Source organism: Corythoichthys intestinalis, chromosome 8 (genome assembly GCF_030265065.1).
Source record: "Corythoichthys intestinalis isolate RoL2023-P3 chromosome 8, ASM3026506v1, whole genome shotgun sequence".
Classification (NCBI taxonomy): Eukaryota; Metazoa; Chordata; class Actinopteri; order Syngnathiformes; family Syngnathidae; genus Corythoichthys; species Corythoichthys intestinalis.
Window position 1 is genome coordinate 40,462,356 of NC_080402.1, and position 72,089 is coordinate 40,534,444.

Below are 72,089 nucleotides of genomic sequence, written 5' to 3' on the forward strand. Positions count from 1 at the left end.
CAGCTTTACGGCATACGTCACTTCCCCCTTTTCACATTCGTTATAAAGACAGAAGTCGATGCGAATGCTTTTGCGTGAATTCTGCAAAGGTGGCAGAGCACCAAAAGAGACAAAAGTTTTGTCCGAGGAGACAAAGAAATAAAAACAGAGGCTACCAGCCATAAAAGGACACTCAAGATAGACTCTTTGAGAGATTGAAGATAGAAGACTCATTGGCCCGGCTTTCTCTCGGGGTCAGCCAGTGGGGGAACACGGTACAAAATCAAACGTTTCTTATTACCAACATTGTCATATGGTAATTACTATTCATCCTTTACACAGCAGCTGGAAACAGAAACATTGTTTAATCCATCTGCAGGTGACCGAGCGATCATGATTTTAAGACATTGTGCGCTCGTCATCATGGGAACGCAGTCTTCCTTAAGGCAAAACACTGCCACTTTTGTCCACCTGCATCGCTAAAATATACCAAAACTGAAAAGTTACCTATTGTTGCTTTTATTAACTTGTCAACTTTTTAGAAAAGGATTACTTTACACTCATTGTTTATCAGGAGAAATGTCTTATGTTTGCAAAACTAAGCTACATGACTGGATGACATCTATGGTCGCTAATGGTGTAGTGGTACTGACTTCTGTGCAGGTAGAGTGAGATCAATTCTCTCTCAGTGGTGGCGTGATTTTGATTGTGAATGGTGTCTGTCTCTATGTGTGACCTACAACTGACTGGCGACCAGTAAAAGGTGTAGTCTGCCTTTTGCCCGAAGTCAGCTGGGGTAGTCTCCAGACCCCCGCAACCCTCACAAGGATAAGCAGTATTGAAAATGGATGGATGGACGGACGGACGGATGAATGAATGGACCTCTATGGTGCTAACCCATCCTGTTTCCCACAAAAACTAGCACTTGATCTGTGCTAAAATATATATGAACATATAGCTACAAATATAAACAATATGAAAATAATGATGGAAATTCACCCAGTGTAGGACTTATAAAGCTTTATTTGATCTCAGTGAGTTGTGAACTGACTCTTGAGAACAGCTTTGCACCACTGCAATGTGAAAAAGCATGCAAATGCTTAACTTTGCTCCATGCTTCTTGGAACGAAGCAAAAAAAGTCGTTTGTCATTTTCTCGCTCAGTAGTAATACAGTACACGTCAAATCAACTACCAAATTACTGTACAAAGCTTCGACGAACATATCAGAGAAAGATATCTCAATAGAGTGAGACCAAGCCTAACTTCTCCAACAAATAAGAGGCATGAGTCACTTCTCCCGTTTGCTGAGAGGTGATGACCCCCACAAGCCTCTCCCATCTCCACCAGCAGAGACAAGTTGGCCAGGAGCCCAAAACTGAGATAAGGAGTACCATACACACTTGCTTTTGAGCACCCAAGCATGCACACACAAGAACAACACACAATCCCTTCATACATGCTGTTTCCTCCCAAAAACAGGCCGTAACAGGGGCCAAAATCAACACACTCAAGAACATGCACACAGATGTGACTGCACACACACACAGGAACTGAGGGGGGATGTCAACTGTGATATGGTGAACAATAGGGGCGCAGATTCCTTTTTAATGGACTAGCCAGTATGAAAAGATTTGTTTTTTTTAATTCAATGTCCATTTAGTCATTAGTTACAAAATGTCCATAACTCCCACAGAGTGCAAGGAAGAGTGTATCGTGTTTGCTGAAAAAAAGGTGCCTGGTAGTCATCAAATGTCAGAAAACTAAAGCCAGAATGTAGTGTTCATATTTGAAGGTGAATAGAAAACTAGTATGAATGACAGTAGACTAGCAAGTATTTAAACAAGCATACAAAAATTATAGAGGTGACACATGCGCGCACACCTTAGCAGAACTTGAGCTCCCTCAAACATGAACACAAAAGCAACAACACACACACACTCGCACATTCCATGAGAGTGCCCTCATAGGAGGGAAAGGGGAAAAACCATTGGTCCTTAAAGGAAAACAAATGGTGGTTGTGTCAAGCCAGTGCTGAATCCCTCCTTCTCTTCCCTCCCCCCGGCCAGGCCCGCCCTAGGACGAGCACTATATCAGGAGCCGGCCTCTCGCTAGCAAACTCCACTCCTGGTTCAAGCGCTTCAGCTCCTCTCGTCTCCTCTCTCCAAAGAATCGCAGCCATGCAGTCCAGCTACAGTATCTCCGGCGGACCCGTCATGATGAGCAGGCAGAGCTACAGCTACTCCTCCCGAGCGGCGCCTAAGGCTCAGAGCTTGTCCGGATTGAGCTTCAGAGGCCCTCGCATCTCCTCTTCCACCATGCACAGTGTCTCATCTGGGTTCGGTGGTGGCTACGGATCGGCCAGCTTTGACCTGTCCAACGCCTTGGACCAGAATGCCATTCAGTTGAACGAGAAGGCCACCATGCAGAACCTGAATGACCGTCTGGCCACCTACCTGGAGAAGGTGCGCTCTCTTGAGGCTGCCAATGCCAAGCTGGAGAAGCAGATCAGAGAGTACTACGAGCAGAAAGGGCCCGCAGCTGAGAGGGACTACAGCAACTACTGGGCCATTATCAATGACCTAAAGGACAAGGTATGCGGGGTCGGCGCCATGATGTTAATTATTATCCTGCTACAATGATATGAGTTGAGAAATGTAAAACGGTACACATCAAAACTAAAAACTAACTGAGGTACTATCTGACAAGTTCTCAATGTGTGTGCACCAATTTAGATCATGGCCGCCACCATCGGCAATGCCAACATCCTCCTCCAGATTGACAACTCCAAACTGGCTGCTGATGACTTCAGAACCAAGTGAGTAAAACCCTATGAAGTACTGTATGTTTAACTCAGCAATCATATTGAAAACCTCAAGTTCATTGCCTTTTCTGTGTTGAATTGCAACAGATATGAGCATGAGCTGATGATGCGCCAGTCTGTTGAGGCCGACATCGCCAACCTGCGCCGCCTGCTCGACCAGACTACTCTGACCAAGTCCGACCTGGAGATGCAGATCGAGGGCCTGCAAGACGAACTGGCCTACCTCAAGAAGAACCACGCAGAGGTAGGGAAAACTTCACAAAATCACCCTCATAGAAAGTTAAAAATGCTAACATTTTTTTTCCTGGGGATTGTTCTCTCCTTCAGGAGCTGGCAGCCATGCGATCACAGCTGTCCGGCACAGTCAATGTGGAAGTTGACGCCGCACCCCAACAGGACCTCAACAAAATCCTGGAGGAGATCCGCGCCCAGTATGAGAATATCACAGATAAACACCGCCGCGACCAGGAGGCTTGGTTTAATGAGAAGGTAACAACTAACAAAACAAAATTCAACACCACTTTGGAATAAATTCAAGCATTTCTAACACATTTTTTTTTCTTTTTAGTCGGCTGCCTTGACAAAGGAGGTGACAATCAGCACAGAGACCATCCAGACATCCAAGACAGAAATCGGAGACCTGAGACGTACGCTGCAGAGCCTGGAGATTGAGCTGCAATCTCAACTCAGCATGGTGAGAGACGAAAGCCAGATCGCCTTCTCACAATCATGCCTTATATGAGCAAAATTCCCAGATGCCTCTCTTGTCCAGGGAATTGGAGACAGTGATAAAGGGTGCACAAGGAGGGCTTTACTAAAGAAAGAATGTGTTTGGAGGTTGGGGGGTGGGGGGGACTGGGAGAAGGAAACATTTCACATTCTGGTCAGATTCTTGTAGACATTAAAGCGCTAGAAGAAAGGGAAAGGAATGCATAGTATCATGGTGTTTTAAGCCCCACCAGTCTTTAGAGTTTAAGAAGTCAAAAGCATGTTGAACAAAGAAAACTATCCAATAATTCAAAGTCTTAACAGCTTAGCCACGGTATCAGATACACTTCAGGGTGTGGCTGGCCTGTTTTATTTTAAATTAACGGAGCTATACATGTGCTTCTTCTAACCCTCAACAGAAAGGGGCGTTGGAAAACACGTTGGCAGAGACAGAGGCTCGTTACAGCGCCATGCTCGCCGGCTTCCAGAACACAATCAACATGCTAGAGGCAGAACTAGCCAATGTACGTGCCAGCATTGAGCAACAGGGCCAGGACTACAGGATGCTGCTGGACATCAAGACCAGGCTGGAGCAGGAGATTGCAACATACAGAAGCCTTCTGGATTCAGAGGAATCCAGGTAAATCAAAATAGGCATACTTGGACACAATATTTATTTGAAAATATCTGTAATGAACACTTTATTCATTGTTAATTTTTTCTTGCCTTCCCTAATCCAGACCAATTGGTTCAGGTAAATAATGCTTTATAGTTTATAATGAAATATTGCATAACTACATGGAAACTTGAAATATACCCATTATTTTATTTCTCTCAATTTTTCACAGGGAGCTCTAAGACCACAGTCACAACCACCACTGTGCGCACTTCCAGCTAAAAGGCTACAAGGTCCAGCCGTCAAGACAGAGAACACGTGCACACACATACACACATTGTGAAAGAAAAGCTGTTACACCTGTTCAGAGAAATGATGTCAAAAAGAAAACTGTCCGAAAATGAACGTTGAAGGATGTGCTTACGACCGAGAGGAGACGAAAGGTTATGCTAAAGTTCATAAATGAAGACATCTGTATGTATGTGTTTACAAGTGCTGTCTAAAAAAATAAATAAATAAAACTGCTGGCGACCAAAAACTTGTCATTTTTAAACTTAAGAGAGCTCGAATCCTGATGCGATGACATCATTCTGTTTTAAAAGTTGTCGTGGCAACAGTTACATAGTGGGAGGTGGGATATGGGGTGAGGAAATGTGTATTATGTAAGGACCATGTTGTCAGGAAAAACCTGAACAATGGTCAAACATACTGATGTTAACATGGTACATGCAATGTCTATAGGTAGAGAAATCAAAAAGACCAAATGACCTCTGGATAGGCAGACACACCCTCAGGGCAGACTAATCTTTGCCCTGTAGACTTTCAACATCGCTACATGCACGAACCCCTGTTACCTGGTAACAAGAACATACAAACTTCAATATGGACACACCAAACGGGAAAGCAAAGTGAACAAAGACGAGCATTGTTAAAATCTGGTATCACTGCTGCACTTTGGCCTCATTTATGATGTACCGTGTTTAGCTAAGAAAATTAAGGGGAGGATTGAGCTTCGTCTCTCGACCAACTGCAAGTAGCCCCACTCTTATGACATAAGCTTTATTCACAAAAACAGGAACAGGAAAATAAAGGTAAGGGTATGTAAGTGAAAATAATACAGTGACACCCTTAGCACAGTTGAGCAGTAAAAGCAGCAAATTCCCTTTATGAGCAGTTCTCAAACAATGGTGTAATGTTTGGTTTAGACACACAGCGATTAGTGAGGGTGGGAGTGCAAAACCCAACCCCCACTGTGAAGCTTTACGGGCCCATATTTGGATCTGTCTCCAGCACTCTATTATATTACACTGTTTATTTGGACAAGTCATAGCCATAGTGATAATAGCTAATGTCAAAATATTTCCTTTGTATAAACGATTAGATATGCTGTTGTAGCACAGGTATTAGTCAAGTGTTAACAAGTGGGTATAAAACCATAAGTTCTGAGGTCATGGCTCTCAATATAACTATTGTTTCTGAATTGAACATTAACTTCCTTCAAACAACCAATCCTTTATGATATAGTGATAATCAAAAGTGGGTACAGACAGACAGTTAGTTACCGTATTTTTCGGACTATAAGTCGCAGTTTTTTTCATAGTTTGGCTGGGGGTGCGACTTATACTCAGGAACGATTTATGTGTGAAATTATTAACACATTATGATATCATTTCACATGTTATTTTGGTGTTTTTGAGTGACACTGATGATTTGGTAAACTTGTTAGCATGTTCTTTATGCTATAGTTATCTGAATAACTCTTAATAGCGATGACCACGTTTGCGTTCTGCCTTTGGCAATGTGTGTTCAATTGTATTATTGACTTTTTTATGTTAAAATGCATGCTTTTAGTTTGTGGTGCTTTCACGCCCACGTGGGGGCGCACTCGCACTTGTTTATGTGAAGAAGAGCGCTCACACGCCAGAAGAAGACCGACAGCTACTTAGGTCTGAGTGAGTGGGCGAGTTAGCGAGAGAGAAACACGGCTGCGAACCAACGTTCATTGTTTATGCTTGTAAAATATCTCTAAAGAGGCAACGCCTGTGTGTATCATCTTTTCTGTTGTTGTTGTGTGTTTTACACCCGTGATCGGACACTTAGAGCCAGTTGTGTGGTTGTTTGAACGATGCGCTAATGCTAGCGAACGCATGCTAACTGTTTGTGTCATGTTATTGCTGTAAAAGCACCTAACTATCATTTATTTACGTCGATGCGAACCTGTTAGGTATCGAGGACGAAATTGATTCAGCTAATTATACGGACGTCCAGTATCGTCATTCGGGAGTTTGGCCCGCTGAATAGCCAGGACCGAGCCGTAGCGTCCTGGTGAGGACAGTATATTCGCATTTCGTTGTTCATTCAGCATGTTGTTCTCTATTGTATTTTTATATTAAATTGCCTTTCAAGATGACATGGCGGTTTATGTGTTGGATTTTATCAAGAAAATTTCCCCCCAAAACGCGATTTATACTCCGGTGCGACTTATATATGTTTTTTTTCTCTTCGTTGGGCATTTTATGGCTGGTGCGACTTATACTCAGGTGTGACTTATAGTCTGAAAAATACGGTAGTTAGTTAGTTAGTTTTCATTGTCCCATAGGGAAATTCATTTTCACAGTCTGTCATCGCCAATATTAGGCTATATATTAGAAAGCCTCATCTTGTCAGAAAGTAAGAAAAGTACCGTATATTTGGACTTGCTACTTAACATCAGGCAAAACTTACAGTATATACTGTCTTTTTTTTTTTTTTTCCCAGTGGCAGCTGCGTGAAAGGATGCTTTAAGCGTGCTTTTTTACTTCCAAAGTTGGCGGAGTTATTCGCAAGTGATAGTGAAGATGAAGACTAATGGGTTTAGTTGCGATTTGGATTTTGGAGTGAAGTCGAGAGTTTGTTAAACAATTTATGTTGCGTTGTTTATGATATCTGAATAACTGCTAATATGTTGCCTACTTAGCCCGTTGTTCTCCATTTTGCTGCTATTAATATAATTGTTGACTCCTGGTTTCTGGAAAAAAAAAAAAAAAATTATGTTATTTTCCTTTTAGTTGTGCATTTTTTGGGGGCTGGAGAAACATATACAGTGAAGAAAATAAATATTTGAACATCTTGCTATTTTGTGAGTTCTCCCACTTAGAAATCATGGAGGGGGTCTGAAATTTTCATTGTAGGTGCATGTCCACTATGAGAGAGATAATCTAAAAAGAAAAACCCCAAAATCACAATGTATGATTTGTGTGATACAGCTGTAAATATGTATTTGAACACCTGAGAAATGAATGCATAGACTGATGAATGTTAATATTTGGTGCAGTAGCCTTTGTTTGCAATTGAAGAGGCCATTTACTGTAGTTTTTTTTTTTTTTTTACCATGTTTGCATCCACTGCAGGAGGAATCTTGGACCACTCCTCTAAACAGATGTTCTTTAGATCAGTCAGGTTTGAGTTTGAGCTCCCTCCAAAGGTTTTCTATTGGGTTTAGATCTGGAGACTGGCCAGGCCATGCTTGAATCTTCTTATGGAGCCACTCCTTGGTTTTCCTGGCTGTGTGCTTCGGGTCATTGTCATGTTGGAAGACCCAGCCACAACCCATCTTCAATGCTCTGACTGATGGAAGGAGGTTGTACCCCCAAATCTCACAATACAGGGTTCCAGTCATCCTCTCTTTAATACGGCGCACTCGTCCTGTCCCATGCACAGAAAAACACCCCCAAAGTATGATACTACCAACCCCATGCTTCACAGTAGGGATGGTGTTCTTGAGATAGTACTGATCATTCCTTTTTTCTCCAAACACTGTTAGTGGAATTATGACAAAAAAGTTCTACTTTACTCTCATCTTAACACAAAAATTGCTCCCATGACTCCTCTGTATCATCCAAATGGTCATGGCAAATTTTTTTTTAAAAAAATAATTCTTGTTATTGTTTTTCAGTCACAAGTTAGATTTAACATGCATTTCTCAGCAATGGAGTCCAACACTATGTACACTATGTGACCGTGATGTCTAGACATACATGCAAAACAAAAAAAACACACATATCCACACAAACAGCACCTCGTCACCCGTCATGTTTAGCTTCTTCCGTTTTCTAATGATTGCTCCAACAGTGGACCTTTTTTCAACAAGCTGATGGCAATTGCTCCGTCGCCCTTTCCAGCCTTGTGGAGTTGTACAATTTTGTCTTTGCTGTCTTTGGGCAGCTCTTTGGTCTTGGCCATGCTACAAGTTTGGGTCTTGCTGATCGTATGGGGTGGACAGGTGCTAACGACCTCAAACAGGAGCATCTCATCCAGGATAATACATGGAGTGGAGGTGGACTTTTAATCGGCGGACTAACAGGTCTTTCAGGGTGAGAAATCTATTTGATAGACAGGTAGATCGTTAAAAAAACATGCATTGGGATTTCTGGATTTTTTAAGATGATCTCTCTCACAGTGGATATGCACCAAAGATAAAAACATTTTGACCCCTCCATAATTTCTAAGTGGGAGAACTTGCAAAACAGCAGTGTATTGCAGGGTGTTCAAATACTTATTTTCTTCACTGTAGTTTAAAAAATATGGTAATGATACATCTATCTGGTGCTAAGATGATTTTTTTTTTTTAAAAATTGGTTTCCACAAAGGCCTCAAACAAGTATCACCCATTCGCCATTTCCTCTGGCAGCAGTTCAGTTTCTCAATAATGATACACTACTTTTTTGGGGGGAAAAATAGTTAATATATTATAAGATAACCACTTATTAATGTTAAATTACAAGGACTGTTACTTTACAGAACGTTGATATAGCCATTTTGATTTGGTGTGATAAGGAAGCTAATAGATGAAAGGTGAAGACAGCTCGCTTGTCTGAACTTGCCATTTTAAGTCACGCGTCAGTCAAACATATCTAAATAAACATCCCCAGGAGAAAGTGAACCCACTGATGCTCCTGATAATGTCCACACTACATTACTATTAAGCAGTGGTGTTACCAGGATGACAGGTGTGGGTGGGCATTAGTCTTACCTGGGGGACCTGCAACTGCACCTTAAAACACGTTTTGTTTCCTCGAGATAACTGTTGTTGTGATTTGGTCTAAACAAATAAAAATTGATTTGATTTTATTTGACTTAGAACACATCTATAGCTGCACAGTATGGACATGCAAGTGACAATGTTTTTTTAGGTAACCTATTGTGGTTCCTCAGTTTCATTATTATTATATTTATTCTTTGTTCTGCAACCCCTTTGAGCTCAATTTGACCCCTTTAGAATGCTTCAAAATGCACCCAAATCAGCAGGCAGGTCAAGACAGGTGCAATCTTTGATACCGTGTAAAGACAAATTCCAAATACATTATGTAGCGTCCCCTAGCAGTCATTCTTTGTCCCACCGACGCTTTGAGCCCTACTTTGACCCCCTCAGAATGCTTCAAAACTCACCAAACTCAACAACCAGGTGAAATCTTTGATAAAACGTAGAAAAATAAATGAAAAAAAAAAATCAATGTGTAAATGTGTGTAGCGCCCCCTAGGAACAAAACCAACATTTCATTTTTTTTTTTTTAAGAGGAAAGAGGAGGTAACAATTCACAGGTTAAAACTTAAAACACATCAGCACTATATGAATGGGATACCATTCGCGGTGCCCAGACTGCCGTTAGTACTAAATCCAGTTTTCTTTGGGTGGGCAGAGCTTGTCCGAGTGCCCACCCCTGGTAACGCCCCTGCTATCAAGCCATTTCTTTATTAAAGTTTATTTTAGGAGAGTAATTTGGAGTGTTTCCTGTTACTGGGGTGCTGTCATAAAATAATTTATACTGCTGAACATGTTATAAAGCTGATTCAGAAAATAAGAATCTAGTGTAGTCCTGCAGAACCCCATAAACAGGTTCTTTCTAATCCTGATTGGTACAAAGCCAATAACCTGGATAAACTTTAGTTTTAAAAGTTGCTAATTCTGCTAGTTTTTATGAGATTGAATGTTTTATAAGCAAATTGTTGTAAACATGTAAGTTAGTGGTGGATTGTCACTGCCAGCATGGCCCAGCTGACTGAGCCAATAGGTGGGAGGTGGGGCACACTCTTGGCTGGTCGCCAGCCAATCACAGCATTTTAAAGACCACTGATTCGCAATCTAAATTCAAATTGTCCAAAAATGTCATGATAAGGAAGTTGATTAAAGATTAAAGTGTGCTGTCCCAACAAGTCTGTGAGAAATCAGATGGAGAAAAAACGCAGGAAGCCGTGTCAACAGAATCTCTGCTTTGTCGTGGCGGCTTGCCATGCAGGCGGCCTTGAGGGGAGCAGAGGCACAAAGACATTCGTGATTTGATATTATGAAACCAGAACTGTGTGTAATAAAACTCAAAAGCTGGGCTTTGTAAGTCTATGGTTTCTCTGATCTTTGTTAAATATGCTGCTGGAACATTCCAAGTGTATGTTAGCCTCTTCTGTCCTTCACTGTCCATGTAAGAGGTGTAGTCACTCAAACACCCGCCTGTGAAATGGCATCCTGGATTTTTCCCCAAATTCAAATCAGTCTCTCATAACAGTGACATTTTTAATTATGCATGAATCCTGCTCGTCAAAGTTTAACTAATGAATGACTCTGCAAGCAGTGGAATGTGTCAAGGTCCTGCAGTAGAGGTAAGAGCATTCTTCACATGGCTGGTGAGCTCTATTCTGGAGCCATGTTAGCTTTGACGTGCTTGCTGTGAGGAATGCATAACCTCCCTGTAAATGCTTGGGTCATCAAACCTCACTGTGAAACTTTTCAAAGTGTGCCTGCGTGGAGGAGAGGTCGGAATATAACAATACCCGTTCAAAAAAAAAAAAAAAACTGGATGCTTTCAGGCTGTGCCCAGCATGAGATAAGCGTTTGCAAGCCTCTTGCCCCTTTTCAGCATTACAGTACACTGGTACCAACATGGACAAAATGTGCAAGGCTGGCTGGGCAGTGCAGGATGGCTGGTGGGTGGGAGTTAAACAGGTAGATCTGGTTTGACATATCACACCCACTTTTAATCCCAGGAGGTAAGAAGCAGGATCGACCTACGATACATGGGCAGGTCAAACAATGAATTGGAGGAATTCAACTGCATTTTATACACAACACGTGGTATCACAAAGGACAGGGTTTACACAACGAAAGGCTTGGATCACTCAGCATGCCACATCCACCTGTAAAAGCCTTCATTGGGGTGGGTTTGTTTGTTTTGGAACAGATCCCAGTATTAGCTGGGCGGAGAAACATAGCCGTAGTATGTATTTGCAGATTTTTGTTCTTACAAACCTAACTGCCGTTGCTGTGTGAAAGAACGAAGGCAACATGAGGCATATTTTCCCTACTTGTCAAACTCTTGAGTGTAAATACGTTGCATGAGTCTCATTTTCCCAAAGCTCAGTGCAGATGTGCCTCACTAGACAGAAAAGCATTCATTGTAGAAGTTACAGTGCACATTGAAAAAAACCTGTTGGTCAAGAGGCAATAGAAGCTCATGTGAATATTCATGGAGTGTAAAGCACAGCTATTGTTCTGTTACAAACGTAGAGAATCCTTTAGGTACGACTAGCAAGGTAAAAAAAAAAAAAAAGAGGTGTACAAATAATAATTGAGCTCAATTTTCCTTTGTCAGTAGCAATTCGTTTAAGCGTATGCTTGCTAGTTGATCCGACAAAGAACTGTACCAGTACAGCAAAATCATTTACTAAAAATTCTGCAATACAATCCTACTTATTTACTTTTTAGTTAATAAAATTTAAGAACTACACCAATTATTAGATATTAAATATAGGGCATCCGTTGATCAGATTTATGCTGCATGAAGGAAATGCAATTGTGCAACTTCAGAATATAAGTACAATACCGCCACCTAGCTCTCATTTTTCGTAGCACGTGTTCATTGGTTATGAAGTTTTGCGAGTACTGTAGTAAAAAAACTGAAAATACTGAATCTGATTAATGCATGACTATTTATGATATACGTGTCCATTAAAATTGCAATACTAGAATTGATTAATTAATCAACGCATATAATTAATACTGGTGTGGCCACGGCCGCCTCACAATTCATTGGTTGTGGGTTCAAATCAAGCCTTTCTGTGTGTAGACATTATTAAAACCAAACAGATTGGATGAACGCGGGTCACTGGGTCAGGTATACATTCCTCACGTATATAACCCAAATTCATTTATAGGTTAAATGATCAATGCAAAACAAATCTGTATTAATTTATACTAATTTTCACACTGCAAATTTATAAAGTTTTAATCTGAGAATTTTTCTTAAATCTAGTCAAATAATTTTCTCCATCTTGTTTTGAGTGTTAAAGACTAGTTAACAGATTAATGGGTCAGATTATTTTTTAAAGATTATATACCAACTTTTTGCTTAAAATAAGTGTGTTGAAAATTATTTTCAGCTAGCTATTTTTCTTATTTCAAGAAATCTAAGCCAATCAAACGTGCGTTTGAGGGGGAAAAAATGGACTGGCACATTCAGCAAGTGAAAATATTACAACATAAAACATATGGGAAGACAATCTAAATGACCTTTATGATTTAACTCATTATAGAATGCAAATAAGGTTGCTTAAAAGTTGGTGGGGACAATTTGAGGATAGTGTTATGTCGCTGCCGTCCCTATGCAAACCTACACCCTTGGCATTTTAATCCAGGGTACCTCAGTTTCCAAACACATGCATGGTAGTTCAATTGAAGATTAAGTCCAAGTGTTCACGTTAGCCTGAACAACTTTTTAAAATCCTATAAAACCAAAAATCGTCATGCTGCCATCTCAGCAATACGATTGTAGACATTGTAATGTGTTATATATAGGGTGTGGGGGTGTGCGTGTGGTTGATTTACAAAATTTTGTTCCAACTTCAGAATGCTACGTTTTCTTCTCATGTTTGGCACTTATGAAGGAGCTGCTTATTAACCCAAGTATTTTGAAATAATGAGGTTTAATTTTGAAGGTAATGCCAGCTAAATTCTCATTAAACATTATCAGCTGCCATGGTAACGGGAAATAACTTAATCATTCATAAAAATGGTTTCTTTGAGTTATATCTAACTGTATCAATTGCCAAGAAGTATTATTTTGTAGCAGGAGTGAGCATTTGTGTGTTAACCAGACACATAATACTGTACATTACAATGTACATTAATATCACTGTATTGCGGTGAGCTCTCGCACAATGCCCATATATGGTTTTATTGGGGTTTAATAAATTGTTCATGGGTTGTAAAAAAAAAAAAAAAAATTGTCAAGTGGTGAAGGAATTCAAACAAAGAAAACCATATAGTACCGGTACTATAACTTTAAGCAAAGGTGTGAACAGATAAAGTTATTACACTAATGAAGTGGTTATACAGTAGTGTCGTTTATAACCTCTAACTACAAATAACGTTATAATGCTGAAGTACCTCAAACAAAACTACTGAGCCAACAATCGTATTGCATGGGAACATCAAAATGCAATGATTTATACACCCTTCATAAGACCATTGTGTTTTATTTATTGAAAAGGAGCCGGCACACAGCATTTATGATTTTATTTTTGAATAGCGAACCACAAGTACTTTAAAGTTATACAGCGCTGTACACTCGGGGAGCTGTACTGACAGACTGGATAAGCTCTATCTTCTCCCTTTAAATACTATTCATTTTAATGTTCTATAATCTTAATGATACAGTGATACAATAAAAGTTTGTGTAACTGGTCCTGCAGCTTTTCTGATATGTCAATATAATTCTTGTTTGGATGTTTATTCCTTATTTTTTTGTTTTCCAAAAAAAAGAAGAAAAAAAAAAGGAAACTAAAATAATCAAAAACCATACGACAGGCAGAATCTGCCAGGTTGTAAGACTCCCAATGGACAGTATGCACGACAACACATTTAGCATTTTCAGGTGAAAGATTTGGAGGCGTACCACTTTCCGGTTTTCTTATTTCAACCTAATGGGATGACAACTCTCAACAAAATTACTTTAATTCTTTAAATATTTTATAACAAGTTTGTGTAAATAGATTTACTCAACATTAGTTCAGTGCTGGTACCTTGCGGAGTCGAAATCTCATCTCACTTTTTAAAAACTGTGATAGCTAACTGAGCCAACACTGCGGTGTTCATTCTGTTGCAAACTCTCAATCGATGAAAACATCGATGTACATGCTGGTCATTTTATGATAGATTGCATTTTGTTTCTATAACCCAAATCTCATTGTGTTTGCACCAATCACAAAGCATTGAATTAATGTTCAATCTCCATGTGCAGCACTATGTTACAGCCATGCTGTAGTGCTCAATGAACAAACAAGGATCCCAGCATGGAATGGTGGGGGGTGGATCAAGGAAATGTCAAGGCTGTCACCCCCAAAACCATTTATTCCATCAAGCCAGTTTGTACATACTGAAGTGCTTACTTAATTTTAAGCATTAAAACCATATCTAAAACAATAGTATGTTTACTACCAGTCTGTTTTCTGCTTTCATTTTACATATATCTGTACATGCCTATGCGATAAAGAAATCAAAAAGTAATTTTTCTAACATTGACTAACAATTGACTTTTTTTCCATCAGATGTTTTGTTTTGTTTTTCCTTGTCCATTGGGGGGGGGGGGGGGTGGAAATTAGATCGAGAGATGACATCTGATTTGTATTTCTAATATTTCTTTTATTATTTGCATGTCCATTTGCAGTTTGTCTGTAAAGACTTAAAAAATCTTTCGGTGATTTAGGTTTATATAAATAAATTTGACTCCACCGAACAAAGTGATGTGAAGTCCTATGTATGTCGAAAGCACGGCAGATGAGCTTTCACGGCATTCCGAGTTAATGTGGGCATGGCAATATCAGGGTGGAAAATTAGTAATGGGTTAACTCATAATAAGGTACAACTATTTAAGATATCTGAGGTCAATTTCCATCTCTTCAGTTGGTTAAACAGGTTAACTGCATTTTCTGAGTTGCATACCTTTTCATATCAACCACTGTAAGTATTTGTTTTTCGCATTTTGTTGTGTTGGGAAAAGTCAAACCAGTTCCATACTTTCAAGTTTCTTTTATGGACAGACCCCTCACTTCTGCTTTCACTACGGGTCGTGCCGTACTTTCACACACTAGGGAACCAATACGCTAGGAAGTAAACAATCCAAAACTGCTTAAAGTGCCTGTGACAGCATAAAAAAATCTGAAATAGCATTATTATGTGAATTAAAATCATATTTTGAGAAATTTCAACTATATATAACAATTTGGCAAAGCACAGATGACGAGAAATTAGTGTTTTAATCTGCCGTTTAGCCTCGCCTGTGATTATAGCACTCTAGCGTCCCCAGCTGGATGATGTCGGCAGGTCACGAATTCAGCTGATTTAGAATTCAGCCCATTGAGGGGGAAGATTCAGAACAAGGAAAATGCTACACAAAGCAGCAAAATGTCATCACTGTTTCAATCTCTCTACTCCAATATTTTCACGGCATTTGCAGCCATTTTAACACAAAGTTGCAATTTCCGATGGGGTGCAAAACAAAATTTGACAGAACACCGGCGGCGAGCAAGTCTCGGCTCGTCGTTCTGCTGGGGCCCAGCGGGCAGGCAGAGAAGGGAATGAACGCCAACGTGGACAAACCAGCCGATGTCAGAGCGGGGAGCTGCTCTGGGGAAAGCCAAGGAAAGCGCTATGTGGGCGGGCACGCGAAGAGGTCTAAGGGGGTGTGCTACAAGCCGCTGGTCATCGGCCGTGTGGCCTTCTCGGTGGATAGGGAGCATTGACACTCACAAAATGCAAGCCACCTCCTTATTAAAATGTTCGCCATGATCCCAGTATTTGACATAATACAAAACACGTAGTTTACTCACTTCCTCGTCGGTCCAATGGTCCCACAGTTGTTGGACTTGTTTTGGCCATTCTCTGTGCGGTGAGCGGAAATTTTTTGAAACACAAAAAGGCTCACACGCCTCTCCCTGGTGAAGCTACAAAACCCTGCAGCACATTGGGCTGGCGTAATGCGAAAAATAAATTAATCCGCAAAATCGGAGCAGCCCTTCTGCATGCTATGGCTAATGGCTGTATTGTGAGATGGTGACCCGGCTGATGTCACATTCTTCCTCAATCCAGGAAGTCACTCATTTTTATGGCGTGGGATTAAAAAAATTGAATAAATGAACCGATCACTTCCACACACATCCAAGCGGTCCATTTCATTCAGGAGCATTAAACACCGCATGAAATATGTAATACCATGCTTTTTTTCTGTCATAGGCACTTTAAAGCGGTAATTAGGAAGGTAATACAGTGCAGCATTCATGCCAACTGTGTCATTCCTTTAGACACGACTCGAGCATTTTTTGAAAAGTTCAAAAGTGTCGTTGTTCTCAATGTGTTCGTCTGGCGACTGGAAGTTAGCACGCCTCCGTAACCAAAATGCAGAAGTGTGCGTGCATAGAGTCCACTCACTCACGATAGAGAGACGGTGACAGTAGAAGGAGATGGGGCAGGTAGAGATACAATTTTCATGTTCTTGAAGGCTGGTCCACAGTGGAATTCAACATCAGTTCAAAGTGTGGTGCAGAGGAACACAAAAAAAATCTTTTGCACCTCCCACAACCACAACTCTTCCTCTGTCTGACCATTGTCCCACCTAAAGCTCACTTCCATAGCTGTGTGCTCAGAGTTTGGCCGGATCCGGGCGCGGCCCAACCACCCATTGCAGCTGGAGGCTGAGTGAAGGCCATGTGTCCAGCGGCACCGTTCAGATGCAAGCCTGACATCTGGTGGCTCACCTGAGGGTTACAAAAACACTACACGTTAACAAGCAGCAGATATATGGACTTTTTCCAGCGTCGGCCGATAAAAACAAAAATAATCCAATAAAAAACTATTTTGATCATGCATCAGTGTGGGCAACTGTGGCCACTGCTAACTAATGGTATGACCCCGGAAGGACCCTGCAGCAGCTTTAAGGCAGGCTGCTACAGGAAGCTTCAAGCTAGTCTGTTTTGTAAATAAAAAGATTTTTTTGTATCTTGCATGAGAGAATATGCAATGCTGCTTCATCCTTTTAAGGTGTTTACTGAGTGATCCTTACTCTAAATGTAACTCGTAACGTTAGCATAGCATTTACGTTAGCATTAGCATGGCGAGCATCCTCATACACTCTCACTTGTTTACATCTTGTCATGATGTCCTGGTAGGTTTAATTATTCGAAAGTAATGTACTGTTCTTGCTGAGTGTGTATAATCGTAAAAAGAAGTGCTGCTTTCGTTGGTTTGGTAGCACTAGACCGAATTAGTCCTTTAAGTCTCATGTCACCTTTGTAAATTTGAAAATGTTGAAGCAATTTTTTAGAATTTGCTTTTCATAATCTACGTGCTTTAAAAAACAGTATATCGGCCTCAAATATCGGCAAACGGTTGAAAAAGTTTTTTTCGATATCGTATTGGCTTTTGAAAATCCAATATCGGTCGACCTCCACTCAAAGCTTACTCGAAATGTAATGATTTGACAAAACATTTATCACTCACTGGTTGCCACTGACGGCGATAGACGTCCACTCCGTTTTAACTGAGAGGCCCGGCAGTGATTTCACTGCCAGCTCTCTCAGTTAAAGTTAAAGGACAGTTCGCTCATTTTTAGTGATTTTAATGAGCTATAATGACACACAGTAATACCTGAGCCATGTTCCACTGAGCTTGTTGCCCAGGCTGAATGGCGTACATGCCCTGGGCAGGCACCATGCCTGCAGGCATGGCACCACCATGTGGCGCCATCATTCTGGGGGCCATGCCCATCACACCGCTAGCGGGGGCATTTCCCATGAAGCCATTGGGCATGGTCATCCCAACCATCATTCCTGGACTGGGGCCCATCATGGCTGCTCCACTCTGTGCCATCATGGCACCCATGACAGTCGTAGGCGGCACGGCATTGCCCATGCCAGGAAAGGCCTGATAACCAGCAGAGGTCTGGACAGGAAACTGCATCTGAGAGGGTCCCATAAACATGCCAGCTGATAGGAAGAGGAGACATACAACAACAGGGAAAGCGCATTATGCAAATAATAATGTAAATGTACCGTGACATACAGATTTGTTCATGTTTAAAACTGTACATGACTCCATAGGGAAATGCAGCAAGCAATGAAAAGATAGTACTCTCTCCTCCTGGCTTCAGCATTGATTGGTTTATACAAAAGGCTGCAGTACGCTGATGAAATAGCTATATGCTCTATAGATAATAATAACTCACCATACTGGTAAGTGCAGTAGTTCATATTTAATGTTGAGTAGATTTCATGGAAATGATATGCATGTAATCTTCATTTTCGATCGTCTTACCAGCCGAAGCCTGCGGTGACATGTTGTTGGTTCCATATAGTGACAAGATGGAGTCCTTGGACAATGTCTTCTTTGTGCTATCTTCTGTCTTAGTTGTGCTGCTACTGTCATTAAACAGGTCAAGGTCACCCTGTCCTGACCCCGACCCAGCTCCACCCATTGCCGCTGCTGGGGCTTGTGTAGGAGTGCCCGCAACACTGCTAGAGCCCCCCTAGACAGAAAAAAAATATTACATGGGGCACTAATACTAGGAACACCACGTAATCAAGCCAATGCTTCTATTATTATTATTATTATTATTATTACACTATCATCCAGAAACGAAAGAAAAAAGCGAAAGAAGGACAATAGCTTTAGAACAGAAAAGGACCAACTAAAATGGCTTTTAAGAAATGACGTTCTGGACACGTTTAAAGCAAACTTTCATGTAAACCTGGTAACATGGCATCCAAGGATATGAAAAATAATGTAAAAAAATAAAAATAAAACATGCTACTTAAGGTACGTTTTGATGTTTAAGCACAAGTGGAAAGTGCAAGTCAAAATATTTCAACAATATGAACAGCGTCTAGGCATGTGCCGGTATGAGATTTTGACGGTACGATAACCGTGAGCAAAAATACCGCGGTTTCACGGTATTGCAATTATAGCTACAAAATGTGTTATTTTGAGATGTATGGGTTAAAAAAAATAACTTTTTTCCATTGTACAGGATTTTTTTTTTCAGAACATAGTTGCAAATTGGAACATTAATATATTGTTAAAATAAATAAATTATCAAAAAAAAAAAATTTCAAATAAAATTAAAATATAACTTATAGACTATACCCACAGCCACAACTCAAGTTGCTCAAGATTAGAGCAAAAACAAAATAATTTCTACAAAAAAGTAAAAACACTTCTGATTAAAATTTTTAAAAAATTTATACTGCATCACTTTTTTTTTGAGGGTGGAAAAACTCAAGTGGAGTTTTGCCAATTTCAGCCACTGTGTCAAATCTAGTCTACATGATGTCATGCCGTGTTAAAAAGAAACATAAAGAATTCATAAGTTAATTAGTTAGTTAAAAATGTACAAGTTAGTATAAGTTAGTTCAAAATGTAAAAGTTAAAATGTAAATATTGTTGTGGAAAGGTTTCATCTAAAATAAAAAAAACATTGGGAGTGAGACCTCTCCTTGAGCTAACGAACGTGGATTTGTGCTTAGGGCAAGATCATCTTTCACAATTAACGATCATTGATGCTATCCTTTTCCCCCTTCATTTAAGCGAATCAAGCTTGTTTTCTCACTCTGCGGCTGTAACACTCGACGAAGTTGCTCTCCAAGCCTAGGCTAACATTCATCTTTGTAAGCTTTTAGTTAGTGTATATCGACTTTGAAAGGAAAATGTGTGTTTTGCTTTTCCATGGTGCTAATCTGTTGAAGCTACTCACACATGGAAAAATACAATTGTACAACGTTTTAAATGTATTCATTTTGTATATTACACTTAGCACGATTTGAGAGCTCAACAAATTGAAGAAAAGAACGCCTTATGTTTGGAGTATTTGTTTTTGGGTTCGCTGGCTGTCTAGCCGATAGCGTCCCTTTCACACATAGAAACAAACGGGAGGGGGTGAGCGCTGCCGCGCCACGCCACTTCTGGCTGCATTCTTGACACAGGAAAATTGGCGAATATTTGCTATGGTCTGACGGAAAATTTTAGCGGTTTTGAAACCGCGACGTTTTCACACCGCGGTAAACTTGTGAAACCGGTAACCGGCACATGCCTAACAGGATCATGCTTTTACAAGCATATTGAGACTTGAGACTATTGATGAATAATTATTAGCTTTCGACAAATTTATTTTTAGGGGGAAACAAGATAGGATTGTTTTTTAAAACTTAAATAAATATATTACTGACATTAGGCTCAAACCTTCCATGTCCGCATTTGGTAAATTTCCTATTTCTTCACTATTTGGTGCAATTTGTTCGTGCATGTCTCTTCACAAAGACAAATCATATACAATATATGTTTTAGGAGTATTATAAATTATAAAAAAAGAAGGCAGATGATTTTCACAGGGCTTTAAACATGTTTGGCTACTCTAAGTGTCTAAAATGGCTTGCTCTTCTCATTGACTGTGGAATGCTAATGGCTTTAACATGTATTTTGTGTAAAAGTGACAGTCTGGGATCACTTTTGAGTAGCCAGCCCGTTGCCTGAAAATTGCGAGATTCTACCTGAGGAAACTGAGCAGTCGACGTTGACGAGGGAAGGGGGTTGGACACCATTGGTCCAAATATGTCCAGGTCGTTATTGTTCTGGCTTGTGCTTGTTATCCCATTGTTGCTTGGTGCAGCTGTTGGTGCATCTGCCACGGATAAGTGAAAAGACTGGTTTTACAAGAGGATATTAACCACAGTTCAAAATAAATGTCAGGCACATACATTTATTCAGTTGGACATAACTACAAATAATTTTCTTCAAACTAATGAATTAACAACTTTAAACTCGAGGTTTTACACTAAAACCCGTAGTCCAACTTTTGCCAAGTCGGAAAATGAATAATTAATTGTGAACTTTGAGCTATTTCACCACAAGGAAACAACAGCAAGTTGAAATAATACAGTCCTTATAACAGTGCAGACCAAGGAAATGTGATCCACCACTGGTGTGCCTTAAGTGACTATCTTGTTAGTGATGTTGAAACAACAACACCAGCAAAACTTAAAGTCAGCAAGAAGCACCAGCGACTGAATCAGCAACTTCCTCTTCCTGCCAAGAAAAAGGCTTAGAGTGGTTACTTAGTTCTACATTTCTGGACGATCAAGTAACTTTGCATGAAAACAAGATGAACCATGAAAGTTGCATACCAGCCATTGATGTGAATGTACAGTTCTTTAGTTTTGTCATATCTTTATCAATGCTACGTCTTTTGCACACACACACACACGCACACGCACACACACAAAAATCTGTCTCCTATTACAGCAAATCTATTTCTTGCAATATAAGGCCACATAGTAAGTTGGAACACAAATTGCTTCATGTCCTCCACTGTAGGTGTTTGTGTAGTGTCCTGTTCCAAAACTCCTCTTTGTTTAATTCATAAGCAGGTTAAACCATTACACATCCCACTATTGAGGTAGCTAACACAGACATTGCCATCAGGGTTTACTCTCCAATTTTGCTACTCGAACATAGAAAACTGAAAATCATTGTTTTGCATTTAAGTAGTTTAAGTCAGTACTGGTTCAGAATAAAGCAACAGCAAATGCATTGAGTCAATTACCGTAATTTTTGGGGTGTAAGGCGCACCTGACAATAAGCCGCCACCCACCAAATTTGACATGAAAACGGCATTTGTTCATAGATAAACCACAACGGACTATAAGCCGCAGTGTATTATGGGGTATTTACACTACACCAGATGATTAACCGTTAACACTTTATTTGACAGCGGCGTCATAAGACTGTCATAGGACCGTCATAATTATGCTATGAAACAGTTATGAGCATTGATGAATGCTTATGACAGATGTCATTTAGGCTAGGTTCAGACCGCAGGTCTTAATGCACGAATCCGATTTTTTCTTGTTTTTCCGACCCGAATGAGGCATTAACTTGACGGTCTGAACATGACAAGTTGCTTGGAAATGGACCATTTCAAATCCAATCTGGGTCACTTTCGTATGTGGTTTAAATCCGATCAGGGAATGTGAGAATGTGGCGGCGGTCTAAACTGTTAAGTCTCCCAAATCAGAATTCATCGAGAGCAGCACGCAAGAAGGCAGTGATGTAGCTGTTCGTTAGCGTTACCGCCTAGATTGAACTCTGCTTTTACTACGCAGGAGGCTGGCTTGATCACAGTAATAAAAAAAAATACAATGAAGAAAAGGATTAGCCTGATAATGCTTGGTTTCTAATTGCGCGCCAAATGAGCAATATTTTAGTATTGCTTACAGGGTTGAGTTGGGGCAAACTGACTGACACACATAAGTCTTATGTATGTGCGCCATGCACGCACAGTGTGTAGTTATTTGTTTTGCTGTTTCTGCGCATGCGGGTCGGTTTGTCTTTGTCTACTGAGCCCATTCAAGTATTACGCATGCGCACTAATTCGCAGTCCGACACGCGCTGAGCAGTCTGAACGGGCACCCCAAAAAAACATATATGACAAAAATATCACAATTGTGAGTTAAGACCTGCAGTATGAACCTAGCCTTAGTGTCATCTGGCAAATTATCTCACTTTTAAATGGATGTAAAAGATCCGAGCTGGACATAAATGGAGTAGTGACAAAATTTTCCTTATGACACTTAATGACATCTGTCATAAGCCTTTATCAATGCCCATGACAGTGTCATGTCATAACTATGACTGTCTTATGACCCCGCCGTCAAGAAGTGTTACCATTTAACCCAAATAAATCAACAAATTACCAACACTGGACTATAAGTCGCAGGATTCAAAATGAGGGAAAAAAGTAGCCACTTCCAGCCCGAAAATGACAGGTAGTACGAAAAAATAACATTTGCAGGACAATTTAAAAAATATATTATATATATGCATACAGTATATGTATTAGGAATGTCCCGATCCAGGTTTTTGCACTTCCGATCCGATACCGATATTGTTTTGCACTTCCGATCCGATCCCGATACTGGCCGATACCGATACCAGCCTATCTGAGCATGAATTAAAGTTTAAAGTTATTTAGCCTTCTTACTTAGTTGTCAGACTCATGTTGAAAAGGGTTTTAGTACTCTTGATAACAACTAGCCAGCTGAATTATGTGAGTTTGAATAACACACAATGGTTGGTAACAAGAAACTGACCTGTTTATTCAGTGACAAACACAAAAGATTATAAATAACAAACAGAAATGGCATAGTCAGTCAGTAAAACCTCCAAATAATTTACCATTTCAAGTTAACATTTTAAAACAGTAAATAAACTACTCAAGTCCTCATTCTGTATCAGCAGCTTTAAACTACATTCGATTAATTTAACTTTGCGAATCAACTGTTAAAGTTGTTAAAATTGCTCCCGTTATTCCATAATTTCCCTTCTGTCTACTTTTGACATGTGAAAGTTTTAAAACTGTTTTGAAGATGGATTCAAGTCAAGATTTTGCCGATTTAGGAGTATTTTAGATAAAAAGTTAATTAGGTTCGCTTGGAAGGTTCACTACAACAGCCTACAAGGGAAGTCTCCTGCTTTAAGATGGCGGCTGTTTACTAACGCACCTAGTTTTCAATGCATTTGTTGCTCACGCTGTCGAGTCTGTAATTGTGCATCTAGTTCTATATATATATGATATCTATTAGACAAGCATGATGTTTACCCTCGGGACGCAATGCGGTCCGTTTTTCATTGCGTCCCGAAGACCCCGCTGTGTATTAGTTCCGCTTTACTTGACATATTTCAATAATCGGAATTTGGATGTTTGTGAATCGTTCTCGAATCTTCCACGGCAGAATCGCTCAAGGATGTAATGACGTCTGGGCATGTTGTACCGTGGTTCTAATGGTGCGTTCCAGAAAAGTGGGATGTCGGACTTTTCCGACCTCCGACTAGGAAAATATAATTGGAACACCACTCGAACTGGGAGGTCCAAGTCGCGAAGTCGGAGAAAAAATAACTACCCCGACTTCCAAGTTGTTTCAATCTGACATCACTGGACAAAATGGCGCTCAAGAAAACGAATGATAACACAATAATGAAGTAAATCAAGTTTATTTGAGACGCCATGTATTTTTTTCTTCATACAGTGAATTATCTTTGTTGTGCTATGTTTTTATATTGACGATCAGCAAAGGATGTAACCAAAAAAAGGCAGTTTACAGTGTGGGCTATAACACAGCCGTCGTTTTTCCTCTACTATCTGATCGCTTATAGGAAGGCAGGTTCGCTGGAGGTCAAAATGTCTTTGGATGGCCAAAATAAAAAACACCTTGTCGCGATCAGCCATCTTTGTTGTTTACATTTGCTTGGAGCGTTTTGAGGTCGGAACTGGTACCATCCGAGTGGGATAAATCCGACTTCCCACTTCTCTGGAATGCAGCATAATGTGTTGGATGGTGCATCTTTACTCACGAGAGATAATGGCTCATCATCCAGAATGAATTCTTTATTCTTCTTCTTGCAATGAATTGTTGCAATGACTCGTTATTCCCTGGGCTTTGGGACTGTCGAGTGCCAGTTTGTCACGCATAGCAAAAGTTTCTGCCAGTGTTAGTTGCGTAGGACATTTCTTTTTGTCTTCGGTTTTCTTAAAATACTCCTTATATTGTTTGTGGTGGTATGTCGCTAAATGCTTGATTAGGTTGGTTGTATTAAAACTTCTTACAGCTTTACCACCACGCTTGACTTTGTGGCATATGTTGCACTCTGCCTCTTCGTCTTTGTCGTCCTTTAAGGTGAAATGATCCCACACAGCTGACATTTTTACCGATAAAGTCTCTCTCGGTAAATTGGGAGACGGTAATATAGTGTGTTGAAGGTGTGCCGTAAAATGCGGACCGGATTTTAGAGAAACTGAAGCAAAAACTGGAATGGATTATGTATATCGGTGCGCTGGAAAACCCGGACCGGATTTTCAAAAAACTGGATCAGAAGTGAGGTTTGGAATTTTTCCGTGTCGGCCGATCCAATACCGATGCGCATTTTTTTGCCCATATCGGCGTCCGATCCGATCCAAATATCGGATCGGGACATCTCTAATATGTATATTCATACACACATATAACATATTTCTTTATCTCCAAAAAGAGTGGTACACTTCTCAACATAATATATTACTAAGTTGAAAAACAACTTCAGTTTTTTTAAAAGTAATTTGTGGTGAATGCTAATCACTGATAATTATGTTTAGCTAACACTTGTGGCTAAACAATAGGCTCTGATTGGGGCTAAACAAATGAAATAATTGGGCTAAAATTATTAATTATAATGAATAATAAAATAAAAATGATTATACAGTACAATCAGTTTTTTGGAATTATTTTAACTGAAGATGTTCTTCCTGTTATAATTTTTTGAGACAGCATTTTTTAAATAAGACATTCAAACTTCAATGACGACAGAGTGCAAACCCCACACCAGTGTAAAGTTGTAAACTTCTCTATCAGTCATGTTGCCATTACAATCAAAATCCTCTTTAGAAGCACCTGTAACTCCTTTACAAGCAATATATCTCAATTGATATAAGTTCGAATGAAAATCGCAGCAGACTTACCAAGTCCTAGTAGGTTCACAGAAGGCTCTGAAGTCTTAACTGGACTGATTTTAGGAACTGGCGTGGACTCTTCACTTTTCTTTGAAAAAAAATAAACAGAGGTGAACTAGTGAAAGCTGAGACGGGTGCGTGGGAATGTGTGTATCAGAACTTACCTTGGTGTAAGAAGACACCTTTCTCCCTCGCTCGCTCTCCTTCTCCTTCTTAATACAATCTTTAGGCTATGGGGGGAAAAAACTGAATTAACTAATGGTGGATGCAGTCAAATAGTAACGTGAAAAAAAAAAAGTAAAATACAAAGAGTTACATACACTGCCTCCATTGGTCACATTCTTACTGTAGTATTTTTTCTTCTCATATTTATCTCTAATGAAGAATTCAACTGCTCTGAGGCCAGAGTCAAGGATAAAGAGTAGATACACACATTGGTTAGTCAATTAAGTTACACTTTCAGAATGGAAAAGGGTCAATCTAGAGGATCTATTATAACAAAATAAATCCTGCCCTGACCAAGATTTCAAAAGCAAAACAAAACAAAAAATACAGGAAATAATTCAACAATATGTCTATTTGTGCCGATGGTTTGCAGTTTTGTAGCTGAGTTGCAGCCAGAGAAGGATACTGGTCTGTTTGAGGTCGTCTGAAGTTTTCTGGAAGGTTAGCCTCATAAAGCTGCCTGGCCTTGGTGTTTCCCATATCCTGTATACACTGTTTAAAAAAAAAGACCATAGAACAATAAACACACAGAAATAAAACTCATTCTTGAGTTAGCAAATTGTGTGTGTACTAGGGCTGTCAAAATTATCGCGTTAACGGGTGGTAATTAATTTTTAAAATAATCACGTTAAAATATTTGACGCAATTAATGCACATGCCCCGCTCAAACAGATTAACATGACAGCACAGGATCATGTGCACTTGTTACTTGTGTTTTTTGGTGTTTTGTCGCCCTCTGCTGGCGATTGGGTGCGACTGATTTTATGGGTTTAGCACCATGAGAATTGTGTAATTGTTGACATCAACAATGGCAAGCTACTAGTTTATTTTTTGATTGAAAATTTTACAAATTAAAACGAAAACATTAAGAGGGGTTTTAATATACAATTTCTATAACTTGCACTAACATTTATCTTTTAAGAACTACAAGTCTTTCTATCCATGGATCGCTTTAACAGAATGTTAATGTTAATGCTATCCTGTTGATTTATTGTTATAATAAACAAATACAGTACTTATGTACAGTATGTTTAATATATATATCCGTCTTGTGTCTTTATCTTTCCATTCCAACAATAATTTACAGAAAAATATGGCATATTTTATAGATGGTTTGAACTGCGATTAATTACGATTAATTAATTTTTAAGCTGTGATTAACTCGATTAAAACCTTTAATCGTTAGACAGCCCTAGTGTGTACATATGCATTTTTGTATTTTTGGGAACAACAACCTTCGCATTTAAGAGTCATGTGCAGCCGCAATTATATATTTTAATAATCAATTAATTGGGTGATTAAAAAAAAAAAAACTTATTAATTGATTAATGAATCAAACTAAAAATACTAAAACCTTCCATCCATTTGTTAAGAAACCGCATATTATTTCACACAGACAGTGCAGAAAAAAGGACTAACAGGTCGTTTCATAAGATTATAGAAACACTGACTTATGAATGTTACTAGCATTATTTTGAATTTGTGATAAGTGCATTTTGTAGAAGTTCAAACACAAATTCAGGTCATCTTTGCTGCCAAACCCTCCAAGTCAAAATGGATTAGACGTCTATCACCGTCAATGACATTGAAAATAGGAAAAATAGAGCTGTGCAGTTAAAAAAAATGATATTGTGACATAAAACGTAAAGGCAAACAAAACCAAAACACGTTTCTTTTCCCCTTTGATTGATTGGGGAGTTAATAAAAAGCTCAGTTAGGCCAAGGTTGATTCATTTAAGTCCACATGTATACAAACAAACTTATAAAAACCCTTCCAGACTTCAAGTAGAATTCATTTATTTTCACACCCAGTTATATTGTATTGAACAATGTACAGCCATTAGCACACAACGTTTCGAAAAGTAAATTACGTGCTTTGTGAAGGAATTAATGGTCTCTTGAGAAATTCACCGACGAAATTGGTGGTGAAACAAAATTGGTCAAATTAATAGTTAAAAAAAGGCACAGATATCAATTTTCAATATTTTGAACCGGTTCATGCATAAGTTCTGCAGGTGTAGAATTTATAACAGTGTAACGTTACGCTGTGCCTCATTATGTAAATACCAGCCCTCTTTGTTCTTCCTCCATAGTCACTAATATCGGGAGCGTTGAACACTGAGAAAAGCAGTCTGGAGGTTGCCACTTCCTTGTTCTAAAATGTATCACATTAAGCATACACTATATCAAGAATTATTTAAATTTAAACATAGGCATTTGCTGTAGTTTAGTACAATTCTTTTGTTGCATGACCAGTTCCTGTCTTTGTCACTTTTTTCCCGCGGCCTCCACACCCATGCCGCTCCGCTGTTCGCCGTCTAGCTGGCTAAGCTTGCATGCTGGGACCAAAGGTCAGCCTCCTCACCTGTTCCTCGATTGACTTTTTTCCAACCATCTCCTGTGGACACCTACAAGACGATGATGACCTCGATCCTGGATGCACAATGTGAGTGAATGTTATCTTTTAAGAATTATGTAATCATTTCGGAACCAGGAAGTCCGAGGGAAATCTTGCCTCCTGATTGAAATACACCTCTCTGCGCTCAAGCAATCACGGAAACCGGCAGAAGTGGGAGTGTGAATTGAGGTATTATTTCATTTTTGTATACTTGTAAAACAGTGAAGCATGGGTGTCAATGAAGAACGATTGTAGTGCAAGTTCTACCCGATGTGTCAAAGTCACTACAGGCATCGCCAACACACACGAGCTTCCCACCGAGACATCCACTTCACCGACTTCAGATCAGAGCAACGAGTATTCAAATTAGATCCAGTCAGATCATGTGTATTATGGAGAAACTGCACATCTGTGGAACATATCTAAACAGACCAACTGAAGATGCTTGCAAAATGACATTTTAGGCACTTTAAATACAAATTGTTGTGCAAACTTGGTAAAATGGCATCCAAGGTTATGGAAAATAATTAATAAAACTTTACTGCCACTCTAGGACACCCCCCCACTCCTTCAGTGTGGATTTTTTATTTTTTTACTTAAATCTGACCTTGATGAGTTGAACACAAAGTTGACAAACCCAAAGGACATCATGACTTATGTTTTATGAATCACAAAAGCCGGATACAAAGGATACTGTATCATCTACCGTTTCTGGATGCACATTTAATTGGTCTGCCGATTACTTCACGTCATTGGTATTACTAGATGAAAACAACTACCGGTAATTGCATTTCATGGCCAAATAAAGTTATATGTGGTACTTTCCGCAGCACCCGAGATGACATCTCATGGCATATAAGTTTGGCAAACTGGATGGAGGTCACTGCCCCTTTACTGTATTGACACAGTGCATTGTGGGAGTTGAGTACGTTTTGTTTGACAAACTTAAAGGGTACCACAGATAGAAAGACTTGTAATTCTTAAAAGATCAATGTTAGTATTAGTTATAATAATTTGATATTAATACCTCTCATAATGTTTTCGTTTTAATAAAATTAGTTTAACTAGTAGGTCGCCGTTGTTGTTGATGACGCAATGCACTCTGGACGGTGACGTTAGTGGCCGGCGCTGCCGGGCTACCACAGTATCACCCTTTAGCTACATAAACATGTCGTTGGTTTTGCCCATCCAATTTGAACCCGAGTGTAAAGGCGATGAGCAGGACAGCACTGTCGATATTTCACAAAACGAGCAGAAAAAGCAATTAAATGAAGGTCTCCAGCTGGATTCGAACCCGCATTTCTCGTGTGACAGAGGAGAGTATAGACCATAGTACTATACTTCCGCTTGACCTCAGAATCATGATTTTCTTTATAAAGCAACCCACATGTCTTGTCTGTCTGTGCTATAAAGCCTGATAGGGAAACGCAACTGAAAATAAAGTGCTGCTGGCTTGACCATGGAATTCGAAAACGGGCCTCACTTCAGACAGCAAGCAGACAACAATAACATAGGGATTGCGTAAAAGGGTTTATTGAACACACACAAAAAAAATACGCGATCGCAAAAACGGATACACAAAAAGGGTCCGTGACAGTAGGTTGGGATCAAAAAAACAAACAAAAAAAAAAAACAACAAAAAAAAAAGAGGGAAAACCGCGACGAGAGGCAGACAAACAAAAAAAACAAGGCAATGATGCAATTAGCAATGAAGGGATATACTGTCATATTGTCAAATGGCAGCAAGTCAATATCTCGACAAGCCGCCTAGGATCGGTTTAAAGACACTGCTGATGAGCTGGAATTGCCCTCGCTTGCTAGCTAGTAGGGGTGTGACAAAAATAACGAAATGGTGATACATCGTGATATGAAATGTGCTCCTGCCAAGAATCGGATATAGTTTTGAAAAGGTGTCAATGTCTAAAAAAAAAAATAAATAAAAATGAACCAACAATTTGCTACCAAAATTTTCCACCAGAACAGTGTCTCAGTTAACTCTAAGGCTGCATTGACGGTGCACGACGCCCAATCCATTTAGACTGGGAACGTTTGTTCATTCGAAACCAGCGCACTCAATGTCATTCTGTCAGATTTTCCGGGCATTTACAGGTCACTTGTTGTTCATTTTAGGACATTTACGGGTCATTTTCTGTTGATTTTGAGTCACTGCGTATTAATTTGGGTGATTCCCAGGTCATTTCCTATCCTGTAACTGAAAATAAACAGGAAGATATCCATAAAATACCCCAAAATCAACAGGAAGCAACTGAAAATCAACAGGAAAATGACCTTAAATGGCCAAAAATTACCTCATTGCCTTGCATTGGCTGCCACTACCGGCCATAGACGTTCAATCCGTTTGAAGTGGGAGGGTTCAAATGGATTGGACATCTACTAATGATAAACTCAATTTCAGTTTCAACTCATTCCAATTCACAGCAGAAGCTTGTTTTTCTGTTTATTAGTTGTTTGTAGAATATCCTAGAATGATTTCCTGACCAATGTATTGATAATTGTTGTATCGTCAGATCATCGTTATCGTGAGCTTTGTATCGCAAATCGTTATCATATCGCAAGGTACCAAGAGGTTCCCACTCCTACTATCAAGCACAGCTATTCTCCCAGTCCAGCCCAACCGCGTCATCACCCGCAGCGAGCATTGCGCGCGTAAAACATAGCGCCCTCCGTAGTTCAAAACATGTACTAAATATTACAGATTTCTAAATCAATGGCAATAATTTATGTGTTTCTATTAGCATATTTTAGTAAAAGAGAACAATTATGGCTTATTAGAGACTACAAGTCTTTAAGTCTGAGGTTTTCTTTTAAGTGGGAAAAGTTAACACTACCTGAATTTGATCTGGGGTCCATTGGTCCAAGTTGACCGATTTCACTCGGGAAATGTGGACACCGAGGTTCCTGTGGCTGCCCGCACACCGAATGCAGATAAATACCCCCAAGTTCCAAGACGCCCATCTTGGACCTGGCCAAAAAAGATAAGGGGGTCAACTTTGTCAAGGTGGATGCAACCACTAAGAGGTAGCTGAAAATCAAAAGGTAATATTATGGCTAGGCTAACTATTAGAGGTGCGTGATAATTATCGGTCCAATAATAGGAATTATGATGTTGTCCCAATAAATCCGATAACATTATTAATAGCCGCGATAATATATAATATTTTTGGCACGGTGTCGGTAGATTGGGATGTGTGCCTTTGATTTCACTCCTGTTTTGCCAGTATGCAAAGTTTTGCTATTGTTCTAGAGGCCATATTTTTCCATCAAAGAGTGATTAACATTACTGTTGCAATTAGCAAAGGTTTGCATTTTACAGAGTTATGTTTACAAGTTGGGAGGCTTTTTGGGTATTGATAGGCTTGCTGTCCTATAATTTCCAGGTTAAGAAAGTTGTTTCATAGACCAAGACCACAACAGTCTCCTCTCCTGTTGCATCAAATGTTTTATCTGCTGACAAAGCTGTATGTTTGTTTTAGTTCAGTGCTCATTGTTCAGGGGAACACATCTTCAATGACACTGACTGAATGATTGTGATTGACTCAAATTATATTTAATTGAGAAAATAAATATAGGAACTTTATTTTAAGTCAAAACTGTTCTCATCTTTGTTTTGTTCATTATAATAATGTTCATGTCATCATGAAAAATCTCGGTAAGGTCAAAGGCAAATCTGCTGAATCCACCACTAGTATTTTTTACCTACAGGTGTTTAAAAACTCAGGTGAATAAACATTTTAAAATTATGTATTTATTATCGGTTATCATATCGGTATCGGCCTCGAGGAGCAGGAAGTTATTGATATCGGTATCGGTTTCAAAAATAGATATCGTGCACCCCTACCAACTATTATTACTTAAAACCCCTTAGTGATGTGAGGCTAAGGTCGCATTATCTATTCTAGAAGATGAAAAACCTGCTGTGCAACGTTTAAAAAAAGTACAGACAGAGTCGTTTGAAAGACATGAGTAAGACAGACTAGCGTGCTAGTTAGCCACTAAGTTTAGCTTGAAGGGACGCTGTGTCAGCTGACTACACGAGCTGCTTCCGAACCTTAGAATCCGGCATGTTAACACATGCTGCGATTGTTCTAAACGTATACGGTTAACTAAAAATGGACGTCTGTGTGTCGAGAAGAACAGATACAAGACAACGTGAATGTCGCACCTTTTGCCTCGCAGTCGGCACAATACTTGTTGTCTTCCTCTCTGAGCATTTTGGACAGGATGGCCTGGTGCTGCTCGTTCAGTTTCTGGGCCTTCTCTCTCTCGGAGCGGGTCGTCATGTTCTCCTTCTTCCGTTTAACTTGTCGGATTAAAAAAATAGCTACAATTTTTTGTCGATGGTCGAAAAAAGTTTCCGATAAAAGAACATAATCAGGAAAGCGAGCGCCTTCGACTGGTATGAAGACACCCGGAACCGGAATCGCTTTTCCGCCCACAGGAATTCTCGAGATGACGCGGCGGACAAACGGGATTGGCCGATGACGTGTATGACGCACTGTCTCAATGTTTTTTTAAAAAAAATTTTAAAATTTAAATTATACATCCACACAAAAAATGACAATATGTAAGTGGCATGGTGCATTGTTAGACAACTTTAAACATAGCAGACAAGCCTAAGGAATAATCATGAATCCAACATAAGAAATTACAATCACAAATAACGAAGTAAAAAAATAAATAAGACATACAAAACAAACAAAAAACAATAATAAATAAATATAGAAAAATAATAATTATAATAAAAGGAGAATTTTAGGGTCCAACAGCCAATTCAAGCTTCTCAACAATCCCACAGTTTCAAATAGGAGTGGGAACCTCACGATATGATAGGAGTTGCGATACAAAGCTCACAATAACGATGATCTCACGATATGGCGATACAACCATTATCGATACATTGTTCAGGGAATCATTTTAGGATGTTCAACAAAACAAGTATTAAACAGAAAAACTGCCTATTTTTATGCTGCAAGTTTATCACGAGTAGACGTCCATCCATTTGAACTAGGAGGGTGGCAGCGAATAAACCCCTCCCACTTCAATGACCGTTGGTGGCAGCCAATGCCAGGAAGCGAGGTAATTTTGGGTCATTTCAGATCATTAGCCGATACTGATTACCTGATTTTCAGTCATTTCTTGTTGATTTTGTGGCATTTCTGGGTCAGTTCCTGTTGAGTTTGGGGCATTTTATGTGTCACTTCCTGTTGATTTTCAGTCCCTTTCTGATGATTTTGGGCCATTTTAGAGTTACTTCCTGTTGATTTTGGGGCATTTAATCCCTCAAATGAATAGGCAGTGACTCAAAGTCAACAGAAAGTGACCAGTAAGTGCCCCGAAACTGACTGTGAATGCTCTGGTTTTTAATGAACGAATGTTTATTTACTCCTCCCTGTCTTAATGGATTGGCGTCGAGCGCCGTCAATGGCAGCCATAGAGTTAACGAAGACACTATTATGTTGGAGGATTTTGGTAGAAACTTGTTGGTTCCTTAATATTAGTTTTTTTTTTTTTAAACATTAACACATTTTTAAAACAATATCTCGATTCTTAGCTTGAGCATATCGATAACCTTTTGGGACGCAAAGTATAACGATATATCAACATTTGTCACACCTCTAGTTTCAAAGCATTTTTCCCCTTCATGTATTTCAAAGAAAAATAATGACATAATTCTTTGTGGAAAAATATTCAAATTTGGAATAGATTTGAAAGATTTATTCTTATGTATGGAAAATTTACCAAGAATTATAATTGTGTTGATGGCCTGTACTTAAAAAAGTTCTGAACATAATAAAATATTAACTCATTCACGACCATTGACAGCGATTAAATCGATTTAAACTGGGATGGCTGCGATGAATGTTCATGTTTCAGCGGCATAAACATCCCTCTCTTTTGACTGGGAGGAGCAAACGCTCTCTGCCAACCCCCCCAGTCAAAAGGAATGGGATGTCTACCACCGTCAATGACAGTCGGTCAGACAGACAGTAAAAATTGAAAAATTGCAGCAAAAATAGCAACACCAACTTGGGTGGCATTGGCTCAGTTGATAGAGTGGATATGGCAGTTAGCAGTTCTATGCTGTGCTGCAAATCCAATAGTGTTGAATGTGAGCCTATACTGCTGGCCAAAAGTATTGGCACCCTGCAATTACGTCAGATAATGCTCAATTTCTCCCAGAAAATGATTGCAATCACAGATGCTTTGGTAGTAATATCTTCATTTATTTTGCCTGCAATGAAAAAGGGCAAAGAGAATGAAAACAAAAAAATATATATAATTCTACACAAAACTGCAAAAATGGGCCGGACGAACGTATTGGCACCCTCAGCCTAATACTTGGTAGCACAACCTTTAGACAAAATAACTGCGAACAACCGCTTCCGGTATCCATCAATTTCTTAAAATGCTCTGCTGGAATTTTAGACCATTCTCCTTTGGCCAACTGCTCCAGGTCTCTGAGATTTGAAGGGTGCTTTATCCAAACTGCCATTTTTAGATCTCTCTACAGGTGTTCTATGGGATTCAGGTCTGGACTCATTGCTGGCCACTTCAAAAGTCTCCAGTGCTTTCTCTCAAACCATTTTCTAGTGCTTCTGAAGTGTGTTTTGGGTCATTGTCTTGCTGGAAGACCCATGACCTCTGAAAGAGACCAAGCCTTCTCACACTGGGCCCTACCTTATGCTGCAAAATTTGTTGGTAGTCTTCAGACTTCATAATACCATGCACACAGTCAAGCAGTCCAGTGCCAAAACATCAGGGAACCTCCACCCTGTATAACTGTGGGGACCGTGTTCTTTTCTTTGAAGGCCTCGTTTTTTCCCCTGTAAACCCTATGTTGATGGCTTTTTCCCCAAAAGCTCTACTTTTGTCTCATCTGAACAGAGAACATTCTTCTAAAACGTTTTTGGCTTTCTAAGTTAAGTTTTGGTAAACCTCAGCCAGGCTTTTTTATGTCTTTCTGACTATCCTACCATTTGGTCTGTTTTCATTCACACGCCGACAGATAGTAAGGGTTGACAGTGTTGTACCCTCGGACTGCAGGACAGCTTGAACTTGTTTGGATGTTAGTTGAGGTTCTTTATCCACCATCCGCACAATCTTTCGTTGAAATCTCTCATCAATTTTTCCCCTCCGTCGACATCTAGGGAGGTTAGCCACAATGCCATGGGGTTTACACTTATTGATGACACTGCGCACGGTAGAAACAGGAACATTCAGGTCTTTGGAAATGGACTTGTAGCCTTGAGATTGCCCATGCTTCCACACAATTTTGCTTTTCAAGTCCTCAGACAGTTCTTTGGTCTACTTTCTTTTCTCCATGCTCAATGTGGCACACACAAGTACACAGGACAGAGGTTGAGACAACTTTAATCCATTTTAACTGGCTGCAAGTGTGATTTAGTTATTGCCACCACCTGTTATGTGCCATAGGTAAGTAACAGGTGCTGTTAATTACACAAATTAGAGAAGCCTCACATGATTTTTCAAAGGGTGCCAATAATTTTGTCCAGCCCATTTTTGGAGATTTTTGTAAAATGATCATGATTTAACTTTTTTTCTCTATGCTCTCCCGTGTTTTTTCATTGCAAGCAAAATAAATGAGGATATTACGACCAAAGCATTTGTAATTGCAATCATTTTCTGGGAGAAATTGAGCATTATCTGACAGAATTGCAGGGGTGCCAATACTTTTGGCGAGCAGTGTATGTAAACAAAATTCGGGCACTGTGATAGTGTAGATAAAAGTGCAAATAAAATTCATTTCACTATGTGACATTCAAAAAAGACAATACATTGCCTAATTTGCATTCACCTCATCCAAAACACTGTTGCTTGCATTTTTACTAGAACAAAAATAATCACATTACTGTACATCCATTCTTAAAAATCTTCACTGGGTTCCCATACATTAAAGAGTAGATATTAAAGTACTTTTATTGTTTATAAATCACTGGCACATGGTATGGCACACCGGTGTATTTATGAAAATGCTCACATACTATCAGCCAACCAGGTCGCTCAAATCTTTGGATATGGGCCTTATATGTGCCCAAAGCCAATTGACCTGAGGTTGGCACATGATTTAAATTCTTTCGAGTGGTGTGAAAACAGTTTGCCCCTTATGTTTTTAATGGTTAATGACAATATATTAGCATTTTGCTTGAGTCTTCTATATGTTGTACATTTAACCTGCACTGTGTGTGTTTTTGTTTTTTTATCTGTATGAACTATGCTAAAATAAAGTTGAATTGAGAATAACAGGTCATGGTTTCAGAAAGTTGAATTTAATAGACCTTTTCACAATTAAAATACAATAATGACAACAATAAAATATGTGGTAAAATGAAGCTAACATAAGCTGTAACGTTTTACAACAGCAGTACCTTGACTTACGAGTATCCCAACTTATGCGTAAAAGGTCATTAGGTCTATTTTTGTTTTTTGTCTTATGAGCCAAAATTGGAATGAGGCTACACTGCTGAAAAATATAAAGCAGAACAACCGTTGCAGATGCAGTTTTAGCCACTTACTGAACAGGACAAACAATTAGATAATGAAACCAATTGCAAGGAGCTACGATAAGTTAGTAAATGGCATATGATATTATTCAGAAAATATTAAGCAAACAGCTTCAGTAAAAGGACATGTAAAAATAGTATACAGTAATGCCAAACGGCAACTACATTACAACTTTAGTAAAACGCTTCCAGACGAATTTTTAAGTTATTCTCCTGATGTCTTACAGCCATGCCATGTCGGAGTAGCATCTCCACGTAGGGTGGCCAAAAAGTGGAGTCAATCGTCACATAAGGGTCATGTGGTGTTTTCAGAACCTTGTTCATTAGCATCTGTAGGATACAGAGGAGGAGACTGTGTTTAAAGTATGCAGTGAATATGATTCGACACACACTCAATCCTCACAGATTGAAGCTAAAAGATCATTTTAAGATCTCTTACGGTCTTTGGTTACTGTAAGTTTTTAAAATACTTTGATGAGGAAGTGCTGTCTGAGGACCTTAGCTCACATAGTATCAGATTCTTAGTTTTGCAACCTTCTTGATTTTACACTGATCATGCATTGTTGGTTTGATCAAGTGCCCCAAAAGTAAGTAATGTCTGTAATGCTGATTGCTGAACTGAAATTTAAGATAAGGAGAAAGGTTTGTGCAGAAGTGAATTGCTGCGGTGCCAAATTAAAACAAACAAACAAAAAAGGTAAAAATGAAATATTTAAAAATGTGATAGCTATCATGTAAAAACGTGAAATGGATCAAATGTGTGGAGTTTAATTTCCATCTGAGTGTACGCATATGATTCGAACACCATCCATAGTGCTTAACAGGTAATATCTTGCCATGTCTCAACCCAAGAATGAAATAAAACTTAATCAAATTCTTCAAATCGTTAGCCATTCTGCAGTGTCCTCTTTGAATGTTTCAAAGTGATAATTTTTTTTTTTTTTTTTTTTTTTACATTTTTACATGATGGTTATCGCATTTTTACATGACAGTTATTACATTTTTACATAATAGGGTTCTTAGACCATTTCAAAAGTTAAATTTAATGCTTTTAAAGACATTTTTAAGACCTTAAAAGTATAATTTAAGAGAAACATGTCGCAACACTTTCTAGTGAAGAAATTTTTTTTAATTTTATTTCACTGTAAAAACAGAACTGCTGCCACAGACTGCTGGTGTTTTTCTCCTCTCATGTACTATTTGACAGCATTGACCCCTATTGTCCAAAACGAAACAATCTTTTTGCAAGACTTTGCAAAGGGCACTGCTGTTATTTTCACCGGGCCAACCACTTCTTAAATAAACCATCTTCCATCCAGTTCCAGTTACATTTACACTTCCCCAACTCTGCATTTTCACCGCTTACCTCTACAACTGCAAATAACCAGGTAATAGCGTCATGGAGATAACTCAAGCCACTGACGTACGATGAGGGTGCGGACAATATACCGTATAACATATACTGTATTTATCCCAAACTCTTGTATTTAGTGCACGGCAATGAATAAAAGAAATACACATCATTTTTCAGTTTTACGACAGACTACAGAGATTTCTGTGGCATTAAAGACATCGTCTGGAAATTTAATGCCTACTGCAAGTTTCAATTAATTTTAAGACAATTTCAGACTTTGAATTTAAGGCATTTTAAGTCTTTTAAGGACCCATAGGAGCCCTTGAATAATTGTCACGTTTTTACGTGAGTTATCACGTTTTTAGATGATAGTTTTCACGTTTTTACATAATTGTCTTGTTTTTACATAATAGCTATGATGTTTTTACATTAAATTTATCATGTAAAAACAATAAGGACACCGATAATTATTATTTAATAACGTGATACTGGATTTTTTTTTTTTTTTTACTTTTTAAGTGGCAGCAGTACACTTAATATCTTTAAATAATGATACGGCAGTAGGTCAGTACCTTTAAAAATACACAGATTGATATTTAACCAACAATTGTACCATTATATTCTGTACAAATCTATAATATATATACTGTATGATGTTCTATCTATAATTGCTTTTATCTAAATCATCAAAGAAATTTTGAGTACGAAAATGAAAAACCTTGAAGTTCCCGCGAATATTTTACATTAAAAGTTGAGCATTGACTGTTGGAACAGAACTCACCTCCAGAATGTCACTGATGGAAATCATTTCTTCATTAGGAATATTCTGGGGGGACAGGGATCAGGTTGTTGAGTTTTGAAATTTGTAAAAGAACAGTAATAGATAGTGTCTGTGGCAAAGATTCAACAAGGTCGAGACACCATAAAAGTGAAATCACCTGGCTGCTGTCAGGAGGAGGAATATGCTCTTCTATGATGTCTCCCAGAGACGCCATCAGAATTTCTTGGTAGACTTTCATTTTACGAATCTTCTCTTTGGTGTCAAGCAGAACACTAGAACCCATGTGGACACACACATAACACAATAATCTGAATCTATTTTGGGGAATAAAATAGTTTTTACAAATATTTAAGTACCTTAATTTTCAGACTACAGGCCGCACCAGACTATAAGATGCAGCTGTCCTCACTGTATTATGGGATATTTACACCAAAAGATATTAACCAGAAACGCTTTATTTGACAGCGGCGTCATGAGACTGCCATAAGACCATCATAATTATGACATGACACTATCATGAGCATTAATGTGCGTACGACAGTAGAAAAAAAGTTTTAAATAGGATTATTATGTGAATTAGAATCATATTTTGAGACGATTCGACTACATACAACAATTTAGCAAAGCGCAGATGAAGAGAAATTAATCTTTTAATCTGCCAGTTAGCCACAACTACAAATATAGGGCTCTAGCGTCCCTAACAGGTGGATCCAGGTGGACACGTCATTCTGTGACGCGACGTCACAAAATGACGTGTCGCTGTATCCGGCCGCAATATTGTCCGTTTCTGTTTAGCCCTATTCTCAATGGTTTCAATTAGTCGTTCAGTTTATAGAGCAATTCATGGAAGCCCCAGTGCTTTCAGATGCTGTAAACTCATTGGATGCGTTGCATAAAAGGCGTTATGTGGAAAAGCTTCAGTCTATCCATTCGCCAGATCCATATTTGATGCCTAAATCGATAATTTTCGACCCGCTGTCTTCGCCCTCTCTGCCTGACATCTGCTACCCTGATATCTACAACTATCTTTTCCACAGAAACTCGGCCTATTCTCACGAAACTTTGAAAAACATTAAGAGCAGCACTCTAAGCAACATTACCCTGTGTGATTTCTAAAATGCCAACAAAAAAAAAAAAAAAAAAGTTGACTGCGATGGCCGACGCTTCAAGGATAGGTGGACATTGGACTATTTCTTCAATAAAACACGCAACAACTGTGTCTGCCTCATTTGCAAAGAGACAGTCGCTGTTTTCAAAGAGTTCGATGTGACGCGATAATAACAAGACACGCTAACATGTACGACAACATTACAGGGAAGATACGCAGCGAGAAATTATAGCAACTTGAAGCTACAGCAGCAGTATTTCGCAAGAGCCCGAGTGTCGAAAGAGAACGCCACAAAGACGAGACTGTTGAAATTATGAATTTAAAAAAAATAATAAAGCAAATGTGACACACAGAAGGGCTTGCTAACATTTGTTTAAATATATTGTTCTATTTAAATCAGCCAAGGTAGCCCCCTGCATTTTTACCACACTAAATCTGGCCCCCTTTGCAAAAGGTCTGGACACACCTGTTTTACTGATGATCCGTAGATGAGGCCAGCTTCTTTCACTTGGTACCAGCTAAATATTATTCAAAATGTAATGATGGTGGAAGAAATAAGCATCTTGAATTTGAAACTGTATGTTGTTGGCGATTAGCCTCGCAATGATCTTAATTGTGGTTGTCAGCCCCAAACCCTCTAAATATATATTAAATGCATCTTACCAGATATAAAATGACTACTACATAATCTGTGGTAATCGTTTGGAGCCCAGTTTTCTCGTCGAATTGCAGCAGCCCATCTCGCTCTCCTCTCCGGGTCTCTCGGAATACGGTAGAACTTCAAGTCTCTCAGTCTATCTTCTCTGTTATTGCAACCGACCGCCACACACACCTTCACCATTTTGATTATTAATGTTAACGAGCAGAAAAACACACCATAATAGGAGGAATTTACGTAGCGGTAATGCATCAACAGTGACGAGTTGACGGACAATATGGCGCGGGGGCGTGGTTGTGACGTCATGTGAGTAGGGTCTATAATGTATACTATTACGATTCCTGGTTTGCCTTGGTTTATCTTAGAGAATTGCAAGACTATGTAGTCTATTAAACATAATACTCACCTGTGCTCAGATAATTTGTCACATTGCTCTTGCAGTCGCTTAGCATGATCAGTGACAGCGTTTAGCACCCCTTCTTTTTCCTTCAACCACTTCAGTTCACTGAGATACACAATTGAAGCAAATCCATTCATCCACAAAACACGTCAAAGCAGAATATCATGCATGCACACAAGCTAAATGGTACACACAGTTCTTCAATTTCTTGTAGTTTATCTTGCTTTACTTCATAACATGAGAGAACCATCTCAAGTTCAGAGCAAAGCTTGAGCATCTGTGGAAAACAGTCAGCATGTCAGAGGCAGACTCCATTTCCAATATACACTGCTGGCCATAAATATTGGCAGCCCTGCAATTCTGTCAGATAATGCTCAATTTCTCCCATAAAATGATTGGAATTACAAATGCTTTGGTAGTAATAACTTCATTTATTTTGCTTGCAATGAAAAAACACGGAAGGGACTGAAAAAAAATTAAATCATTATCATTTTTCACAAAACTCCAAAAACGGGCCAGAAACAAAGTATTGGCAATGCTTGGTAGCACAATCTTTAGACAAAATAACTGCGAACAACCGCTTCCGGAATCCATCAGTGAGTTTCTTATACGGTAATGCTCTGCTGGAATTTTAGACCATTCTTCGTTGGCCAACTGCTCCAGGTCTGTGAGTTCAGACGCGGACGGATAGTACGGGTTGACACTGTTGTACCCTCGGACTGCAGGACAGCTTGAACTTATTTGGATGTTAGTCGAGGTTCTTTATCCACTATCCGCACAATCTTTCGTTGAAATCTCTCGTCAATTTTTCTTTTCCGTCCACATCTAGGGAGGTTACCACAGCGCCATGGGCTTTACACTTATTGATGACACTGTGCACGGTAGACACAGGAACATTCAGGTCTTTAGAGATGGACTTGTAGCCTTGAGATTGCCCATGCTTGCTCACAATTTTGCTTCTCAAGTCCTCAGACAGTTCTTTGGTCTTCTTTCTTTTCTCCATGCTCAGTGTAGTACACACAAGGACACAGGACAGCGGTTGTGTCAACTTTAATCCATTTTAACTGGGTGCAAGTTTGATTTAGTTATTACCACTACCTCTTATGTGCCACAGGTAAGTAACATGTGCCTTTAATTACACAAATTAGAGAAGCATCACATGATTTTTCAAAGGGTGCCAATACTTTTGTATGGCCCATTTTTGGAGTTTTGTGTAAAATGATAATGATTTCATTTTTTTCTCCATTCTCTTTTGTGTTTTTTTCATTGCAAGCAAAACAACTGAAGATATTACTACCAAAGCATTTGTAATTGCAATAATTTTCTGGGAGAAACTGAGCATTATCTGACAGAATCGCAGGGGTGCCAATACTTTTGGCCAGCAGTGTAGTACAGGTATTTGAACGTTACCTCCTCTTTTCCCGCTTTCAGTAACACTTCAGAATTTTCTGCCAGCACTATATGGATCAAGACAAATACAATAAATCATAACTGATGCGACACAATTTATATACCGTATTTTCCGGACTATAAGTCACACCTGACTATAAGTCGCACCAGCCATAAAATGCCCAATGAAGAGGAAAATAACATATATAAGTCACACCAGAGTATAAGTCGCATTTTTGGGGGAAATTTACTTGATAAAATCAAACATAGAACAGATATGTCATCTTGAAAGGCAATTTAAAATAAAAATACAATAGAAAACAACATGCTGAATAAGTGTACAGTATGATAATGTTACATGATGCATGAACGACGAAATGTGAACTCGGCTGGTATGTTAATGTAACATAGCTATAAGAGTTATTCAGATAACTATAGCATAAAGAATATGCAAACAAGTTTACCAAACCATCAGTGTCACTCCAAAACACCAAAATAACATGTGAAATGATATAATAATCTGTTAATAATTTCACACATAAGTCGCTCCTGAGTATAAGTCGCACCCCCAGCCAAACTATGAAAAAACTGCGACTTATAGTCCGTAAAATACGGTACATTTATTTCTTTGTAGATTAATACGATAAAAGTATGGTGATGTAGTGAAAATGTAAAGAAATAATTCATTTTCACTTTTCACCTTTTTGTAGGAGAATGTGATTCACCCTAACTACAATTAAAATGCTCCCTTCAACTCATTCACTTCATACAGAATAGAGTAACATCAGTCAGTTTATTGTGTATGGACAGAGGAATATGTCTTTTTAAATAACTTTATTTTCAATTTTGAGCTTTTATGCTTTTTAAAACACCCAGATGCCAGCTACATTCCACATCTCTCCCTTTTCTTGCATCATCGTTCATTACTGTTGAATATCATCTATAAATTATACAAATTATCAAACAAAGTATTTTTAAGTCTGACCTCAGCAGATGTCTGGGTTGAATGTCAATTCTAGTTTAGATGGGTAAATGATGGTGAATTATATTAAAACAGCCTTTGCAGATATTTAATGAGTTATAATGATAACTTACATCTCGGTTCCACTGTATGCCAATGTTTGAGTTCCGCTTCTGTGGCTAGCACTCGATGAACTAACTAAAGAAATTATACTTATTATTAAAAATGATTGCCTTTGACTAAAGGCAGCACCAAGAAACAAAGTGCAAATATCTCAAATAATATTCGTACAGCCATCTTACCTGGTCTTGTGTATCATCAAATTGATCTGGCTCACGTAGTATTATTTCATCTTGAAGCTGCAACAAGGTTATTTTGTTAAGTTTCTAAATAATTGAACTAGAATTGTAATTGTAGAATTGTAATTAGAAACTCAAATTACAATGAAGTTGGTGACGTCGTGTAAAATGTAAATAAAAACAGAATACAACAATTTGCAAATCCTTTTCAACTTTTGGTTGATGACAAAATTAAATGTTCAAGCTGAAAAACTTTTTTTTTTTTTTTTTTTTAAATAAATGAAAATCACAAATTTTAAAATTTGAATTTGATGCCTGCAACATACTCCTCCCCCAAAAATGTTTTTGTTGTTGTTGTTTTGTTTGTACGTGTTCACAGTTGCATGCAAAGGTTTGGTCACGGTGGGCATGCCTAATCTTTTTCATATCACTTTACTGTACAATTCTTTCATATAATTTTTCCTTTAAAAAACAGTCAATAATATTTTGTTTACATAAAACTACATAAGAGAATCGACTTCTCAATACTCAAATATTGCCATTTTAAATGCAACAAAATATACAACTCTAAAGCAATATCACGTGAGAAGGAGTGATGTTGTACTAACCCACCTAATTGAAATTGACGATTACTTGGACATTGAAATTGATTTTAAGAGCCATGTGTTTGACAAACACTTATAAAGTTTAAATACAGTACATGTTAGATACACTTTATTCATCCTACAACTTCAAATTATTATGGGCCCCCAAAAAATTAACGTAATTGTTAAACTATTAGCCGCACCCACATAAAAATAAAAAAGAAAAAAAAAAAAAGAAAAGAAAACTGTATTTGTTCATGCACACTGTATACAGCCAGACACACTGGACTAACTGCAGGTGTCCATGTTATATAATGGGACAATAACCTTATTCAATGTGAAAACTAGGAGTGGGAACCTCTTGGTACCTCACGATACGATACGATTTGCGATACAAAGCTCACGATAACGATGATCTGACGATATGGCGATACAACGATTATCTACACATTGGTCCGGAAATAATTCTAGAATATTCTACAAACGACTAATAAACAGAAAAACAAGCTTCTGCTGTGAGTTGGAATGAGTTTATCACTAGTAGACGTCCAATCCATTTTAACTGGGAGGGTGGCAGCGAATGAACGATTGTTCATTCGCTGCCACCCCTCCCAGTTAAAACAACAATCGTTCATTCGCTGCCATTCCTCCCACTTCAAACGGATTGAACGTCTATGGCCGTCAGTGGGAGCCAATGCCAGGCAATGAGGTAATTTTGGGCTATTTAAGGTCATTTACCTGTTGATTTTCAGTTACTTCCTGTTGATTTTGGGGTATTTTACGACTCACTTCCTGTTTATTTTGAGTTACAGAACAGGAAGTGACCTGGGAATCACCCAAATGAATAGGCAGTGACTCAAACTCAAAAGGAAATGACCTGTAAATGCCCTGAAAATCGGACAGAATGACTGTGAATGCTATGGTTTCGAATGAACGAACGTTCCCAGTCTAAATGGATTCGGCGTTGTGCAACGTCAATGCAGCCTTAGAGTTAACTAAGACACTATTATGGTGGAAGACTTTAGTAGCAACTTGTTGGTTCCTTTTTATTTATTTATTTTTTAGACATTGACACCTTTTTAAAATGATATCTCGATTCTTGTCAGGAGCATATCAATAACCTTTTGTGATTAAGTATCACGATATATCACAATTCCGATATTTTGTCACACCCCTAGTGAAAACGATTTACAAATTATTGTGTATGTTTTATTTAAGGTTTACACAAAAGCCCAAATTTGCTGGAAATGAGGTTAGTATAAATCACCTTTTCTAGCGTCGCGAACTGCTGCTCAAACTTGTTCACAAGTTCCACATAGGCGGCTTCTGATAGTTCTGATGCAGCCTGGTCGCCTTGGTTAACTTCATCCTGCATGCAGTTTGGCATTTTAGACAAAGATATCAATTAAAATCAAATGCCACAATGCATAGAAATTCAACAGCAAATGATAAACAATGGGAACTCTTTGAGACAAGATAAGGTTTGAATATTTTGAACAGAGGAAGATTCACTCTTTTGAAGGTGTTGGAACTTGGACCTACTACATCTGATACTAAAAAATAATAATAATAATAATTGAATATTTAATTGAAAGAACATCATGCCAAAAGTTAAACGTGGTGGCAGCGTGATGGTCTGGTCATCTTTAGGATCTGGATGACTTTCTTTGGCTAGTTGTATAATACAATTCAATGTCCACCACTCAAAAAAAAAATCCTGCAAGCCAGATAGTTTTACTTACATGTTACCGTATTTTTATTTTTTTAAATCGTTCAGACACCAATTGGAAATCAATTTAACGACCACAGTGCTTAAATAAAGTTGTTTTCGTTGTATCATGGGTTTACAAGTTTAAGTGTGCTTTGCTTGTTTTAGAAATGCTAAGTTACCTGGTGCATACATTATTTGATAAGTTAGCAAAGACGTCTTATTTGCAAATTTGGCTTTTTATAATCAATCATTACGTGCCATTTTTGATACCAACAGAAACGAACTCCCATTTTTACAGTATATAAGTTCACCCAAACACAAAAAAAGCTTGATGCTTACCATATCTTACGAAATTGAAAACTAAAGTTATCAAGACAGACAACCACAACACGACTTTTTCAAAATGCCGCCAATATTGATGACGTAACTCGATGCGACAGCATTTGTGTTGACTTGAAGAGGTTCACTACTGCGTAGGATTTGCGCAGTCTTTTTTTCTAAACGTGATAAACTTGCGCTGACTGAATGTCCTCTAATTCGTATCAGTCATTAAAATAAAAGTTAAAAAAACAAAACAAAACAAACAAAAAAAAAACGCATTGACCTTTACGACATAAATTTTCAACCTCTACTTATGAATGCATTGTACTTTTTAAGTACTGACCAATTTAATATCGAGTAACATATTTATTTGATTTGTTATGCTTATGTTTTCGTATTTACTAGTTGGAGTGATTTAAAAAATCGTTTATTAGTGCTGTAATTAAAGATTAAAAAACAAACAAACAAATATAAAGGTTTGGTATGTGCAGTATACAGAGCATGCATTTCTTAAATTTCCCACTAGGTGTCTCTGTTTACTTTTAATCACCTGCACAAGTATGTTCCCGTTTAACTGAAAAAACGAACAACTCACGAATCACATACTGAATGCTATGCTATACTAAATAAATAAATAAGCAAGCTGTGGTAAAAAAAAAAAAAAAAAAAAAAAAAAAAAAAATCTTTTTTTTATTTTTTATTTTTTAAAATTCAAGCAGCAAGAATGAGATACTTGAGTTAAACTTTGTTGTTTTAGTCCACTGAACTATAGTGTACACTCTTCAATCAAAAGATAGAAATTTGTACTTATTTATAAATAATTAATATGTACAATATCTATAAATAATTACGTGGTCCTGATGAATTGTACGTTTTTTTTTTTTTTTTAAATAAAAGGGCTTAATTCCCTTGGTCATGTTTCATACATAAATCCTCTTTACAACACAATTTTCAGAGTTCATTGTATCCCTCTCTGTCGGATGAATTTATTTCATTTTATCTATTTTCTTATTTCTTATTATTTTTTTACTATGCTGCAAAGTCGGCATTGCAAATTACACTCTTTTCCCAAATGCTTTACTTGGATAAATACAGTAAACGCTGAATAAAAAATTAAATACATAAGTGTGTTACACTCTGTGTGGTATTTACCACCGTCAGACTTTTACTGGTACTGCTACTTTCACTGAAATTGTTGCACTTCGAATGAATCAAAATTATTATTTGATTGGTTTATTTTATTACAACAGCAGCAATTACGTAACACATGTAGTATCATTGAATGAAAGTTTTTTTTTTTTTCAAATTGATGTGTTCATTCAAAAATCAGTTTTTCTATTTGGTTGTTTATATTATGTTTATTTTGTTGCAATGTAATCTACACGTTTACAGGGCATTATTATATATTAAGTGCAAACCTTTTTCATATTTGATGTTTGAGCATAGGGTAGTCTTGTATAATGCTTTCAAGCTTCTTTTAAAGTCCAACAATATATTATTTGAATGATCAACTAGAATTTGATTAATATGCAAATTTGCCAACAAACTGTTCCGTGTGAGCCTTCAGCGCAGCCTAATTAATCAACAGTTAAAGGAAATTAATACATACATCAATTCTGTCAGAAACATGCTTAGCTCAATCGCCCGTAAAATTGAAGTTTGAAGTATTAACTGGCTCTGCAGGAAGGCTATGATTAAAACTCTGCAATCCCACTCCATTTAGATATATAGAGTGATTTAACTCCGGGCAATATAAAGTCGTTTAGATGTCTATTTTGCTTACAACAATAACAATGTTATTCATTGTCAGAAAATTTCTATATGATAATTATTGCTGTGATATCTTTTTGTTGTTGTTAACAATTGCTATTAATGGCTATTAATTTCCTTCTTAACAATTGAAAACAGAGGTTATCCTTTCACATTTCTTTACTGCAATGCTGTCATTCGGCCATCAGTGGCTCCAAAATTAATTTAGCTTTGCACCTGAGACTGTTGTCCACGAGGTGCAAATAATAAAATAAAAGGGGCGGTAGTGGTAGTGGTGGGATTGAAGGGAGGACTGTACTATTGTTTCAGTAGGGACTCATGCATCAAACTTCAATTTTCCGGACGATTGAAGTAGTGATTTTTTCCCATCTTGAAGTGAAATACTGAAATACACTTAAGACCTCCAGATTAATTACCATGAAGTGGTCCCACAGACTGTAATATTACTTATCATGGGGCTTCCTGACAAGCCCTCATAAAATAAACAAGTGAAATCCATAAACTTTTGCCTGAACACTTTCGCCTTCCTCCATACGTAAAATGATTGTTATATATGTACTGGGTTAGCATTTGACGACATAAACAACTCACCGGCCACTAGGCACACCACACAATCTTTATTCAGCGCTTTTTAGTAGAATTGCATCGTACAAATTCGTCACATCACATTGTGAAATTACAGAATTTGCAGGTGTGCCTAATGTTGTGGCCCAAAGATTAATTGGTTGTCAATTAGGACTTGAAGTGGATTTGCAGGAGCTTTAATTGCCATACAGTCCTATAAACGTATTGAAGTTTTGAGTTGAAAAAGGGCAAACAAGCCTGCACAAAGAGACAGGCCTACTTATCATTTCTTTGAATAAAGGAGGTTAAACGGGAGGCAGCCTTTTGAGTTAGTGTTGGTGACACTCTCTCTTTCTCACATCACCATGTTTTCAGCTTCATTAAACCCCTTAAAGACAAAAGGAATAAAGAGGCAAAAGGAAGAAAACAAACAAAAGGCTCCCTAACCAGACTTTGGCATCAATGCCACAGTCACAACTCTTTATGGGCTGCCTACTTAACATTAAAAACACTTTCCCCACGAAAAAAAAAAATCCATTTCTTGTTTAGAAATCCTTCTTGGACAGAAGTCAAACATATTATTCCATAGCTAAAGCGGAGAAAGACAAGCGAGCCACAAAAAAGGGCCACTTTCATTGTAATTCATTGACTTGTTCAAAATGGCAGGCAAAGGAAAGGGCCAGACATTAATAGCCGCAGATGCCCTCATGAAGGGAGAGTCTATGTATGCATTATGGCCTTTGTTCGCACTCACTTCAACTGTTTAAAAGGAGGGTTAACTCAATCCATCAAATTGTCTGAAATTGTGAGGAAATTTCCAAAACCATATGGCCTCCAAACGTTTGTGTCCTTTTTGTGCGGTGGGACACACTTGTCTCAGCATTGCAGGCAACGGGGGGCGGCCTTGCGCCTTTGTGCCTCGTCCCATCGGGGAACGTTGCTCATTTGTCCCCACTTTTCATGCTTTACGCTCAAAATTACGGCCCGGACCCGCAGAACAAAAAAAGCCCCATAAAGGCTAACAGAAACTGGGCCAAAACTTTGTGTTTTCGTGGCATCCTCGTCTTTATTTGCCCGGGCCAGATTTGTGATTCTCACATAAATTTTTGGCCCGAATGGAGAAACACGTCGATGGGTCAAGAAGCCACGATACGCATTTAAGACGTGAAAGGAGATGCAGATTCCCGGCCACAATATGTTGAGACCATCCTCGTAGAAAAGAGCACAAAGGGATTAAATAGTGCAGTATAATACGTTTAAATAGACGCGTTTGATGGCTTTACGAGCCCGATCGGCATGTTATATTCTGCTTTCGAGAAAGTAGAAATTTTAGTTAAGAACTACAAATATGCAGGAAAAAAAGCCATTTTATTCCCAGTGTTGCCTATATACATTGCAGTCTGTGCATTAATTGTTTCTCAAATCCTGATTTTTAGAAAGGCACTTACAGGTGTTCAAATAATAACAAACAGTATCCAAACAAATTAATCTTAAAAAAAAAAAACTTAAAATCACCGCAATAACAAAGTTGTTTTCTCGCCAGCAAATAAAAAAGGGGAAAAAAAAGTCCCATTCTTCATGCACAGCGGCACAAAGTGAAAAGAGGAGGCGAGTCTGCAGTGGCTCACATAACACAAAATTAAATAGTAATAATTATGAAAAAAGGAAAATAAATAGACTATAGTGATCACAACTCAAATCATGCATTTGCATGCAAAACATAATTGGGTGAGGCCATATAAGGAAAGAAATGGAACGAATAGGTGTGCGTGTGTGTGTTGGGGTGTGTGTGGAGGTGTGCGCGCGTGTTGAAAAAAAAAAAAAAAAAAAAACAATATAATAAATTACACGTGTCATTTTTGACCATATTGCTTTGATTGCAAAGACTGTTACATCGTGAATTACCACTGCATATTACTTCTTGTCCATGCTTATTCACTATGTGCGCCCGCATATAAAAGTATAATTACATTTTGGTACATCATATTCTGAAAATGGTACACAATATAAGCAGTAATTATACAAGGAAGTCCACGACGATGTTTGTTTCCGCCGTCTATTTGTTCTTTAATTTTTGGTGGGGCGGGGGGCTCCGGTGCACGCTTCGCCCCCCTGCACGCCGCGCTATCAGTCATCCACGTCAATCTCCACGTCCTCGTCCTCTGAGCACTCTTTGCTCGTTGTGTGGTCTGAGAAAGGGGACAGCGGGGACCTCCTTAGTTTCTGGCCGAGCTCGTGCTCCTGCTGGCCTGCCCGCGTGGGGGAGTCGACTCGTGGATGGCCCAGCGTGCCGTTGGCGCATTTCTCCAGGTCGGCCAGCTTGGCCAACTTGTCCAAGGGGACCTGACCGATGGCTTTGGCCGACTCGACGTCGGCCTTCATCTCCTCCAGGTCCCGCTTTAGCTTGGCCCTGCGGTTCTGGAACCACGTGATGACCTGCGCGTTGGTCAAGCCGAGCTGCTGGGCGATCTGGTCCCGGTCGGCAGGGGACAAGTACTTCTGGTACAAGAAGCGCTTCTCCAGCTCGTAGATTTGATGATTAGTGAAGGCCGTGCGGGACTTCCGGCGCTTCTTCGGGGTGGTTCTCTGGCCGAATAGAGTCATGCCGTCGCGGCCTGGAGAGGATGGGGATACCGTTAAATGCGGGAAATTTTCAAAAAAAAATTTTTAAACCCAAAAATTTAAATGTTTTTGCGGTTAAAGTTTTTTTTAAGCCATTCTAGGAAATATTGTCTAATATTTTGAAAAATAACTGCAAAAAAAAAAAAAAAAGAAAAAAGAATAAAATAAATAAAGTGGTGCAGCGCACTGCAATCAGCAATTCATATTGTTGGATTAATACGTCAGCGCTACCAATCAAAACGGAGCCAATCCCTTGTATTACGCACCAATGGCGAATGCAAGTAAGTGTATATTAAATCTATAGCAAATGTGTCCAATCCATAAATATATATAGGGCCAAAATATAGAAAATAAGATATATATTTATATAAATAAAATATTATCTCTATTAATGAATATTTGTGGTGGTCTGTAAATATTTATTCCGGACCTAAATGAATATGATTACCTTCTGCCGCCTGTAGCACGCTGACTTCCAGCCCTTTAAATGTTTTGCTGGCCAGCTCCTCCAGGGCGCACAGCGGCGACGTTTGGGTGAGCAGAGCTCGGCTGGACAGAGGCAGGCTGGAGGCGCGGTGCTTCTCGCTGGACGAAATGAGATGAGCCGTGCCACAAATGGTGTAACTTCGCTTGACGGACGGCTTGTTGAGGATGTCCTCGATGCTGAAGGGGGTCAGCGGCTTGTTGGAGTTGGCGGGGGGCGGCAAGTGGTCCAACGGGCTTCGCCTCCTGTTTTCCCCCGCATCACATTTGGCCACTTCTTTGGATGTCATCATTGGTGCTGAGTTGGACTCGTTATGGGTGCAGCTCTTGAAAGCAGTCGGGCTATGCGGGGAGATGGCTGGCCAAAGTCACATAACAGAGGACGAGTGGAGGTGGACAATCTTATTCCAAAACGGGATGCCTTCAAAGTGCTCCTCTGCAGCGAGAAGCCTCCCTGAAAATGGCGAGCTCCAAACACTTGACGATCACTAACAAGTTATCATTGACTGCTAGCTAATCAATTATTTCCAGTAGCACTTTCCCCCTCTTCCCTTTCACTCTTTGACTATGTTGCAGTCCAGCGCCGAGCTTTTTGCGACTGGGGGGGCGCGGGGTGTCCCATTAATTAGGATGCATGGCTGGAAGGAGGAGGAGCCCGGCGGAATTATCATGCGTTGTACTCATATCATCTTTGGTCTAATTTAGTCGTGTGGTGACTTACTAGAATAGCCTCGTGGAGTCAATTGGGGAAGGGTGGGGGTGGAGAAGGAGGACGGAAAGGGGGCATCAGGGAGAGAGGGAGAGAAATCACAATCCGTAGCCTATTTAAGCCTTTTTACGCATAAAAGTTCACTTTCCGCTGCCGTCCTTTTGCGTCCTTTCGTTTTGTATTCTGCAGAGGTTTGGATTAGCTCGACGGATGGACACAGGTTTGTTTGAGTTGTCGCAGTTAGTCTCAAGGATTTTCCCCCCCTCAACCAAAGCTGGATGATTCTTTCTTTTGTAAAGGTAAAGTGGAGCTGAGCTATATATCAGCTCTGATGATGCCTCCTCTGGGGCGCCGAGAAGAGCAGCATGCGGCCCTCTCAGCGTCACCAAAGCCCGCTCATAATTCAGGCAATGGGCATCCTTTTCCCCCCCTTTTTATTACTAGCAAGAAATACTTCATCTTCTCTCAAATGTCCCCGCGCTGCATGTGCAGGTTTGGCATCCAAGGTTTACTAAAGGGATTTTCAACATTGCAGCATAAATACAGTTTTATCGCATCAAAAATAAAAACAGCGTGGGATTTCTTTATTACCCCCCCCCCCAAAATCGTTTCATTTAATTGTACGGATTTGTTTGTGTTTGTATATTTTTTAAACAAAATATGTGGATGTTATATTTTAAAATAATGGTGTTTTATTTTTCGTTATTATAGTCTATATTCGATTAATGTTATAATTAAAGAACTCATTTGCGTCGTTTTATCCTAGTATGATATTTCTTTAAAACAATGTTGCCGCGCTAATTGCTGCAAATTTGATTGTATTTTCACGCCAACTATTAAAATGAAGGCTACGAAAGGAAACAAAAACAAATTAGAATAATAATAGTCTGCTCGGTTGAGAAAAATACATCCTGTCACTTTTATTTGCTGCTGGAGGGGGTTGAGGTTTAATTTGCGAGGTAACTGCTTATAGTATTTTGTTGAGAAACGACCTATTCTGTCGCTTCACAAATGTGTTTATGCACGAATGTGCATGCAGATTAAAAAAAATAATGTAGGCTATAAAAAACACGTCACTGTTAAAAAATCATGTCTAAGAGTTTTTTAGGTAATACATGCATTATGTATAGAAGGAATTAATACCTGCATTGTTTTACATGTAAACTATTTTTATTTATTTTGAATAAGAAATTAGTTATTATTTATTGCATAATTTTAAAAAAAGATAAATCATATTTATTTAAAACGTAACCACGTTATATATATGTATATATAAAATATTATACCATGAGCTGCCTAAAGGGGCTTAATGTCTTTATAGCTAGTCAGCTGTATGCATGAGACAACAACATCACTCATTCCCTCTCAATTCCTGACACTGAGTCTTTTGTGTCAATCAGATGCTTTTTGAGACGTGGTCTCGACTGTCATGTAATCCTTGTATAGCATTTCCCTGCAGTGCTTGTTTGGTCTCATGAGCAGCCTCTCCTCTTTGGCCTCTTTCGCCTCTTCCCAACCAGGTGTTGATTTAGGCCGTCCACACTGCAGTCTGTTAGCTCCGAGCTCCATCGTGCTATGTGTTAGTGACCTCATGCAAGGAGACGCAGCACCCACTGCAGGCTTAGACGGCTGTTAGTTGACAGCTGCAGGGGGAACAATCCACATTGTAGCCATTTTGTGAGACCCCAAAGTTGGGTGTCAGATCTCCACTCTCCCAAAGGCCCCTTAACTCCCACCACAGCATATATAGATAGCAAGAAATAGAGACAGAGTGATACCCCGGCTTGTGTCTCTCTGTATAAAACCTGTACTGTATAAATCACACGTCATTACCAGAGGGTCACTCTCTGAGGTGCTCCATTGGGCGCTTTCTTCGCAAGGGCCGGTGTGATTGGAGGAGAGTGGATTTATCTGGCAGTCGGCTCTGTGGAGAGGCGGCCATATTTTATGTGACTGGAGATGTAATAACAGGCCTCTGACAAATCCCCGACGGCCCGCCTTTTCCTGCCTTGCAGTACAGTGGCAGTACTCATGGAACCTCACAACAGCATCCCTTTCAATGTAAGAGATCTGTGCCTATCAGCGCACCTTTTGTCTCAGCTGGATTCTTCCGTAACCTTTACATCGCCCTTGTCCAAGGTCAATCCACTCAACTCCTCCAACACCTTTTTTCTCATGTATGATGTCTAGACATGGATGGTGATTATTTCAAACCTCTCACACTTCGTTTTTTTTCCCAGCCTGATTTTAGGGGCACACTTAGGGTTTGTGTTTTAGGGAAACACTTCTATTTTGTTTCCCTCATTGTAACAATTGCAAGCAACCTTGTTGGCACATATATTCTTAGTACTCTTTTCTTTCAGGCTATATAGGAGAATTAAAAGACATAACTAAGTATAAACCTTTTTTTTGGAGTGTGTTACACATTAATTAATGATTGATATCCTACTTCTATATTAGGTAACATTTCAATTTATATACCATGTTACACACATTTTACTGTAAAATATTCTCATTGAAATAAAACAACAAAAAAATTACTTGACAAATGCATATATCTGATATTACCTTTTGGGCCAAAAATTGCACGGGGTAGTGATGGATGGAGAGTAGAAAGTAATAGATTATTATTAAATCTTTTTATATTATACTGTTATGTATATAAAAATATTATTAGCCCAGCAATAGTTGCCTGAGTCGTATTCACTGAATGTCTTAATAAATAATAAATAATAATAATAACTTAAAGAAAAACAACAAACTAGACGAATCCAGGTGCTTCACTTCAGTTTTGGCAGATTACAATGATCTGGTGATAAATAAAGAAAAAGCTAGCATACTCATATTTTGACAGTAAGTGAAAGGAAACAATCATATTAGCTAACAATATATTGTATATTGCAGACAACACTCAGATGACTTGAAGTTATGCTCTGAAACCCGCAATTTAGCCAAATTTCAAAATTATCCTGTATACATGTGCGAAATATCATTGGAAAGTTTAAAATCTCAATTTTCTGGTTGAAGAACATTTTTGAACAGGAGGGCATTTAAAAAAAAATAAAAAAAACATTTAAACCCCTAAACCCTAAAGCTCAAGGTGAGCGCATGGGAGAGCATAATTAAAAACATCATGATTTTACCTTGTTTCGATCCAAAAACTCCGTGTAGCATGTCTCACCGAGTTTCAAGACATAGCTGTGAATGGCCACAGCCGGACTTTTTGGGGATTTTATGGGTGAAACACGGTAATATAACAAGGGTCGCGATGCAGAAATCGCAGACATCAAGGAGTGGTTGAGAGTTTCTTTTTCAAATATTTACACTTTTAAACATTTTTTTTTTCAATTTTTCTTTGCTTGGATCGATTATTTATCTTCTAAAATATCGGGGAAAATGCGGCAGTCACAAAAAAAGTACAATTAAGCGCTACTTATGAAGTGGATGTCCGTGACCTATTTTCAGACACAATTTTTTTCATTGTGACGTAATTTGTTTAATGGTTTAAAATATGCGATTTTTTAAAGTCGTTTTTTAAAATTAAATTTTAGACATCAATTAATGATTCTAAGCTAAAAATGATAGAAATTTTGAAAAATGAATATAAATACTTACCTTTTTTATGGCTAGGTTGAAACAAAAGTAGTTGCGCGGTGTCTGTAAACTGGGGTCTCCAGGGTAAAACGGACAAATTCGAAATAGGGGCTTAATGTGGCATGAAACTGCTATGGCAGCATATAGTCATTTTATTCTATCAAACACAACAGTTGTTTTTGCTTAAAACACAGCAGTTTATTTTGAAGAGGGGTCCTAAAATGCTTTTTCAGGCTTGTCTGTGCTTTCCGCCATATACATATGCATCTACAGTACTTTTTAAAGATTCTTTCACTAAGTTAATTCATGGTAATCTGACATGAAATTGATCGGATTTCTTTCAAACACCCTAAAAGGCGGCCGAAAGGATAAACAGGCACATAAAATGCAGCTGAACACAACAGTCAATAAATTACAAGTCAGGACATTTTCCCCCAATGTAAGGAAAAGCACAAACAGGTGCACAGACTCCCAAGAAATACAAGAAGCACAGACGTTGCCCCATGGGGAGTGCATAATGCAGTGCTACTCTCTTTAAAGGAACCTTTTCATGGCTTTCTGGGTGGAGGACAAAGTCACTGTTGTAGATTTTGGTGAAGCAGCTTCACCCAATAGATATTTAACAATAATGTTTTGACATGATAAACAGAATGTGCATGAAGCATGTACTGGTGGGTTACTTCTCTGTTTCAGCCTTGCCAGCCATTAACAGCATGTCTGACCATACTTGTGTGGTTTGGGGCTTGCAAGTACACTTGCTGTCACTGAAGCATGAACATGAGCATTACTGATTCCTATAATTATCTGTGGCCAACAATATGGATTTTTTTCCCATTACTATATTTTAAAAATCACATTCATCGTTTTGACCTCATTTTAAATTTGCAAAGTATGATGTATACGTACACCAATGATACTGTAATTCTTGCAGGCTGGTTTTAGAGAACAATCTGATAAAACATAGCAAACCTATGTACATCAAAACTGAATGCACAATAGTGCAAATTTTAATAACAGCTAAATTAACAGTGTTTTAATTATTAGTAGTCTTGTAAAACATCAAATTCAAGATGTCACAATATCGATTATTCTGAAAAAAAAGGTTTGCCTCTGCAAAAGTTTGAATGCAAAGGGTTTCAGTCAATTTAATACAATATTGTATTCACATTTAACAATCAGTTACTTTTTTTTTTTTTTTTAAACAATCAAAAATGCAAAGCAATTTGGTTGTTTTTGCCAATTTTGTTGATGAAATATGTCGGATATTTGATAAAAACCATTCTTTTTAACGAAACGGTATCACAGTATCTATGGGTCGATGTTTTGATATTTTGATAAATTCTATTCGATTGTACTTAAAGTGATAGAAACATCTTCCTCATGTGCACCCGATCAGTAAGATTTTTGTTTAATAAAGTGAAAATGCACAGAATTTGATTTTTACGATGTGTAATCGTTGAGTGAAATGGAAATAAAAGCTAATATTTCCCGGATGTAGGTGAAATAACGAGTGCTAGACATATTTAAATGTCAGTAATATTTTAGCCAGTCAAATATGAGTATCTCAGATTTACCGTTTACTCTTTACACATTGGCTATCCACTTTGCATGAGCGGTTATTAGAGATTCAAGGAAGTGAAGCGGACTTCTTCTGAGACGGAGAAAGAAGAATGACAACAACAGATTGAACAGGTAGTAAAATTAAAGAGAAATTTCTAAGCTACTTTTGACCTGTTTTGAGTGTCTCAGCATCTATGTGCTGTACGCATTTGGCGTGAGTGACTTGTGAGCAGTGGAATTTTTATTTATTTATTTTTATTTAAACATCATTTCCTACCTTATTATAGGTATGAGAAATGTTTAAATTGCAATTAAAAACTTTGTGCAACTGTCTTTTACATGATTGCCATCTTCTATACTAGGTATTGTGTACTGCTGTAACTAATCGCTATATCCATCGAGATCGATGAATCGCTGCACTCCTAATTAATAATATTGTAGTTTGCAATGTTTTTATTTCACTTCTAATATATTACTAATATTTACTTTCGATGAAAGGACAACGAATAGATATACTTTATTATGATGCAGTGCCATTCAACATTTTATAATTGGAATACAAATAGATTTTTTAAAAAGTTTCTCCTTGATTCCACTAATTTAATCTCTCTTTTTCTCATTGAGTGTTGCCTAATATGCCAAAATATTTAGTGAATACATATATCTATTAAATGATGAAACCTCTTTTCAACAAGTCTATACAGTGATACTTCATTTATCGCGGTTATGCGGACCGCCCCGAACATTGAAAATCAGCAAAGTAGAAGCGGAGCTTATTTACATTAAAAAATTTTTTTTTTTAAATGTATATGGCGGAAAACACAGACAAGGGTGAAAAAGCAGTTCCTGCTCTTGCTCCCCTCTTTTAAGTGCTGTATTTTGAGTAGAAAGAACTGTTGTTTGATAGAACATTAGTATATGCTGCCATGGCAGTTACGCAGCATTAAGCCCCCGAACTATTTTTAAATTGTCCGTTTTACTCTGAAGACCCCCGTTTACAGACACCGCGTAACCGCATTTGTTTCAACCCAGCCATAAAAAGAAGGTAAGTAATTATATTATTTGAAATGTCTCATTTTTTGCTTAGAAACATTAATTGATGTCTCGTATGTAGTTAAAATAATAATAATCAAAAACTTTTAAAAAATTATTCACTCGCATACTTTAAACTTTTAAACAAATCGCGTCACAATAAAAAATAGTAGTGTCTGTAAAAATGTCACTGATATCTACCTCATAACTATCGCTTAATTGTATTTTATTTGTTACTGTCGCATTTTACCCGATTTTTTTAGATGATAAATAATTGATTCAAACAAAGAAAACTGAAACAAACAAAAAAAACGTTTTAAAGAGTAAATATATGAAAAAGAAAATCTCGACCACTGCTAGTTGTCTGCGATTTCTGCATCGCGACCCTTGTTATATTACCGCGTTTCGAATCCCAAAAAAGTCCAGCTGTGGCCATTCATAGCCATGTCTTCACACTTGGTGATACATGCCACATGGAGTTTTTGGATAAAAACAAGATAAGTACGTGATAATATCTCATTAAAATCCTGGTGTCTTTAATGATGCTCTCTCATGCTCTCTCCTCCAGTTAAGGTTTAGGGGTTTAAAAATTTCTTAAAAAATCTTTTTAAATTTAATTTAATAAATGGTTTTTAAGCATCGCAAATCTAATAATTATGATATAAATGAGATACAGATAAAAGAAAAAATGATTGTACATGCATACATGCATATATCAACATTTTAAAACAAAATACTGTATTTATGTATATATTTTAATTGGAAAAAATCCGCGATGATAGTATGAGAGATCAGGGTATATGATTAGCCACGTCACAAATCCTATACTCTTAAAGTTGTATCCAAGATTTTGATATAGCGCTCTTACGGTAATCTTGAATTCAGGTGTACCTAATAATCTGACGGTAAAATGTATATTCCGTTCATCCTATCTAGTTTTCCACATTTGATTACTCACAAATCTCTCCGCTGCACTATTTGAATGCTATCCTGCAGCAGCAGAAGCACAGGAGCAGTGCATCATTTCAATGTTTTTCCATCCTCATCTGCACTTCACCATAAAGCACAGTAAGCCGTAGTGCTGAAGGATTGTGTTATTTGGGATGGCCTGGATGGTAAAGATTATTCACAGCCTTTGATAGTAAAAACTGCCAGAGGAGAACTGGGGAGAATTATGACGGCAATCCTTCAGTTTTCGTTTGTGCAGCCTTTCTTTATTTGTTTGATGCAAAGACTTACAAAGTACTATAAAGAAGCCTTGAGGTGAAAAGCAGGAAAACTCATTTGCTGTATTAATAGACGGAAAATTACAGATGTATTTTCTAGATGCATCTACAAAGTGGAAAAACACTCATCAGAAATTATTATTCATTTTAGTAATTCATTATACCTGCAGCACCTGTTGTGTTAATTATGCCTTCTTTTTTTTTTAACACGGTTGAATACAGTACATATGTCAAGTGCCTCTTCAAACTAAATTGCAGTTTATTTAATTCGAGCATAAATTTCCCAAAAAGGGCCATGCTAATGGCATGAAGACTTAAGTTCATTCAAAGCCCATTTGGGCTTTTCTAATACAGCCGCATGGGAACAAACGCTAAAAGGTCAGCTGTCCGTTCTGTGGGGGCCAGAATTTGGGCCCTCCTTCTTCTCATCACTCGCTGTTCCTCATTCTCTCCTCCCTTTGACACTTGTGCTGTCCTTGTTTCTCTTCTTTCAGTTGCACACACACGCATAAAAACAAACAAACACCGAGAGGTGGCCTCTGTCTTTCAATTAGCCTCTTACAAGGCTGGCGTCTGGCGAGTTGGGCCCACAGCAGATGCCGCTGCGGAATGGCCGTTCATCTGCAGCCTGAAGACTGTATTGAATAGTCATTAGGGTGGAGCTGGGTATTCATGAGCAGGACCTTTGTGCATTAGGGGATGCTGCTGCTGACATCTGTATTTTTTTGCTTCTCTGTGGGACTTCTTTAAAAACAATAATAAATGATTCCAGGTTAACCTTCATGTTATGGTGGCAGAGTTACATAACTTGAAACAGAGGATTTGAGGAGTAAGAGGAGAAGCCCACCCAATGGGACGAGGTGCCACGAGCCAGACTGTCGCATTTGTGTATGATTTGTCGACTCTCAGTGGGCCCGTTCATGAAGCACCTGGCAACCCTGCACAGAGGAATATGGTGGCTGCCATGACCATACAGCAACACTCACACAACCATATGCCTCCATTGTCATTCCAATCAGTTTGGACAACATTCACTTTCCCCTCCTTTCACTGAACACTATCAATACAAACCCCATGTGGAGGGCCTTGGGTCAGGAGGGACACTCTCTACAAAGTGGTTGCTGACACACGGGGAGGTGCGCGCACTCACACACCAATGTATTCATAGACACACACACACACACCAATGCCTCCCCGGGTCCTACCTCCCCCTTTCTATTGAACCCCCCGTAGGCTGGACTGAGGAAATGTGAATTAGCTTCATCAATGCAGAGGTTAACATTGCGCAAAGATGATGTTGACCTCTCGTTGTATTCTAGGTTTGATGTCTTTCTTAGGGCCAAATGCTTATGAATAAAAATGGCAAGGGGAGAGCTTGACAAAGGGATTTGTCTGACTAATACCAAAGGAAACCCCCTTAGGTAAAGCCTGGTTAAGCTCAACACTATTGAGCCCCCCTTTGCAGTATTATCAATCATGGCATGGCTCACACAGGGCAGTTATTGTTTTTACCATAATTGTGTCAAGACCGCTTTCATTTGTCTCTGATGAAATGTTTGAATTCATCATGCAAATGCAGCGACAGTATACTGTAAATATTACTGTCTTAAATACAAAGCAGGTCAAATATGTACATACAGTATGCTGTCCACCTGAATCTGTGAGATATGACTTTATCTATATGAATAAAGACTACATATACATACATGGACATAGTTAATATTGTACACTGTAATAAAATAAAACCAATATGACATTTTAAACCTAAGATTTTAAGCAGACAACTCAAATTCTGAAGTTCTCTTCAGCAAGCTGTTATTTTGGATATTCCAAACTAATTTTTATCAAGTTAATATTTTAAACCTAAAATTGGAAGTTGTAACTACTTAACCGATTTAACCAATAACCGTTTTTTTATTTTCCTATCAAAAGTGACTTGCTGTTTTGTGTATATATATTTTTAATGTCTTATCTTTTTGTGACCTGTCCTGTTCAGGTGCTTAGACACGGAGAACAGTGTAATGAATATTTTGAGTATTTTCTAATCATTTTATCAAGTGCGAACTTGAAAATTTGAGTTGTAACTGCTTAACAGAAGTTCAGCTTACTTAAAATATTGAGTTTCAACTGTTTTTTTTTTGTTTTCCAAAAAGAGTGATTTGTTATTTTGAGTATTCCTAACTGATTTTATCAGGTTAATATGGTAAACTTAAAAGTTGTAACTACTTAACGCAAGTCCTGTTTATAAATATTGAATTTGAAACAACATTTTTTTGTTTTCCATCAAAATCTGAAAATTCAAGCAAAGGCTCAATCTTGGTCTCATCTGACCAAACCACAAGGTCCCAGTTGAAGCCTGGGACCGTGTGTATTTTTGTGTGAGACCAAGATTGAGCTTTTTGGCAACAAACACTCTAAGTGGGTCTGGCGTGCCACGAAAGATGCGCATGCTGAAAAGCACCTCATACCCACTGTGAAGTATGGGGGTGGGTCAGTGATACTTTGGGGCTGTTTCGCTTCCAAAGCCCCTCGGGACCTTGTTAGGGTGCATGGCATCATGAATGCTTTGAAATACCAGGACATTTTGAATCAAAATCTGCTGCCCTTTGCCCGAAAGCTGAAGATGGATCGTCACTGGGTCTTTCAGCAAGACAATGACCCTAAACATATGGCCAAATCTACACAGAAATGATTCACCAGACACAAAATCAAGCTCTTCACATTGGCCATCTCAGCCCCCAGACCTTGTTTTGTTGGCAAAAGGGGGTTGTACAAAGTATTAACACCAGGGGTGCTAATAATTGTGACACACATTATTTGATGTCAAATAATTTTTTCTTTATGTGGGATTTTTTCCCCACTGAATGAATGCACTTGTATTGAAGGTTGGATTTTTCTCTTTTTCTATTAAGGTCCCATATTATTTGAATTAAAAAAAAAAAAAAATTAGAAGCTAAAAAACACATCTTTTTCAGGGGTGCCAATAATTATGGAGGGCACTGTACATGTGAATTGAAAACTGAAAACGGTCCAGTGTGAATGAATGTTGAGATGTGCCCTGCTATTGTCATATACAAGGGGGGGAACAAGTATTTGATACACTGCCAATGGGTTTCCCATTGACAGTGTATCAAATACTTGTTTTCCCAATGGCAGTGTATCAAATACTTGTTCTCCCCACTGTATATACATATGCACTGGTTGCCATTGACGGTGATAGACATCCAATCCCATTGGACTGAGCGGCATGGCAGCGATCATTCCATTGCTGCAAGCCCTCCCTGTCCAAATGGATTGGACTAGGGCTGCAGCTAGGAAATATTTTAATAATCGAGTATCCTACTGAAAATTCCATCGATTAATCGAGTAATTGGATAAATATGATTTTTTTTTTTTTAGGGAAAGAGCAATTATAAATATACATGAGAAAAGAAGACATTTCAAGTAATGTCTTTATTTTAAATATTGAAAAAAGTCAACAAATGCATCTCAGATGTGACTAGAAAAAAATCCCCAACAAATTCACTGTTTACATTCAAAAAGAACTTAAGATCTTATAAAAAAAGGAAAAAAAAAAAAATCTTATTTCTTACATAAAAATGTCATTACGCTTGATAACACACATCACTTAAAAGTTAGATGTTTTTCCCACGTGTTTCAATCGAATTTCCATTTGTGTCAAGCTACTTTTAATTTCTAGTTAAGTTAGAAGTCAAAATTGTAAATCCTGAAGGGATTTTGACTTTTTGCAGTGTTCAAAATAAATGTATGATACCTGCTGTATTGGAGCTCATTAGGCACTAGTGCTATTTGGTGTTTTATCCATCAATAACTATCAAGCAAAAATTGACAGTTAGCTTTATTATGTTTTTATTTACACCCTCATTACTCTACAGCGCTGTGTTTTTAAAGATTAAATAAAGCCTGTATAAAAGACGCATTAGACACACTTCAACAGTAGTCATAATTGATAGAAACTTAGCCCTTCGCAGGGCTAACGTTACGTTAGCAAGGTACAGTAACATTAATCTTGTTTATTAGCGCTACGTTACCTTAATTTTATCTTGTCCCGAGTATCGCTCCTCCGCTCTCGGAGTATACAGGGTGCCTTCGGGGGAGCAGGAACCTGGCGGGGCAGGTGGCGCGGGTGGTCATCGGTCGCGGGATCCAGCTGGGGGTGCGTAAGCGTCGGTGGGGCTGTGGGTAGCCAGGGCTGGGCGGGCGTAGTGCAATCGCTGTCTTACAGTGAATACATAAAGCAGTGTTCGTTTTGGTCTCCAGTTTGAAATGCTCCCCCACTTTCGACATTTTTTTGCTTTTTCTTGGTGCCTTTCTCTTCGCTTTTGTCGGCTTCTTCGTCGTTACCATTATATTCATGCATGGTTGAAATCAAATATACCCACACGTGACGTCAGCGCGTTGTGCCGCAAGAACAGTAGTCAGGGCAAAACATCATGCTTAGAGCTGTCAAAATTAAACGATTCCTCGAGACGGAGAAAATGCCTCGATCAATTTTTTAAATCGGGTTACTTCAGTTATTCAAGTAATTGTCTCAGCTCTAGATTGGAAGTCTATCTAGTCACAGGGTAATTTTGAATTCACAGCCAAAGTACGAAAAGAGCCACATGTGGCTCTAGAGCTGCAGCAAGCAGGCCCCTGATTAGAAGTCTATCATTGTCAATGGCCCTGAAAAAATTAACTGGCGACGAGTCAAGGGTGTATCCCTCTTCTCAATGGCAGCCAATGAGTCAATAAAATATCCAGTGAGCTTAATTGCGTAAACGGCTTTTGTTTTCCTTACTGAATTGATACTTGTTTAAAAAACAACACAATTGAGCAAAGCGCATGGCTGACTCAACAGAATCAGCATTAATTTTATAGCCAATTCAAAAAGGATTGGATGGCATCATCCATAAATGTCTGTGGTAATGACCATTGGTGATAACATAAACAAGAGAAAACCTCAGGCTAGAGGGGTGAGTCGGGTTCTCAACCTTTAACCTTGAAATAATTGAAAACATTTCCACATATCTCAGAAGTGCACACTGGTAGCTTTTTGATCCACGAGATTTAAAATGTTACTCTAACAAAAACCAACATGCAAACATTCAGCATTAAGTTGCATTTTGCGAATGCTGTTATGTGTTCCATGCGGTTTTTAGACCTTTTGAAGTGGAAATATAAAAAAAAGAATACTCTGACACACATTAAATGCTCTCTTGCTCGATTTTTTAAAGCGTCTTGTTCTGTACAGTATCATACTCTACCTTCAATATATCAAATGGTTATTGTAGGTAATTAAGAGCAAAACATGGTATTACACGGCGCCCGTTGTGCATAAGCAAAATTGACCATTTTAATTGCAAAGGATCTATTAGCTTGGACTTTATCTAGCATGAAAAATGGAATTATTCCTTTTAATACTGAGGTAGGGCGAAGTCCATAGAAAATAACACAGCCATTCATTATACTAACAGTCTCCTTTTAAATTGAATGGTAATGAGACACAACAGCTATTTACTTTGCTTTAATGCTGGTAGCTAGAGAAGCCCCCCCTTTATAAACACCCCACTGCTGCCACAAGCCTTTTTAAATCTCCTGACTTGTTACACTGCAAAATATAACTCTACATTAAAAATTTAAGAAATACAATTGTCGTCCAAATATATTCACCTCATGCTGATTACCCTACTAATCAGTGGAACATTGTGTCTGTTTTTAAATGCTTTGTCGTCATCCTCTTTCGTTCTTTCTTTCGTTCATTCTTTTTTTTTAAATTAAATGTGAAAGAAAAAGCAGCAACCTCATCAGTCAATCATCATTTTGTGCCTCAACACTGCTGTCGCCTCTTTGTAAAGCATTCCCGTTTTTCACAGCGAGCTCAATAAGCCAAGCGCCTCCATCTCTTCAACGGAAGAGTGTGGCCCGGAGGAGGATGGCCGCCATTCATCCACATCTCTGCCTGTTCCTGCCGTTTAAGCCCGAGCAGGCTCGACTAATGCCCCTTCCTTACTTCGCTGTCGCGCTGCTTTATAGGCTTTGTTCCAGGCACCTCCTTCACTTCCAAAGCAATCCATCTTTTTCATATTTTCACCTTCTAATGCTCCCCATTCTTCCTTTCTTCCCTCATTTCTTTGTCCCACATGTTTCTGGCTTTTCTGCTAGCCCCCTTTCCTTTCATTTACCTCCTTAGCAATTTCTCCCTCCTTCCCCTTTAGAAAAGTGCCTTAGACAAGAAGTCGGTGGCGTTGAGCCGAGGAGGACACACTCCACTTAGATAAATATCCCCATCGCTCTGAGCGGAGCCAGGGAGATTTATTCTTCCGCCGAGCTGGCAGAAAATTGACTTGTTTCATGGGGGCAGGCTGGTGACGCATTGCTATGAGAAGCAAAGAGGCAGGAGGGAGAGAGAGAAGGAGAGATAAAGAATGATAAAGAGCTGACGGAGAGCAGGAAGGAGGGAATGCAAGAGAAACGAGTGGAAAGGGGAGAAAGAGTAAGGCGATTTAGGGAGTGCAAAGGGAGAAAAACGATAAAAAGAGACGCCAGAGAGTGATGTCCCTCCCCTTGTACCAGAGGATAAAGCCAGTGGGGTGGTGAAACAGTGATGAGGGAAATTGTACAGTTGACATTTATATAAGAGGATATTGATGAAGCAGAGACAATGGCAGACTCAATCCACTCCTCCTCGTCCCCTTTTGCCTTTTTGTCCTTGTTTACTACTTCTCACTCTTTTTCTTCTTCTACTCTCTCCATCTTTGCACTAACACAGTGGTACTTATTGGCCACTATATTCTCATTGGGAGAGAAGGGCCACAACCTTGGGTGACTTAGGACTATAGCCGCCCATGCATCAACGTGATCATCTCTTATTTTCTGCTCCCCGCGCCGCCTGGGCTGTGGTTCAACTAACTACAACGTTCTCAGTGCTTCATATTGCTTCCATGCTAACACAGCAAATAGCGAGCAGACTTATGCTACCTCCCCTTGGCTTTTCCAAAGGGGTGCAGTGAATGAAGGTGTATGAGGGGGTGTTTTTGTGTGTAAGTGTGCGGGTGCTCAGTGTGTATGAGTGTATGTGCTCTGGGAGCGATGGTGCGTGCAAGATTTTTGCTTGTATCAGCACCGGAGCTGCAACGAGAGGGAAGTATACGGCGGAGAAAGATGAGGGCAAGTGTGTGTGTTAGAGAAAAAGAGAGAGAGAGAGACAGGTTTGAGGTGGGCTAATAGGAAGCAGAGAATAATTTAGTTGCGCCAAAGCTCAAGGCTCATGTCAACCTTGGGTATGGACCCAGGATGATAATTTGAATTGGGAATTAAGTCACCAATCAATGGTTATAATCATGCTGATTCAGTGGTTTGTCAAAAGAAGAACTCTCAATCATTTGGCTGTGTGTGGGTGCTGATCGCACATGCATTGCATTGGGTGCGCCACATTAAAGCCCTCACCAAAAATAACCTCCTCAAGGGCCATAAACAACAGTCCAAACTAAAGCAGGCCAAATTAAAATAAGGATGTGTAACAACTTACATGATTTCAATGTGTTCTGTTAATATGAACTCAGTTTTTAGCTGGTGTCAGTTTACCTACATCTTTGCCAAGGATACCATTGAGTCTAGTTCCAATTTTTTAGCTGAGAAAATGCCAGCTTGGAGCACTGATGCCGAATTGGAGAGTTAATAAAATATCACATAATAAATTTGCTGTATTTTATCTATCTGTAATGTTATTATCCTTTTTTTCATTTGAATGGCATTGGTGAGGCCCGAGATTTTTATCCGAGTTGAGACACTGTTTAGAAATATTGAAAGAGCAGACGTCATTTTCTGCCCTCGAGATACAAAAAAAAAAACATTGGGTAACCAAATGGAGTGCATTAGTGTACTCCAAGGTACCATTACCTTTAGAATTGCCAACACAGGTACAGGTGTGTTCCTAAAGTTTACCAACAAATTTGGATGGTATTACCTCTTAGCCATAGTGGAGTTGAGGCAATGACTGCAGGTGAACCCAAGTACAAAGAAGCAGGAAAGACAAAAAGAGTTTTTTTCTGGCAAAGTAGAAAGAAAATGAAAGAAAATATTTGTCACAAAAAGATGAATTGATACTCAATAACTGGAACAAATAAGCCAAACAAGTCTAAAATAAAAAAGATGAAAGAAATGCAAGAGAATGAGCCGCACACTGACAAGAGATGAACTGAGGGATTGAGCATATCGGTTAAGACAAAGGGTGCAGAAGAAGACAGCATCAAAGCATCGACTTCACCATCAGTTGACAAGACAGCTCCCACAAACATTGCACCTTCCCACTGGGGTCCGACCGAGACAGAGCGTTTGGCTTTCACTGTGATAAACTCAAAACAAGCTGCTTTCAAATGCCGGATTTAGGTGGAAAAAGGATAAATGTTTTACTGCATACAAGTAGGCAGGAGTGTCCCAAGAGTGATTTGATTGAGGATTCAAGGTAATTATTATATAAAATATCCCAATGCATGTACTTTGATAAAAGATGCATGGAAAAAATTTGTGTAACTTTAGCTTGAGATATATACGTAAAATGAATGATAACTGCTCTGTTTTTTGCTTTTAACCAAGATTCTTGACTGTTCTATGTTCGTATCTATAGAAATTCCGGGATGTACAGGACGCATTTATTTACAAGAATTCAACTTAAAAAGCTCTTTGTTTTGTGATGGCCACCATGTTGTATCCATACACAGTAGCGTAACTTTACAGTCCAATGATCAGGTAATTTTCGGCTAACTGCCCGTTGTTTTGGCAGAACAGTAGTAATTTATTCTGTGTCCGTACATAAAAAAAAAAAAAAAATCGCCTTTGACGTGTTTTATTTTATGCAACATTTTAATCTCAAAACGACAAAGGCCACAAAGCTGCCAAGACATGCTGAGGCAACAGTAACATCGGATTTCAACCTAAAAAACCTGTGTCTGTATTTAGAAAAAAGCGAATTTTGCTTTTTAAAATTAAGATGGTTGTACATGCTTTCCTCAAGTTTCTGATGTGGAAATTGAGTGATTTATTAGCTGTTTGAAACTTGCACTAAATAAAAAAAATTTAAGTTGCTATTTTGGGTAAAAACATACATGATATGTTGAATAAAACTATTGATCCTGAAAATATCGGGGATTATCTCTGCATTTGGTGATTTTTTTTTTTTTGCATCTAGCGTAAAATTTGAGAATTTTATAGCCACACAAAGCGGTTGCGCGACGTCTGTAAACGGGGGTTTCCAGGGTAAAACCAGCAAATTAAAAATAGTTTGGGGGCTTAATGCACCATGAATCTGCTATGGCAGCATATAGACATATTGTTCTATCAAACACAACAGTTGCTTTGGTTTAAAATACAGAAGTTCATTTTAAAGAGGATTGCAAGAGCAGAAACTGCTTTTTCAGTCTTGTCTGTGTTTTCCGCTATATATATTATAAAAACCTGTTCACCCCATACATTCAGGATGACTCCAATCACTAACATGGCCAAGACCAAAGAGCTGTCCAAAGACACCAGAGACAGAATTGTAGACCTCTACAAGGCTGGAAAGGGTTACGGGGCAACTGCCAAGCAGCTTGGTGGTATAAGATCCACCGTTGGAGCAATAATTATATAATGGAAGAAGCCAAACATGACTGTCAATCTCCCTCGGACTGGGGCTCCATGCAATATCTACCTCGTAGGGTCTCAATGATCCTAAGAATGGAGGAAGTCGGCGTGATGTCACGATGACGTCACCTCGCTTAGCAACGTGTCGCCATTTTGTGAAGGGGGAACGCACAGCTAAACATTCCATAGACAAACGTCTAAAATTCATATATTTCAGGTGTGTTTTGCGTCTTTTTTTCCTAAAAACGTCTTAAACTTGGCTTACTATTATCACAAGTCACTGTCGACAGACGCGAGAAGGCGATGCAATTTAAAATTAGCGTTTATTGGCTTACAAAGCTGCCGATACAAAGTCGCAGCTGATAGCTGGATAAACAAAGGAATGGCCTGCAGTGGAGTTTGGAAACATTTACAGCTACCTCATAAAGTCACCCAGAAAGTTTACCTTTATCATTTACGTGGAATATGTACTGTGTGGAACTGAGAAAATTGGTAGTATATACGAAGTGATTATTTCTGCTGTAACCGGTAATTCGCCTCCAAGCGTTATTTCGCCGTAAGCACGTCACGGCAAAATAACCAATTCCCACCAGGCCAATAATATACCGATTGACTAATCAGAGCAGTTCACGGCAAAAGAAATATAACGCTTTGCGAGTTGCCGGTTCCGGTAATAATAACCACTGCCTAGTCTATTGAATCCTAGCAGCTAATTGGGGCAAAAATTAAAGTTTACACACCAGTAATAAAATGTTGGCTGCAAACGTAAATGTGCTTGGATTTAGGTTCCCACAGGCGAAAATAGTCCATGGAACAGTCTTCTTTTACTGTTCCTCATTTGTTTCTCCTTTTCTTCTCACGTGGAAGAATGAAGGACTTCAAATGCGGCTCAGAACTCTTCCTTGTGTGAAAACCCGCAACACAGCAACTTTTAGTCATTCCGACGGAAAAAAAGACCGCAAATAAAATGAAAGTTAAACGCGTTTGTATTACAATGCACGACAGAGCAACTGCTTGTGACTCGTCTTTTGCCCCATTGTCAATATGGCGACGCTTTGTTGTGGCTGGTGACGTCATTATATGCCCGGATGTCCGACTTCCTCTATGGTGAGGAACTACACAAGAGGAGCTGGTTAATGACCTGAAAGGAGCTGGGACCATTATTTCCAAGGTTACTGTTGGTAATACACTAAGACGACATGGTTTGCATGGCACGGAAGGTTCCCCTGCTTAATCCAGCACATGTCCAGGCCCGTTTTAAGTTTGCTAATGACCATTTGGTTGATCCAGAGGAGTCATGGGAGAAAGTCATGTGGTCATACTGACAGGGACGCACCAAGGACCTAAATGCTCGACAGTGGTGCTCAAACAATAGTGTTTACTCTCAAGTTCATAAAGTTAAAAAAAAGGACGATAACAAAAAATCACAGCAACAGCTGGACACCAATCAACTGAGTCAATTCCAAAGAACAAAAGGCATTGCTTCAAAAACATTAATCGTGGTAAAAAAGGGCTTACACCAGGAGGTGGCGTAGGACGTGGCAGGATAGCAGACAAACCGACACTGGGCAAGGTTAGAAGCAGGCTATTTATACAGAGGGTCACAGGTGGACATGATCAGCCTGATTGGCAAGAGCAGGAAGTAAAGTTAGCCCAAGGAGGCACGCCTTTACCAAAATAAAAGAATTTGACATGAACCAACACAAAACATTAACAAGACTTCCGAGACGTGACACATTTGAGATCAAAATGGAACTTTTTGGTCTTAATTCCACTCCTAGTGTTTGGAGGAAGAAGAATGATGAGTACCAACCCAAGAACACTATTTCTACTATGAAGCGTCGGGGTGGTAGCATCATGCTGTGGGGGTGTTTTTCTGCGCATGGGACTGGACGACTGCACTGTATTAAGGAGAGGATGACCAGGGCCATGTATTGTGAGATTTTGGGGAATAACCTCCTTCCCTCAGTTAGAGCATTGAAAATGGGTCATGACTGGGTCTTCCAAGGTGACAATGGCCTGAAGCACACAGACAGATTTACCAAAGAGTGGCTTCGTAAAAAGAATACCAAGGTACTCCAGACCCAAAGCCAACAAAAAAACCTTTGGAGGAAGAGCAAACTCTGTGATTCTCAATGAAAGCCCACAAACCCATTTGATCTTGAGAAGATATGTGTGGTGCAGTGGTGCAAAATCCCTGCTGCAATATGTGCTAACCTGGTGAAAACTTACAGGAAACATTCGACCTCTGTAACTGTAATCAAAGGCTACTGTTCCAAATATTATCATTGATTTTCTCAGGTTTTCAAATACTTATTTTGCAACAATATAATTCAAATAAATTTGTAAAAAATCATACACCGTGATTTTTTTTTTTTTGGATTGTCTCTCGCAGTGGACAACCACCTCCCATGAAAATTTCTTGCAAAATCGTAGGGTGTTCAAATACTTATTTTCCTCACTGTATCTTATATATGGAACCGTTTGAAATACT

The 72,089-nt window shown here is 38.8% G+C and overlaps 4 protein-coding genes and 1 long non-coding RNA gene across 5 annotated transcripts; 2 read left to right on the top strand and 3 right to left on the bottom strand.

Moving 5' to 3' along the window:
- Window positions 1–2,086: 2,086 nt before the first annotated feature.
- krt94 (keratin 94) lies at window positions 2,087–4,663 on the top strand. Its single transcript, XM_057844473.1, has 8 exons — window positions 2,087–2,571; window positions 2,713–2,795; window positions 2,889–3,045; window positions 3,129–3,290; window positions 3,370–3,495; window positions 3,929–4,149; window positions 4,250–4,263; window positions 4,358–4,663. The coding sequence occupies exons 1-8, from the start codon at window positions 2,158–2,160 to the stop codon at window positions 4,405–4,407; spliced, it is 1,227 nt and encodes a 408-aa protein (XP_057700456.1). The 5' UTR covers window positions 2,087–2,157; the 3' UTR covers window positions 4,408–4,663.
- A 5,929-nt stretch (window positions 4,664–10,592) lies between these two features.
- LOC130920996 (uncharacterized) lies at window positions 10,593–28,857 on the top strand. Its single transcript, XR_009064273.1, has 3 exons — window positions 10,593–10,758; window positions 28,227–28,491; window positions 28,584–28,857. It is a non-coding gene; the product is annotated as an uncharacterized LOC130920996 (long non-coding RNA).
- Window positions 13,655–32,747, bottom strand: LOC130920995 (stromal membrane-associated protein 1-like). The gene is made up of 10 exons (XM_057844586.1): window positions 32,486–32,747; window positions 31,152–31,285; window positions 26,311–26,396; window positions 26,000–26,075; window positions 25,844–25,909; window positions 25,689–25,767; window positions 20,689–20,819; window positions 18,461–18,671; window positions 17,795–18,132; window positions 13,655–16,905 (listed from the first exon to the last, which is right to left on the bottom strand). Exons 1-10 carry the CDS (start codon window positions 32,601–32,603, stop codon window positions 16,771–16,773), a joined length of 1,374 nt encoding a protein of 457 aa, XP_057700569.1. The 5' UTR covers window positions 32,604–32,747; the 3' UTR covers window positions 13,655–16,770.
- Window positions 32,748–36,598: 3,851 nt separating this feature from the next.
- On the bottom strand, window positions 36,599–46,517 carry cenpk (centromere protein K). Its single transcript, XM_057843794.1, has 10 exons — window positions 46,430–46,517; window positions 45,647–45,748; window positions 43,799–43,855; window positions 43,631–43,694; window positions 42,557–42,603; window positions 41,341–41,423; window positions 41,153–41,251; window positions 39,138–39,252; window positions 38,981–39,025; window positions 36,599–37,175 (listed from the first exon to the last, which is right to left on the bottom strand). The coding sequence occupies exons 1-10, from the start codon at window positions 46,430–46,432 to the stop codon at window positions 37,020–37,022; spliced, it is 771 nt and encodes a 256-aa protein (XP_057699777.1). The 5' UTR covers window positions 46,433–46,517; the 3' UTR covers window positions 36,599–37,019.
- A 4,355-nt stretch (window positions 46,518–50,872) lies between these two features.
- lbx1b (ladybird homeobox 1b) lies at window positions 50,873–52,288 on the bottom strand. The gene is made up of 2 exons (XM_057843793.1): window positions 51,816–52,288; window positions 50,873–51,360 (listed from the first exon to the last, which is right to left on the bottom strand). The coding sequence occupies exons 1-2, from the start codon at window positions 52,141–52,143 to the stop codon at window positions 50,873–50,875; spliced, it is 816 nt and encodes a 271-aa protein (XP_057699776.1). The 5' UTR covers window positions 52,144–52,288.
- Between the last annotated feature and the right edge of the window lie 19,801 nt (window positions 52,289–72,089).

Excerpts from the sequence above, each read along its gene's own strand:
- krt94 (XM_057844473.1), top strand. The coding sequence starts at position 2,158 with ATGCAGTCCAGCTACAGTATCTCCGGCGGACCCGTCATGATGAGCAGG. Across the intron at positions 2,796-2,888 it reads GCTGATGACTTCAGAACCAA|ATATGAGCATGAGCTGATGA; the intron begins GTGAGTAAAACC and ends GAATTGCAACAG. Across the intron at positions 3,496-3,928 it reads TGCAATCTCAACTCAGCATG|AAAGGGGCGTTGGAAAACAC; the intron begins GTGAGAGACGAA and ends AACCCTCAACAG.
- lbx1b (XM_057843793.1), bottom strand. The coding sequence starts at position 52,143 with ATGATGACATCCAAAGAAGTGGCCAAATGTGATGCGGGGGAAAACAGG. Across the intron at positions 51,361-51,815 it reads CGTGCTACAGGCGGCAGAAG|GCCGCGACGGCATGACTCTA; the intron begins GTAATCATATTC and ends CATCCTCTCCAG.
- LOC130920995 (XM_057844586.1), bottom strand. The coding sequence starts at position 32,603 with ATGACGACCCGCTCCGAGAGAGAGAAGGCCCAGAAACTGAACGAGCAG. Across the intron at positions 26,076-26,310 it reads AGACGACCTCAAACAGACCA|AGCAGTTGAATTCTTCATTA; the intron begins GTATCCTTCTCT and ends CTCTGGCCTCAG. Across the intron at positions 16,906-17,794 it reads CTCAGTGGAACATGGCTCAG|GTGAGCCACCAGATGTCAGG; the intron begins GTATTACTGTGT and ends TGTAACCCTCAG.
- cenpk (XM_057843794.1), bottom strand. Across the intron at positions 43,695-43,798 it reads TTGATGATACACAAGACCAG|TTAGTTCATCGAGTGCTAGC; the intron begins GTAAGATGGCTG and ends TAATTTCTTTAG. Across the intron at positions 41,252-41,340 it reads CTACAAGAAATTGAAGAACT|TGAACTGAAGTGGTTGAAGG; the intron begins GTGTGTACCATT and ends TGTGTATCTCAG.